The following is a 72089-nucleotide window of genomic DNA, read 5'->3' on the forward strand; positions in this document are numbered from 1 at the left end:
CACGAACTACCCACAACTGCCAGGCTGGTCGGGTGACTGCAGCGCCGAACTTTCTCTCTAACGATTTTAGGATGAAACTCAATAGGTAGACATTATTCCTGTTGCAAAAACACAGCTGTTCGAAAGTAATGGAACCCAGCAGCTTTCAGAAGACACAGTCCGTCAATCCGCGTTTCCGCGGATTGACGGACAGTCTGTTCGGGCGTTACAATGGCGGTAATGTCCACGTTGATTCCCTGACGAAACAGTAACCACTGACGGTCGCAACTACCAAGCACTTCGGACAATACTTGCATGAGTAGCGATGCGCCAGGAATATATATATATATATATATATATATATATATATATATATATATATATATATATATATATATATATGTAGACAGTCGAGCAACCTTCCAGAGAAACTGATGCCAGAGAGCTGCTCCATTACCCTTTCAAGTTCCTTCGTGGAACCAATTTGTACACACAAGCAAACTTTCCCTTTCCGTCTTTCTTTCCGAAAGAGAGGCAACTCTTGCTGTGAACTCGGCCAGCTGACTGCCCTGCCAAAAAAAAAAGGAAGAAAATAACAAAGAAAAACACACAGAAGCTGTCGAAATGGCGGAAATGACCTACAAGTGCGTTCTTCGGCGGTCGCTTGCAACAAAATGGGTCTTCAGCACGACGCTCGTCGTGCCAGATGATGGCAGATGGCATGCATGTAGGGCTCCGAACGTGATAATTGAAGCTTGTGGGAGGACGGTGCATTCCTTCACTCGAAAAAAAAAAGAAAGAAAACCACACAGTCTTGTGGAGTTGTGGTATCTTACTGCTAAAGTCCAGCTAGACCTGCCTCCAGCTTGGGCTCAGTTCTCCACAAAGTACTCCTCGAGCGTGCCGTTGTGGCAGAAAGACGTCGATTTGCATGAGCTCTTTTTTTTTCTGGTATGCGCAGTCATATCCACTGCTACTGTCATACACTGAGCAGTCGCTGCTGGCCAGATCACCACTGTAGCGTCTTGTCCCGCACGTCTTGCCAAGAAAGACTGTTCGGGCTGTAGAACTGGGCGAACCACTTCCGGAATGCCATGATCGTTTTGTCTTCCTTAACCAACGCTGGGCTCTTCATGTATGACTTGTGGTTCCACACGAATATGTCCCTCTCAAACTGCAAATGAGAGAGAAGAAATAATCGTGTTACCACAGCCTGGTACGCAAACAGATAAGGAGAGCAAAAACAAACTAAAATATTCATTACTATACACAGAATATACAGGGTGCCCCAACTATCATGCACCAAGATATAAAAATATGCAAATGCCACGCAGCTGGACAGAGCCAGGATAATGTTGTTTGCCGTCGCTTGGAGATACTCAGATTATTCTTTGCATTCCGCCGAATTGCATACTTGGTCTTCATAAATGAATCAACTTCTCAAATATTATTGCGATAGCAATTATATGGACACTCCAGGAGCCTTCTTGTCGTCGCCGTCGCCGTGATGTTCCGTATAAAGTCCGAAGGCGATAACACCGTCGCCGCGCGTCGTATGCCGTGTGTGCGAGTGAAAGCACGCGAAGGAAGCCGACGATCGCGGCTCAGTCTAGCGCGCGCGAAGGAAGAAAGCGGAGAGCAAGCGCACCACATTCCATGGGGCGAAAGGCCGTGCGGGGATTGGAAGGAGGGAAGGAGGGGCCTGGGTTGTGCTCCGGCAGCAACATGTAGGGAGGAAAGCGCGGAGGTAGCCGAGGGGGAGGGGGGGGAGGGGTGGCTTCGACTCCGCCAACAAGTGCGTACTTTGCACGGCCACGCGGTCACGCGCGCCGTCTCTTGAAAGAGATTCACAGACGGCGCATACCTGTGTGCGCGCTGTGTTCTCGCCGCTTTTGCGTTGAAGCGATCGAACGCACGAAAGTAGCTTCGCTCGCTGCTGGTGTCGCGCTTGCTGACACCAGCGTTTTGACAGCGAGTGTCCGTGCTCGTCGAGTTCATGCGTTCATGTTTGCTTGTGCGCGCTGACACCATGCTTGTTAATCCAGCTAGTAAGCGATTGTTTCCGCGTTTATAAGTCAGATAAAATTAATATCCTTACTTCCTATAGCTGTCTATTAATTTACTATAGCAATCGATGCTTCGCCTTCCGGGTGACACTGCGACTTTTTTTAACTAGATGAAAAGTGTGAATGAGAAAATTGTAGGGCAGCATGAAAAACTCCCGATACAGCTTTCTGTTGCTCAATACGTGCTAAATAAAAAAGTGTTTTTCTAGCGAGAAGGAAGATGGCGAATACGCGCAAAATTGCCGCGCGACTGGCCACTCAAGGCACTTTGCGTGTATTCGTGGGCTGCTTTGACGCTTATTCTTGTAGCACGTATTGAGCGACAGAAAGTCGTATCGGGAATTTTTCATGTTGCTCTACAATTTTCTCATTCACACTTTTCATGAAATATAATGTTTGAGAAGTTGAATAATTAATTAAGTCAAATTATGTTATTAGGCGGAATGCAAAAAAATAATCTGAGTATCTCTAAGCGACGGCAAACAACATTACCTTGGATCTGTCCAGGTACTTGGCATTTGCATATTTTTAAATCTTGGTGCATCATAGTTGGGACACTGTGTGTGCATCACTTGCAAAAGCCCCACTGAGCGATGTACTCCGTTGGCCGCGGATAAAAGTGTAGATTTCGGCCACAATATTTCAAGGCCAGGTGCTCAGGTTGCGGGACGCTTGCTGATTGATTGCTGATTGAATGATGCTTGATGGAATGATTATTTTACTGGTCGTGCATCTTGTAAATGTTCAGTGCTGAAGTACCTAGGGTGCCTTTGATGGCTGCAGTAACAAGTAAGTCTAATGTAGTTAACTGTTTACGTGTCAATTAGATAATACGCATTCTAATAGTGTCCCCGTAATGCGTATCAGCACCTCAAAAATAAGAATAAAATATTCCAGATCAAGTTCACTGACGTGGCAACAAAATGCAGTGTATGTTTTGTGGGGATGCGCGACTTTCACGCGTCCCCTGATATGTTGCCTCCTCGCATAACTCCCGTCTCCTGTAATCCGGCTTCGCCGCGAGACTTTACTGCGGCGGTAGGTATACTTGCAGGGTAGTACGAGAGATGGCGCGATGGATGGATGGATGGATGGATGGATGTTATGAGCGTCCCCTTTGGAACGGGGCGGTGGGTTGCGCCACCAAGCTCTTGCTATTATGCTGTCTGATGTCCTACCTAGGTAAAACAATAAAAAAGAAAAGAAAAACACGATGAACTCCCACAACCAAATTTTCTGATCCCCTATTGCGAACTGTGCTTTTGTACGTCTCCGTTTTTTGCCGTTTCCCTACTTTTCTTCCACGAATACTCCAGTCGCCTCTTACTAATCCCTATTGTGGACATGTTTACTTTTTCACTGCTCTCGCTGAACCCAAGGGCTTCAAGGAGGCCAGTGGTGCCTAAATCGACCGCTGGGTAGACGCGAGTGTTGCTCTGCTAACGCCACCTAACGGCGGGGTTACTTAGGCGCAAAAAGGAGAAGCATCTTCCTCTTTGGATCCGTCTCGGCAAGCGGCGCGGACGTTCCGCGCGTGCACCGATCCATGCTTCTGCGAGACCGTCTTGCGAGGCCTACCCCGGAATGGACGAACACGATCGTTCGAACGCGCCATCGCGCGTGACCGTACACGCGAACGACCAGGCGTTGGTGTCCAGCATGGGGCGAACATATTCGCTCGCTATCCGGTCGCGGTGAGTTGGACTTCGTCGATTTGTCCCACGCCCTTCGGCATGTTTTGTGGATAGCAACTCGGCTAGCAGGCATTAGTATATGAAAGGGCAATAAGTGCCCGTGTGATTGTTTGCACTACTGTGTTGTTCCTTTGTCCCAAGAGCACGGGTGAGAACCCACACTTTCAACGGGGCACAGGCGTAAGAGTGACCTTTCTGAATCATTGTATCTAACAGCGTCGTGCTATGAAGATTTAGAGCGCGGCTTTTTGGTTTTTTGTGGCTACGTACAATGACATCTTTGTGGTTTGATGTGCACTACAAGCTACAGCAATATCTAGCATTAACTTCCTTGTCATGCAATGCCCAAAATACTAATGGCACTCCGGGGAGTGCTCACTAGGGCTATGAATTGAAGTACCCAACACTTACGAAGAGGGCCATCGCCGGGTATGACACTTTAGAATGTGATTTTGACTAGGAGGTCAAAGAATAGTCCCGTCAATGGAAGAGCTCGGTTTTCAAATGGGATGAAGCGGCCGGAAAATACTACAACCAAGGAAATACTCCGTTTTTCTTCAATATTATTGGATTTGTGGACCGCGAAATTAAGCCGGGGTGGTAGATTATTTATGTATATTATTTATGTTTTGAGAGATCAGAGGAAGCTCATTCGAAGAAAAAATTGCAGCAAATAAATGAATGTATCCACTACAACAAACATGCTGTGAACGCAGCCCTAGAAAGTGGTGTGATTTTATGCAGAAATAGCGCTACCACTTTTTTACCAACCACACTCATGCGGTGCTTAACCTCAACACTTGTCCGTGAATCTGTAGAGTAGGTTTAAAGGCTGCCGGTATGGAGCCGTCGACAAGATTCAGCGCAAGTCACTAAAAGAGCTGATACGCTTCGAGAGGAGGGCTTCCACGCATACTTTCTGGAGTGGGAAATCAACTAGGGTCTATGTATTGCTTCAAAAGGAGAAAACTTGCCTAATCTTTATTGGCTGTGTTATGTATTTGTCTTCTGCCTTGTAATGGACCCGGGACATTCGTCAAGCTGCTATGACAGCTGTTTACCAAACAGTCTGTCTATTGTATTTGCAGGTAAATGAACTCAATTTATTTCAGTTGAAACTAATAAAACTACTGCTGGAAGCCCAATAGTGCAACTTTGTGATCGCATATTTTATCAAGTCAAGCCACGACGTAACAGGGGCATTGCATCTTATTTTGAACCAAATGGCGTTATTGTGGTCAATTTTTCTAGCACACGTATTTTTGAGCCAATTCATGGCTTACAGGTTTTGTTGACAGCTCATACTTTAGCTACACAAAAATTAAAGGAATCAGCATAAAATAAGCTATTATAATATATAAAAGTAGCGGGCAAGGAAAAAACTACCTTACTATTCGCCAGAATACCATGCGAACAATAAAAGCGTTTGACGCTGCACATTATTTCGTGTTTCTGGGCTCAGAGTAACACTAAACGCAAGTTTTTAAGGTCTTTCGATTTCACGCTTCACCGAATAGAGGGACGACACACAAAGTGTGTTTGTATTTGATTGTTTCACTCGCGTTCGGTCCGAACAACGTAAGCTAACGGAGACAAATGTAATGTAGATACTGAATGTTGCGTCAGTACCCTAAACGAAGGGGGGGGGGGGGGGAGGGAGGAGGCTGCGTTAAATGGAACTAAATCGTGTTCAGTATGAATAGCATACTAACGTGCGCACGCCATTTGTAATCATGATATAGATGTCGCACCGTGAAAGACTGTCGGGTACCCACGTATGAGGTCATTGAACGTAGAAATAGAAGTAACAATTTCAATTACTGGCACCTACAGTTGACAATAGCCGACTGCTTTGACACGTTTCGCGGAACTAGGAGCCTGGCGCAATGAGTTTGTCCTATCACAGAATGAATATAACTGAGGGTAGACCATCTTAAAACGAGAGCGCTGAGCGTGGATCACCTGCAAACTGAAAATTGGAGAAGATAAGAAGCGAGGGGTAAGTGATGCATGCGGTATTTCTGGAATCGATGATGGGAAACACAAACATGGCATTATGTGTAAGCTTGAACAGCACGAAAATGCACGTGGCTTATGAAGACCGCGAATGGTGGCGCTCGAATTAACAGGCAGTCGAGTAGTTTCTGAGGAAGAAAGCCCGTCATACCAAGTCGCCCGGGTACTCACCATGCCCTTGGAGGCCCAAGTGATGATCCAGAACACTATGCGTGGCATGCTGCGATCCGGGAAGTAACGATGCACGGCGCGCACGTGGAAGGGCTTCATGGGTGTCAATGAAAGCACGTAGCCGATGTTGCCAAAGGCGGTGCGCATTGTGGTCACCACGAGCGCTGGTCCGATCTGGGTGACGCAGAAGCGATACTCGTTGTATCGGGATAACCAGCGCAGCGGCGACGACGTGCGGCACACCACGTTGACTTGCGCCGTGTGGTCCCGAGGCTCCCAGTTGGTCTGCCAAAAGTGGCGCAACAGGCTACCGCGCATGGTTGTCTCGTCCTGCTCGAAGAAATTCTCGCCCGTGGCGAGAAAAGAAGGACCGTGCAGGAAGTCGAAATGTGCCACGTCGGCCGCGTTCTCGGCGAGCTCCTGGATGTGGCACGAGATGTGGTTTTCGGCGCGCCACCGCAGCGATCCGCTGCTGTCGATAGCGGCCACCTCGGGCACGTCACCGACGTGCCACGATGGTGGCTCCGACTCGGCGTGGTACCAGACAAAGAGCAGGCCCAAGACCTCCTCCGTAGTCCACTTCTTGATCTTGACAAACTCGGGCACTGGAAGCAGATAATGAGTGCCACAGTTATGGAACCCATAGGCTGTGGCTCGGCTCTGAGCGAAAAGGCACAACTCGCTTGCCTATTGGCCGCTCTGATTAGCTTAGGGAGATGAAGATGGAACAGACACAACGGAACGAAGACGTAAGCGCGAGCTCTAAATGTGCATTTGGTTCACTGTTGCAAGTAGGGAACAAGAGAAGCAACTTTTACTTTTTTACAACATGCGATGGTTACGTTGCTTCGACTTTGTGCACACCTTTCGAGGCGTAGGGTACGTGTGTGCAGGCTCCGGTATCCCCCTGAAATCTCCATCCGTGGAATGGACACTCGATGCAGTCTCCCACCACTCGCCCCATCACTCCAAGGTGAGCGCCAAGGTGCGGGCAATAGGCGTCCAGTACGTGTGCAACTCCATCATCAGTGCGGAATGCGACAAGATCTTCGCCTGTGCACGAATAAAAAATAGAAACAGGAGCGATTAGTAAGACAGCAAACCTGTAGACAGTTATAGTAATTTTCTAAATTTATGCTGTCGAAGTTTCCATGAGATACAATGATTAATCTGATAGAATAATCCAACTTCTGAAAAATCTCTACCGGCGAGAGTGCTAATTTTTCGGATCATTTCGTATGTTCAGCACGCTGAGATGACTTTCTCGAAAAGCACGGTATAAAGGTTATTTCACAGTTGCAGTGAGACCACGCTGATTTTGACGCTGCACCTTACATAGGAATTCTGAATATTTGAGCTCAACTTGCCCGCTCTGCACCACGCGGAGCACCGTGGCTTGGACTACCACTCCCAAGTCTACAATATTCAAAGACCTTGTGATCATAGAAACAGTAATGCACAGTGACGTGGCAAAATATAACTAGTGCGGGAACCCACGTCCGCTGTTTTATTGTTGGAGGAGCGTGATAGACCTTTGGGCGCATCTCTGGTACGCGAAACATTTAGGACGCACCTGGGAGGACAGCGGACCTGTGGTGACACCGGCGTTGACACCGGGCCGGACAATTCGGTGCCGCACGAAAATGTTCCAGTGTGTCTAGGACTATATGTGGACTTGATTCCCTGTCTTATCTAACTCCGCTCTAGGTTTTCAGAGCCTGTGACATTTATTTTATTTTGTTACATTTTAGAACACCTTTCCTAATATTATTGCTACCATGCCTGAAAATGAGTAGCCATCACCATTACAGGTGACTAAATAATTTGATCATAATTTCATTTAAATAAAAAAAAAAGAACAGCCCAATCATACATAATTTACACGACAGAGAATAATGGCCTAGAGTGTGCGGAAAGCTTCCGGAAAATTAAAAATTTTCAGTGGCTACAAAGCAAAATCTTACGCTGCGAGTTCATAACCAGCCATACGTACAGTCGTGGTCAAAATTCCCAGGCCGCAGCGACCATGCGCGGAGCGGCCACGCCCCGCTATCGCGGCGCTGCCATCAACGGCGCTCGCAGTCGCTCGCTGGTTGCGAGGATAAAAGAGAGCGAGAAGGAACGTCGCTCTCGCTTTATCGCTGTCGTACGCTGAGTGATCATAAAGTGGCGCGTCAGCTCGTGCGGCATTCAGCTGCGCTTTTACCTTTCGTGCTCCCGCCGCGCGAATGCGCTGCTGACAACAAAGAGCTGCCGCCAAGGTAATGCCAAGGTAAATATTCCTGGTAGCGAAGCTTCCATAGAACCCATACGTTCAAAACATGGCGGTTCATCAGCGGTTCCTGGGGCTTAGCGCCATCTGTACGAGGAGGGAACACTTCAGGCAGAAGACAAAATAATGTGACGCCATATCCGTTAAAAACAGAAGTGACATCATTTGTTCTCGAAGGCCCCAAATTAGTTTTGGTGGCATGCCATTAGAGCTGTATATTCATATGCCCCGCCATTTGACTTGATGGGCGTTTCAAGCTTTCAGTGCGGAAAGTGATGTAGGAAAAGGCCAGCCGTACGCGTGTCGAAATCGCGCACCCCTGCACAGAACATACTTTCTTTGGAGGCCGACGACAGCTTTATGTGTAGAGTGCTGGTCGTATCGTAGGACGCCAAGCCCGTGCGCAGTCGCACGAAAACAACTAAAGTAAACAGTTATCTGGCAGTCGTAACTCACTACTTTTGATTGTGCACTTTAGGAAACGATGAAGGGACCCGCGTTACCAAATTCAGACAAACGTCGACGAGCAAAACAGGATAACGTGTGAGGGGACGCGTATTGTAACAGGTGAACTTTACGAGCGCGCCTTTCTGCACACTTCAAGACCTGCATTGCATTGCAAGTGATAGCGGCGTAAACGCCGCCACCTCTTACGATTGGCGCTGAAAAAAGGTATTTATGGAAAATAATAAAATAAAATAGAGTTGTCTTTTATTTTCTCGTCACGCATATATAAAATTGATTGGCAATATTATTTTCATTTAATGAATCTAGCTGTGTCACGCTTTTTTCAGAATGTTTTTTTTTTCTTTCTCAGTGTTTGTTCCCTCCAAACATAGTCGCGCTTTTATTTGTTCCGAACCGCTTTTCGCCTGGAGCTTCGCGACCTATTTTGAACGACCTTGGTGATGCCGCGATGCTCCGTAGCCTACTGTTTGGTACCGCGAAGCTTAGCCACACGACCGGGGTGTTCTGGCGAGGTAAAGTGTCGGGTTTAAAACGCGATAGAAGTTGCAATGGGAACCAACCTCAGGGTTTCCCCAACCACAGACCAATGATTTTGAAGTCGATATCACTGCATGTTATGGAGTTGCTTTCCGATTGTTCGAACTAAAGACATTTTATCCATAAAAGCCAAACCCAAGACGTGGGTTGGGCGGGGCGACGCAACTGGCGCGAAAAAAGCTTTAGAGCGCTCCGTCGGGAGCACGAAGATATCAAGAAAAACGCTCCTGGCGAAGCGCCACATCCCTAGGACCAAAGCAGCGCAACTCACAAGGAACAGTTGCGTCTTCTTTCACTGCTCAATGTGGTTCACGTTGTCGACTTGTTCTTACTAATTATTTGCTTACACGGCGATTTAGCGGGCTCCGTAATAGTGTACAGTATAACGTCCTATCCTTTAGGCCTCTGACAGTAAAGAGGAATTGGCTGTAAGAGGATCCCAAGTTTGACTGCGAAACAAACTGCATTTGATTGTACGCTGTGCTTAATTGTACCTTTTCGTCGAAAAGAAACCGACAGTTGTTCCAATACAATTTTGTGGCTCTGCCTCACAAAGGCACGAACTTTGTCAGAGTACAATAATTTCGAACTTCAGAGTATTTCAGGACGCGGAACACCTACTTGGCTGGCACAGAAAACCACGCGATTGCTGTTACAGTTGCGAATTCAAATATCCCCAGTGACCGACAAATATATCACAGTGCTATCATAGCCTCGCGCTTGCACACTGAGCGTACTTTCTCCTCAGCCTTCTTTGTTCTTAACACTCTTTATCGCTCATCCAATCAAATAAGGTGTATGCGAACCTGACTGACTTCATTTTGTTACTGATGTATATTATACAACTCATTGAAGAGTATTCTTTTGGCCACTGCGATCGTAGCTTAGTGTGACTTCACCTCAACGGCAAATAAATAGAAGTTCGCAGGGACTGGCACGTGACGATTTAAAAAAAAAATATTACCAACGATTACAATACTCTCTAATGTGAAATTTGAGCGCAGCTCTATACGTATTTTCATTTTGCTATATATGCATGAAGATATTGACTGGGGCGGTGAATCTGTCTCGTGCGGCATGTTGCAAAGGAAGCGAAGTCTCGCTTCCCTAATCTGGAGATCGCGAGAGGCAGCGCATTGGTGATGCGTGGGCGCGATTCACAGCAGCCGCCGCCGACAGACCTCCCAGACGACGCACGCTACTCTGGCGCAATCTCGTAGTTATCATTGCCGCATTACGCTTTTCTTTTCACGCTTTCGCCATACCCTCCTCCTCTGCTTTCCGTCTCGCATCTTTCATCCCCCACTTCGCTCCGCGTTCGCTCTTTCATCCTTCGCTGTGCTCGTTCACTCGGTTACGCCGACGCCGACGCTCGCTGCAGGAACGGGCGCCCAAGAGCTGCGATCTAAAAATTTGGTGAGGTACGTATAAGAAAGAGCTCCTGTAGGGGTGAAACGCCAGCTGTAAGTTCTAGCCACCTCGCCTTTACTGTTTGTACTCCGGGCGGCATGACCGCGCAGTTTCTCTTTCATAAACTAACCTGTCCATTTGCGAACTTTACGCATAAAGGCGATGAAGCAGATGGAACAGCGCGATCACATTTGAGCACGTCTGAGCCATGATGTGATGCGGGCAACAATGGTCTGTATCCCGCGTGTCTGAATGGATCCAACCGACGTCGGGCGCATTTCGCAGCTTCGCACAGAGCGCACTAAAATTAATGTGAGGTGACCGCGACAGTGTCATATAGGTCCAAATAACAACTTATCGTAAAGTTAATTCGTTGTGCGGTGTCCCAGTATAACATGCCGTGAAACTGAGAGGAAGTGCAGCCCCTGTGGACTGCACAATGAAACCTACCTGGAACCAAACAGCCAGCTGCAATGCCTGCCAAACATGTACTGGGTGTTCATTTTCTCTTTGACGGAGGACCTTTTTCACGGCGTGCAGTGCGGCGGCGAGATGGAGAAGCAGGAAGGGAACGACGTTACAACAGATTTTCTTGGAAGGCTGACGTCACCGTGTTGCCTCCTAGACAGTTCTGTTGTTTCTTCAAACTCCCCTTTCCGCAAAGCCACCGCTCTACTCAACTTCCTCTCTGATATGTGTACCTGTAATTTTCCGCAACGGGTATAATGATCACCCCTGCACGACTATCAAACATGTCGGGTAAATGGAATTGTTTCCGAGAACAGCGGGTATGATGTCAGCCGTCAACGCCCACCAGACGTAAGAACAATTTGACTAACAAATTATCAAGTACAAGCAGGCGGAAGCCCTCGAGCCGCTGCAAGCAGCCAGCGGGATGGCATGAGGTGGCAACGCTGCGAGATAACATCTGCGCAGTTGCCGGCACGCGTGCGCACGTGGCACGCAGCCTTCGTGACGTTCTTCTTGCTCACGGGGAAGGAAGGGTTGCAACTCGCACATAAGCCCATCGCGACACTGCTGGCCGGCTAGCGGCTGAGGGCGGGGGTATCACAGGAAAGTTGCTTACCGAAGACGTCGAGGCGTTTGACCTGTCCTACAGTCAGCTCGGTCGATTCCATCACTGGAATCCAGCCGTTAGGGAAGGGCGGGGGCGTCGGCCTCGGATAACGCCGTCTCCGAAGCCGCTCGTCAACTTCCTGCAAGAGATGACGAGGCGCGGTCACAAAGTGCCTGCCGCGAAGCATAGGAAGACGCGCACGCCGCGAAAACCTGACGCAAGCCCACAAGCGCGGCGTGGCATGAGACCTTGCCATCGTTGCTGCTCAAGTAAAGCGCCTATAGAGGGCATTGCAGCGCAAGTTTTCCGAAATGTGTGTTCTGGAGGAGGATAACATTTCGCTTTTATATCTCCGCCTCCCTATTATCCCTCTTTCTTGGAAGGGATGTTAACGAGTAGAAGTGAGAAAGTAATGGAAAAGGGGGGTGCGAGGATTGTACAAAGAAAGCTCTTATGACAATTCGTTTAGTGCACACGATCCGGCTTCTCCCTTTATGAGGAAATGAAGGAGGGGGCGTCACGGTGCAATAATCTGCCATGCTGGAAGTCGAAGGCATCGTCATAAATAGGGCGCACGAGAAATGATTCATTCTGCAGCTAGATTCATACACAAAAATGAGCCCACCCAACGATCATGCTGAGGTGCCTGTTTGCCCTAATTGCTTTGGAAGGACGATTGAGAACTATGCACGAGACTGCAGCTTCCAGAAGACGGGAAGCCTCGTGACACCAACTCACCTTATAATTGCACTTCGTGCCGCGGTTACTGTGAACGGAGGAATGTCACTGCGGTTCGACTGGTATACTAATTAGTACCGAGTGTCGGTAGTTAGCAAAGGGACGCACTAGATAACTGTCTTTGTGCGTCGTGGGAGAGAAGTGATTTTACCTCAAAAGTCTTGGTCATAACGTCGTTACTTACTACGGAATTTGGTGATTCACATTTTCTTATTATTCTTCTGTTACTAGTGAAGGGAATTAATGGCTATAACTATTGTCGAGATCCACGTAGCAGAAAAGGAGAACAAGAAACGAAAATAAAGAAAGCTCATAACGTTCGAAAAGGAAAGAAAGAAAATGAATTTACTGCCTCTAGGGAAAAAAAGAAGTTTTTATCCGCGTTTTGGGCTTCCGTTTGTTGTCGTTTCTAATTACGGTCGTATAAGACGTCATTCAAAGATTTTAATGTTGTCGCTTGGTAAGTCACCGGACGTCTCAATGTACACGGAACATGTCGAACTTTTTCGGGTGTCACTTAGCTCAACAAGTTAGCGCTCCCGAGATTGGAAGGCCGCCGAGCTGGAGTTAGCGTCGACAAGGCTTCGTATCTGCAGTTGCAGTTTCCCGGAACGTAGCTATAGGAGTACTGAACGCTAAGGTAAAACAGGTCATGACAAAGCGCAATTAAATCACGGACAGGAGATGCGCGTAATAAATATCCAAAGACCTCCAGAAGCTCCAGAAGTAACTGACGCCACCTTCAGCTCAAAGTACACCTATTAGTGGTGAGAAGTTGGAGTGGCGCCCTCTCGCGTGTGACGTTACGGCCAGGACGCCGCTCGCTTCGGCTCGCTCGTGTGCCGCGCGCGCTCGTTCCCTTTCGTGCATGCTTGGGGTAATTATTGGTGGCTTGAGCCGTACTTATTGAAGGATATGTCGGCTTCTTTCTGCTGCCATGCCTGAACCGCGGTTTCTTCTTCAAAACCGCGTGAGTTGATAAAATTTGCGGCTTGGATATCGCGAGCTATGTAGCGTTGAATGGGTCTAGTGGCCTTGCAATGCATATGCGCCTTGTCTGTCCAGAAATATTGCGTAAAAAGATTATCTGCGAATTCAACACGCGAAGTTGTGTATGATGCTCGGCTAAACACTTAACGTTCCCTTAGTATTTAGCTATGAGCGACACTGCATTTTACATTGAAGAAACCCTTGGCATTTGGTGTCGACATTATAAATCCGTGTTAGAAGGACACTGCCCAGCGAAGCTTTCATCATGATTCTTATTACTCTGGTGAGTTGTTCTAGTCAAATATGGGCACTTTATTAATGAGTAAAAGGAAAAGTTAGGCGCATTTTGTATGAAAAAGTCTGCTGCTATACTTTCACCGTTCTCTGAAACAGGCACGCAGAAAACGCATTGCTCATGCGGTTAACACGACGGCGGGTCAGGTAAATGCTTCACGAATACCATATCAGCAATCACCTTAAAGAAAAGTTTCGTGATTAAGATCGAGAGCCAATCCAGTGGCGCTATGTATATCGCATTATAGTTAATCTGGTTAACCTCTCTGCCTTTCACCTCTTGTTTTCCTTCCTGTATCATAGTGGCCTTCATAGTGACCCTCAGTAGCCTTTATCGACAATATGGCATACCCCTCAAGCAACGGATGCAACCGACTGTCGTTATGGCAAGATACGCATTATTCGTGAAACCCTTCAGTTCACTACAACTTAGAATTGAAACCCTGATGCTGTTTTTACGGTGTCCATTACAATGCTTAAAGTATACACGAGGCACTACAGCGCACCACAGGCTGCCTTGAAAATTAAAATTCAAACGCCTTCCAACTCACCATGTCTCGAAGCTGCGTTGTTTAATTATACAAACTGAGAACTAGGCACTTCGTCAGTACATCAGAGAGAACGTCGCTTTCCGGCCTCATAAGGTAGACACTACAAGCCTCACATGAATTCACTTGATTTTTGACCTCCACCGCGGAATAATGATATCTTAAATATGTCCCATATTACTAATAAGTGAGGCTTCCGCTTATTTCTGGCTGCAGCCATGCACTCCAACAGGCATATTTCACTCAAAAATTTGAGCCGAGCAGCCTGTGTCAGATCGCCAATCAGATTCGTCATGTCTGTTACTAAAGCAACAAGCACTAGTAAATTGCTCAAGTGAGTTGAACGTGTAGCATGAAAAAGGGAATAAATATTGGTACATCCCTTTCCGTATCCTGCAAACGGCTGTAAGCCTCAATTAGCTTTACTTCTAATTACTGCCACTTAAGATTAACCGGTGAAGAACGGCCTAACTTTCAGAAGCAGTTAAATAAGTAAGTTGTGCTGGTAGAATCTAAACTGCAGTGTTGCTCTAGCAGTTAATAAAAGAACAACATCAACGTGGTAAGTCCTCGTGTTACTGTCGAGCGCTACTACGAAGGAATTAAAAAATGTGTTATTATACCACGAACTACTCGTAGTGAGCAAACATAATTTAGTGGGTTAAAATCAAGTAAATGTTGTAGAAGTCATATATCACCAGCGTTTCTGAGATGCTTGTTGCATCACGGTAGGTATGATATCGTAATTGGATTCTTATATGCTATGTTATTGCGTTTATGCTTTTATTATTCACGTGAGCTACCGCTTGCGTAGATCCGCGCATGAAAAACCCGCAGTGGGCTGGTCTGAGCTCCTTCAACTGGCACTGTAGCGTTACCTTTGAGAAATACAGGGTGTTCCAAATGAAGCTTTATGACCTTCTTAAAATTAGGCACTAGGAGGCACGGCAAGACCACCTGTGCAAATAATTTATGTGGCCAGGGGGACACAAAGTGAGATTATAATTATCGCTGTCAGCAGCTCATTTAACTGAAATTGAATAATTACCTTTTTGTTGACTGCAGTAAAAAAATCCATTTTTTTCCCTTTATTCATTACTTCTCTCCACCTTGCGGGTTTCCGCAGAACTACTACGTCAAACTCTTGCCTTTGCTTCGTGTTGTCGACAAATTCGACTTCGCCCTGCCATCTGCTAGCCGCCTGGTTAGCTCAGATGGTAGAGCGGCTGCCCCGGAAAGGCGGTGGTCCCGGGTTCGAGTCCCGGACCAGGACGAATTTTTCTTCAACTATGAGGCTTTCCTTTGAGGAACCCGTATTGGGTTTCCTTTGTAGCAATTGCTACGAAAGGGGGTGGATGTCTGTTTTTCCCTTTTTTTCCCTTTTCTCATTACTTCTCTCCACCTTGCGGGTTTCCGCAGAACTACTACGTCATTGTCATAAGTTCCTTTTATGTCCAAAAACATAGCAACAGATAACCGTTTACATCTCTTTTGATGTTGAACGTAAGTGACCAGATTGACGACATTATCAATGGAGCAGCGGATACATCGAAAACCGGCCATAGTGTTTGGATACACTTTGTAATGTTCCAGGTACCACTCTAACCTGGCAGGGATCATGCGTTCCATCACTTTCCCTACGCAACTAGCCAGCACGATTGGGCGGTATGACATGAGCTCTAGTGGTGACTTGCAAGGTTTGAGCAGTGGCACCAAACGGCTTGTCTTCCATTCTTGAGAAACGTTTCTGTCCCGCCGGGATTCGTTGAATTTATCCAGCAACGCATTTCGTGCTCGAACACCCAGGCGGCACAAGATGCGGTAGGATATCAAGTCTGGTCCAGGCGACGACGACCGATTACACAAAGCAAGAGCCTCAACGAGCTCCTCGGTGGTGAAAGGTAGGTCCATGCGTAAATCCCGTGAATGCTGCATGATGCTATCCGTACCAAGGGAGCCTGTGTGCTTTGACTGACATGCAATCTTCCTGCAGAAATCTTCCGTTACCTCGACGTCCTCTCGATGTTGTAGAAGCGCCAGGGCTTTGAATGGCACGCGTTGTTCGGGAAGTACACGTAGCTCTCATATGGCTCTCCATATATGAGAAAGATATTTTCGGGGGTCTGGGGATTCACAAAATTTTGCCCACCGCTGAGACTTCAGTTTGTCCATTCGGCTTTGGATCTTTATTTGAGTGTATCTGGCTATTCTTAGATCATCGATGGACTTAGTGCGTCAGTACCTACGCTCCGCACGCCGACGAATCGCACGGAGTCGCTGCAACTCTACGTCGGATTCTGAAAACATTCGAGAGCATGTCAGCGTGCATATCTCATTCTGTGTTTCTTCCTCGATGGCTTGCTGAAGGCCAGAAGGGAGACCTTTGCGACAAGCTTCTTCCATGCTGGTTTCGAATGTATACCAGTCAAATCACCGGATTGTGTTTGGCGAATGACAGCTCGCCAAACCTTTGATCATAAGGTAACTGGGGTTATGATCACTCCCATGTGTCTCAATGTCTAAGAACGACTTCACATGAGTAGGAAAGCGACATGACGGAAACTCCAAGTCTAAGCAACTGCTGTACTGCAGAAAGAAGGAAACGTATTGAGATATCGGTGACTGTGTTGAACCATTTTGCAAAAGAATGAGTCAGACTTTCTGGACAACCTGGTGATGGAACATGGATCTACAATTATTATCTCGGGACAAAGGAACACTTCAAGGATTGGAGGTGTAGTTGTTCACCCAGGCAAAAGACATTTCTTCTGCAAAGGTCGGTGCAGAAGAAAATGGCGACAGTTTTCTTTTGAAGAATAGGAAGGGAATTCGGCTGGTAGACTACCTCCAACAGGGTGCAGCAATCAATGCAGAATATTACTGTGCTTTATTGGTGAGGCTGAGGTAAAACATACAGAAAACAAAAACGTTGAGGAAAGCTCTCCGAAGGTGTCATCCTGTGTCATGACATTCCGTTGTCACACACTGTAGGTGAAACAATGGCGAAACTGACCTCCTTAGGCTTTCAAGTTATGCCCTATTCACCATATTTGCCCTACCTGGCTCCTTCTGACTATCATTTTTTCCCCAGTCTCAAACACCTCAAGTTTCGAACGTTGTCACCTAAAGCTAGGGACAAATATTTGGCTGTGTTCTAGAGGCTTATAGTGCTAGAAATGAGTGGTTGCATCAGCAGACGGAATAATTTTATTATGAGGGACCTAAGAAGCTGCAGCACATATGTTGCAAGTCCTTTGACTTGCTGGGGAAATACGTAGTATAGTATGGCAGTTACAGGTTCTTAGCTAATTTTTGCTTCTGGGTAAAGCTCAGTACTTAACAAAACTCCTCCCCCCCTCCCCCCCCCCCTGTAGATATGACAATCACACAGCCCATGCTCACCTGTAAGAGTGAACATAGGGCGCACTTAGGCGGCATGACGACAACGAAATGACGACAGCGTGACGGCGATGGCATGATGACGGCCTCACAACTGCCATTTCTTATCCACTCGTTTATTTCACGGAGGCCCAGATACTCCTCTGACAATTCACTTTAAAATCGTGCAAAGCTCACACATTGTGGAAGTTGGTCTAAGCGAAAGCTATGGTGAGTCGGCAAGATGAAACAGCGCATCTCTACAAGAGGCGCGCAGAGGACCTCGGAGACAAATGCGCCCTGAAACAGGCAACACAAGTGGCATAAAAACGTGGCACAACGCCACCACCTACCACAGCATCTAAACCTTCAGACGCTACAACGCTTTCGTGTAAGAGCACGTGCGTCTCAAAGCACTAGTTGGCATTCGGCGGCGGAAGCACCCTACAACTCAGTTGCGTGAGAGCACGTGCCCCTTCAAAGTGCCTCTCCTCAAAAAAAAAAAAAAAAAAAAAAATCTGAGGGCACCCAGATTGATTCACAAGGACCTAAATAAAGTTCTTCATACCATACCATACCATACCATACCATACCATACCATACCTAAGCACTTCTTATGTGTTGTGAATGCAAAAGCATTCATGTCTAATTGAACGCCGCTGAGCGGTTCTTCGAGTAATGAACTCCTCGCGGGCGAGCCAGCGCGTTGAGACACTTGGCCAACGCCTCGTATATAGCACAAGGTCTGTGCACTTCAATCCGTGACGTCATGCTACCTTGCCCGACTGCCATATAATTTAATGTGGTCGCTCCCGAGTAAGCCACAGTGATTTTGACGTCACCGCGTTCTTCACACCGGGCTTGGCAATGGAAATTTCGGTCCAAGTAGCATGATTTCATAAAGCAGGGTGCACAGGCCTGTTTTCTAGGAGGCAATATTTTAGCCAAGTGGGTAAGACACTCGGCTTCTGAGCGCAGGGTCGTAGGCTCGAAACTTGCTACCGCCAACGTTTTTCCTTTCGAATTTATTCTGTTCTTTCATGCAGTAACTTTTTCATAGCGATTACTGAGGCGAAGTTAGAACGCAGGCGAGAGCATGCGAGGTCAAGGAACGCGCGGATAGCACAAGCTTCCGAGAGCAAGAAAGAGGGTGACGTGGCGTCGCGGCGATGCCCTCTCCCCTCACGCAACACGTGGAGCGCCGGCGCAGCAGCAGGTGTTCCTCTTGCCCACTCTGCTCCGTCGAGGCGCTCACGTAACGTCGCGTCGCAACAAATGGGAATTTATGTTCCGTCCTACTGCTATACAGACGCCGGCGTTTTCGCTCAGTCTACCATCAAAATCTGTTCTCCTTAAAAAATTGCCTCCTGCATACTCGTAACATTATAACAGAGCGCTGTGGCGTGCGCTGGTACCCTGACAACAACACATAAGAAGGTGACGGGTGGAGCCACACACGGAACACTCAGGAAGCAACCTGCTGGTGCTTATAACCGTACATTGCGCGCCTTTGTACCGGACAGAACAAACAGCCATGTTAGCACATTTGTCCAGTCTACTGTGAAGGCTTACTTGTGCCGCTCAGCAACGCACACCGCAATTTAGCATGTTCGATAGTGCAGCTCCTGAGCGGAGTTTGGCTATTTCAATGAGGCCTATTGAAATAACCAAACTGAACCGAATGTTCTCGAATAGAAACTTTTATCTATGAATGAAATTATAATTGATAACTGATTTTCGTGGAGAGATTCAATTATTTAATTGCGCAGCGTCGCCTGGACGCCCACTGAGAGAGGGCGCTAGCTGTCTCGTGCGCCTTATGTCCCACATTTCTGTTGTTGACTGAAGCATGTGTGTGTGTGTGTGTGTGTGTATGTGCGTGTGCGTGTGCGTGTTCGTGTTCGTGTGCGTGCGTGCGTGTGAGCACACACCCATGCTAATATCTCTGCGTATAGTAGCCCCATTTCGTCCCGAAGAAAGCCGAGTGCGCAAGGATATGCACTCGGCACGTTCCGTATACGGATACCGCACATGTCGGCATCCCGCCGGATCGTCACCGTATGCGACAAACTGAAGCACAGCGCATTCAAATCAAGCGCACGGTCCAATAGGAACCATGTGCGTGCGGCGAACAGATATTCTTTGGCAAGTCAGACTCTGGCTGATATTTTCGCCCTACCACTCGTTGGCATTCAGGAAAGCGATTAGTTTAACCTTGAATGCGTTGTAACAGCGAGTTGCATATTCGTTCGTTTTGGGGCTGTTCCATGCCAACTGTCCCAACCGTTGCGCTCGAACAATATACATTCCTCTTAAAAAAATTACAAAAAATTACGAATACATAAGTATTGCTTACATATTATTTTCCCAAAATATTTTGAGCGGAAAAAATGGTTTCTGGCCGTGAGGCCTGTTTGAATTTCACTAAACGGCGGGAAACCGAGTGCGAAACAAAATATTTCCGAAAAGGGATCGTTTCGCGCATTATTGCAAACACTGCGTTTCTGCGTTGTCTGAACATTTTTCTTTTGTTACAAAAGAGTTTCCCAAAATACTTATACATTGTTTAACCCTTAACAGTGGCAAAAATGAGCAAATTAGAGCGTTTTGGGAAAATTGTTTACAAAGAATGGTCACTAAAATAAACTTGGAATTATTTTTATAAAACTGTCCCTAACATGTATTATATTTTAAAATTTTATTTTCGCCGATGTGCTGCGCACTGGCTCTAACATAAAAAACCAGACTTCAGCAAAAATGCTGTTTCGGCCTATATTTAGACGTAGGTAACAAACTAAGGTGGTCCACGGAAAAATATGCACAAAGGCTGATATAACTGAGAAGCATAAGAACTCTTGCGTTATCACCGAGAAAAATGTTTTTCTTTTCTTTTTCTTAGTTCCACCACTGCAATATTTTGGTTCAGGCTTCAACTTCAACTCATGGCATGTTGACGGGACACACAACCCAACATAATTTTCTTCGCACAAATAGGGCGGTGTCCCGCTGCATATGATTTTCGGATTTTTTTTTTCGCATTGTATTCTTTGTTATTAAACGGGGTGATCATTTCTACGTTTTACGTAAGTTTTGAAAATCGCCTGTGGCAGATAGCATAATTCTTGTTCCTGAGTTTGATTATTTAAAGAGGCCTATAATATTAGCACGAGAACTTGAAGAACACATTCAGCTAATCAACAAAAAATCACTAATTAACTTCATAATTAGTTGCTTTACAGCACCTATTGCAGTTTGAAAATCGTAGCCGGTGAGTCTGCAAGACGTATCCGCTTGAACGGAATTTCCAGGATGACACCGATTTCGAGATATTATTTCCCAAAATCGGACGAAATACATGGACTTTGCAGTGACTTTTGTGCTTCAATGCATAGAAGAGCGTTTTGCTAAATAAATAAGTGTAACAACAATGCATTATTGTGGCCAGTTTGATGACGTATATCTCGAAACTAGTGCCGTTCTGGAAATTCATTTCAAGTGTATACGCCTTGTAAACTCACCGGCTACAATTCTTAATTTGCAATATGTTCTGTAAAGCAACTAATTAAGAAGCTACTTAGTGACATTTGATAATTAGTTGAATATGTGCTTTGATTTCTCCTGTAAGTAATGTTTACCTCTCTTACTAATCCCGATCAAGGCCTGCAATTCTGTCATCGGCAACAGCCTATTTTTTTTTAAGTTCGTTTTTTTTTAGAGAAATGAGTATTGGTCGAGTGCCAACGGTTGGGACAGTTGGCGTGGAATGACTCTTTGTTGTGTTGCACACGCTTCACGACTGCGGAAGTGTATAGAAATATGCAAAACTTTCCGAAATATTTATTTATTTATTTATTCAAAAGAACCTTACAGGCCCTATGGCAGGGCATAAAGTAAGGGGGGCATATTAAACCATAAAGGTTTAAAAAGTACAAATTTCCAACAGGAACAGTGCTATCAAGAGATTACCGTGTTACAAAATATTGAAGGCACAAGGAATACAAAGCAATATTTGAAGGCACACGAACACTTGTTACTGTTAACAGAGCAAATGTTATGATATGCATCAATTCAGAGTTGTAAGTTTTCCTGAGGGATATTATTCAAACGACAGTTTAAAAGCTCGGCGTAGAGAACGACTGACTAAGAGAAGGAGAAACGCAGGGAGGTAAATATCGGAAAAATTCGATTCCTTTCCTATACACGAGGGCAAGGAGATAGAAAGATGAGAAAGGAATCGAGCATCGATGCACAAGGCTACCAAGTTCTTTGAACATATACCCAATTAAGAAAGACGATATGTTGCTGATCATTTATTTGCATCGAAGATTATCCCGCTTCCGTAAAGCAAACCAGCCCAGTATGTGTCCCCGTGCTATAGAAGCCGGCGTAGCTCGGAATCACAGGGAAATCAAGATTTAGCGCTGTGCGCGGGATAACGTTCCGTGTAACATAACGAAGCCTGCCTAGTTTCTTAAAAGGTCGCACACAGATAACACCCCTATAATTTATCATTGCTTCGTATTGCATTACAGTATGTTTAGATCTGCAAGAATAATCTGAGTCTGTGATAACCCAACGCCTTAACTATCAATGGAATTTGCTAATTGCTCTGGGTTGTGACAAGTAGCGTTCTTCATTTATGAACCACACATCCGTTTAGAGTTAGTCGTCATGGACGCTACTTCAGAAGCTCGCGAGACTTCTCAAAGAGTAGGTGCCAGCCGACATTGCTTTTTTTCCCCGTGACAGGTACGACATGTCACTCCGACCGAGCGTTCACATCAGAAAAGAACAAGGGCTTATTATATAATCTTATTTTCTTAATTTTGTTTAACAGAGTGAGATGGCGAAATCGTGTTTATTGGTAGTAGCGTGGCCAGAAGGGTCAGGGGCGGAATTCACTAAGCTGCGCTGTTCGTACGCAATTTTTTAGCCCAAAAAGTGCTTACGCTAAGATAAAGATGCAACCGAAGTGGCAGCGCATTTAACCTATGGCGTCGTACCAGAGCGAGGAGGAAGAAAAGCTCTGTTTAAACAAGAAGGAAGGAAAGAAGCTCGGTCAACTAATAGCATAGTCACACATCATGCGTCTGTAGTTGAGGCTACGTTCTGATGACAAATCACTGCACACCCCTTTACGACACCTTCTTTTTCCGGGCGTCAGCTACAGCGCCGCCTAGCGTAACCACGTTCGCCCGTTCACCGCACCGCCGTCAAATAAATGGCAGTGGAAGTGTCACGCGTCGGTCTCGCACTTCTGCGAGAGCCAGAATTGATGGACATATGGTAAAACATTTGGAGCACAAAGAGACGCTCAGCGATTGCCGGCCAGGCCTGTCAGACTAAGCACGGCTGTAGCACCACCACCATGGGATAGCGTGGCAACAAGTGCCCCCTTGACGCATGCGTGCACTAACGGCATATTCGACTGGCCACTCTTCCTAGTGAAATGTTTTGTCCATTCGGATGCAGATTTCTCCGCACAGCGCATGAGTTACCAAACGTAAGTTCAGGAACTAATACCCTTTTCACAAGGCTCCTGCTGCCTCAGTGTTGCAACCTTATTAGCGCTCCGTCGTTTAGCATTTCTCTCGCCTTGCGCTGTTTTTCTCATGCGCAGGGTCGTCCGCTTGCAGCGGAGGCACCTCATCTGCATTCAAGTATACTCATACCAGTCTACGAAGGAAGATCCCTTTCTCCCCTGGGAGGGGGGAGGGGGGTGTACTTATATATACTGGTCCACACGCCGCGCAGTTTTCTTTATTTGTATATTTTTGTATGTCCTCAGCGCTTTGAACGCATTTTAAAATCAGCTGGCATGAAACGAGACAAGGTCAGACGTCTCTGCAGGTGCAGCAGATCGCAGGCGCTGAGCGCGGGCGCGCTTTGGACGCACCTTTAGCGCATAAAAATAGCGCACGTTGCCGTGTCTGTTCTCATTAGGTTATGTTACGTTAGTTATGCGGGACTGACGCCAGTGTTCAAAACCTCGCTCGCGGTCGCTCCGTCTTGCGATGCGGACACGGGTGAGCTCATTTCACCCGTGTCCACAACGTGACTAATCTCGGTGGCCTGGTGTCGACGCCCACTGAATTCCACCCCCTTTTCTCAGCTGTAGGAGAATTTCGAGTCGTCCGAAACGCAAAATATATCGTCGACACTCTGCGTCCACTAAGCTTCCGCGTTGTCGCAGAACTCGAATGCTCTCGACACAGATACGCCGGGCGCTGGATGCCGGAACACCCATCGTGGCAGTAGATTCCAGGAGTCACGAAAGGCAGGTATTCCCGTACATTATATAACTTCACACCCGAGGTGTCTTTCCAAGACTCAGGCACAACCATGTATCTGAGTAAGCTCAGTTGAGTTCGGATGATTTAGAGGACTGAGCTCGAAGGAGGCCGGGTGGATGTGCGTTGGAGCGAGCGGTGTTGAGCGCGTGAGAGTCGGAGTTCGAGAGCATCGGAGCTCCAGTGAGTCTGATAGAGTGCATGGGAGTAAGATTGAATTACATAAGATGCCGTGTCTCTCTGAATCCGTGAGACAACAGGTGAGTCATATGCATGATCCCGAAGCCATCTGACTGCGAACTTACACATGGTGTCGATCAAACCCAGTAAGCATGGGTAAGTGCTAGTGAATAAAGTTCTGATAACCATTAAACCAATGCGGGCAGTGGTAAGGGACTAGAATATATGGCAAATTACGCGGCCTTTTTTTTTTTTTTGCTATCAGCCCTTTAGCAAAGTTCTGCCTAGAATAAATTGCGCGCCTTACTCCTGCATAGGGTCCAAGTTTATCGGTGGGACATTTCTCCAGATCACGGGCACACTTAAGCGCGTTCTTTTAGACAGAATCTTCAACACTGAATGCTTGCGGGAGCAAAGAACAACATTTCTACTAATGAACAACACAGAGAAAAAATTGGGCTGTATTGCAGGATGGTTCGGCTGTAGTGCATTGCCGCACAACAAGAAACGCACAATCATTGCCATTCAGTGCGACGACCTTTGTCAGATATGAAACCCAAGTGCATTATAGGAGAACGTACTTGTGAAGCACTTTTGGCTCGCCAACGCGCGCCTCGCTTATTCATTCCGCCGGGAAAAGAATGCGCCAAACTGGCGGTCGCACTTTTACACGCCAGTGACGAAAAAAAAAAGTAAAACAGTGGCGCTTTGCCAAACGTGAACGACATACTAGTACATAACGATAATTTAACAGCGTCTTCACGAATGTTGCAACCCGTTGCACCGATAGTGTTCTCACCTGCTATAAACGCATAGCGTGGTCGTAAAACTGTCTCTATGATGGTATCGTACATGATCGATATAATCGGGCACATTCTAGTTTTGCGTGAGTGACTGCGTTACCGTAACTTAATCTGCAGTCACAGTGCCATATATATATATATATATATATATATATAATATCGGTATATAAAGCAATTGGGTCCCCTATCACACGTGAAAAAATAAAGGCAGAAGGAGCTATGGAGCACGCAAGGCAATCACGCATGCTTTAAGAACCTTCCCTGGCACGTAAACTAAACAACCTTCCAACTTTCGCGATATCTGCTGTTGTGCGCATACATTTTCTTGGCAGTTGGCATGCCTGCAGCTAACACAATGCCGCATACCACCTCTGTGTGTGGGCAGTGTCTTGCGGAGTGCGACAGACAGGCGCACTGCACGAGACGCTCGCTTACAAATCAAACACAGTAGCTTACCGCTTGCGTGGGCAAGCAGAAAAACAAACAACGAAAAGAGAGAATCGTCCCAGTGGGCGCGCTGACGTGTGAGGCCACTAAAATTATGCAGTGGTTGTTCGTGCAGGCATAAAGGTCTGTAATGCGTATACAACACATATGGCACACGTGCAATGCGTATTGTCTGGATATTACAGTGTAGTCGCCGTGGTATAAGCCTCCTCGAAGAGGTAGAAGGCGAGAGTGATAGGAACCTTCAAGTGGCAAATTGAGAGAGTTGAAAATCAGGCGCTTCGTATTAAGGAACTCGGACGATAACATAACGTATCGCTACCATTCCAAAAACCTAGAATATATATATATATATATATATATATATAATAATATTTGGGGTTTTACGTGCCAAAACCACTTTCTGATTATGAGGCACGCCGTAGTGGAGGACTCCGGAAATTTTGACCACCTGGGGTTCTTTAACGTGCACCTAAATCTAAGCACACGGGTGTTTTCGCATTTCGCCCCCATCGAAATGCGGCCGCCGTGGCCGGGATTCGATCCCGCGACCTCGTGCTCAGCAGCCCAACACCATAGCCACTGAGCAACCACGGCGGGTATATATATATATATATATATATATATATATATATATATATACCTGCCCACCTAAGCGACTCATCTAGCTCTTTACTGCGACAGTGGTAGGCTCTTACAGCAGACACTGCCATCGTCTCAGGAACAACTTAGTACCTGCGAAGCACAGAAGGCCGTCTACATCCGCTGCAATGCTGCCTGCTGTGACCACCGAAATACTATAGGGAGTGTTCATACGCACGCCTACGCAGAAGCGCACGTGTGTATGAGGGCTGCCTACGAAATACATGCACATGAAGCCCACACAAATTTCCAAGCTCGAAAGTTGCGTGATAGCGCAGCAATTAGCGTTTTCAGCACCCAATCGCATGGTGCGCCAACTGCATGAGTTTCATCTAGAGTGGTTGGGCGCAAAATTTTTTTTTCTTCTTCATATGGCAATGATGAAGCTGAACATGAGTGGATCGTCTGAAGATGACGGCAAGCTAACGACGGCCCTTGCGGCTGGAGCGGGTGACTTCCGCAAAGTGAGTTTTGAGCGTTCAGAAAATGAAAGAACAAAAGAAAACGCTCACTGCGTACGTCATCGCCAGCATAACCTTCTCTTCCCGCGCTAGTCTGCACCTACACATCACCAAGTAGAAACTACAGCCACAGTCTACTTATACTTACGACGGTTGTAGTGCTGCAGCTCTTCCTTAATACAATGTCGAGAAAAGGAAAAAGTGGCGTTCTGCTTGACTCCGTGCGCGCCAACTTTGTCAAACTTACCGAGTGGTCCCGCTAACCTTTTGTCAAGTCCTGCTTTTCTTTCGTTTTCTGTTTATCCCGAAGCTTCCATCTAATTTCTGTCACTAGCTTTTGTCGGTACGGGCCAGGGATTACAACATATGCAAGGAAAGCCATGAAGTCATTCCTTTGAGAGGGGACAACGTTGCTGAGATTGATTGCAATTGATTCGGTAGCAGCTTCTGTACCATATAATGCAATGCACACTGCACGGCGGAACAGCGAAGGCACCCTTTGCTGGTATTGGGACATATTGGGGGAGTTCCTCCAGCAGATGAGATAAATTATATAATAAAATTACAAGGTTTGACGTCCCAAAGTGAATCTGGCTATGAGAAATGTCGGAATTGGTTGGCCTGAACTAATTTTTATCATCAGGAGTTGTCCAACGTAAACTCGGAGCTTGATGAACAAACTGTCATTAGCAAGTTGGGTAAATTGGCAACCATCCATCAGCAGCAGCACCAATTACAACAGAAACGAGCACACACACAAAAAAAAGACAACGCCGGACAGCTCATGTCCTGGATTCTCTTTGCTCGTCCCTCTTGTAAATGCTGCGCTTTGAATATGGAACAGGCGCTTGTTGTTTTATTTCCGGCCCCACAGGAGTCCGGCCACTGCCTCGGGGAATCGAACCTGAAACATTGCACAATTTTTAACCGTGATGTGAGTTTGGATTAATTTTGCTCATTTTGTTAATTAATGTGGCGCAATTTATTGCGTCAGCTACTTTGGCAAGCGGTGAAAAAATAACGCAAACCCCTTGCAGTCGTGTTTTTGTTGCGGCCCTCACCCCCAGCCACTACTGCTCACGTGGTGCCAGCCCGCGCTCACGAGAGCACGGATGTTTTCGGTGGCGGCTGGCTGCTGCCGAATTGGCCTCTCTATCGTATTTTGCACGTCCCGTGACTACGCCATCGAGACTAACAAAAAAAAAAAATGAGTGGCTGCCGATGCCTGGTGGCTCACAAACATGCGAAGCAACCGCGAGGATTACCTCTGCGGGGCTGCGGCGTGGCTTGCGCTTGAAGAGGAGCACGGACACGACGAGTGTCAAGAGTGCGCCGACGATCGCCAGTGCCATGTGATAGCCGTTCGAGGAGAGGATCCCGGCATAGGCCCAGGTAGGTAGCACAGAAGGGCGGCAGGCATCCATGCTTCGTGAGACGGGCCCTCCGGCGACCGGTCTACGCTCCGGGCTCCGCAAAACAAAATGACAGTAGCGCCTGAGAAACACTGCGCCGTCACAGACGTCCTTCGCAAACTGAAGCTTCCTTCTCTCCTCCGTGCGCTCTTCTTTATAGCAACGCGTCCCTCCTCCTCCCCGCCCGCGCGTTCGGCAGCGTATCGAAGCTAGTGGACACCGTGCCGTGTTGTATGAGGGACAGTTTTAACTTCGGTGTTCCTCTCCACTCTCATTTTCTCTCTCGCTCAGCAGCGACCCCGCTTTGGGAAAGAACAAAAGGAGAAACGTAGTGGCCGGGCCAGGCACCCCGCTTTCGCTGCCGGCCCCATACGTGAAGTATACGTCACGTACGCCCCAGCGCAGTGAATGAGTTCTCAGTTGTGAGAGTTTCAGCGACCTGTCGGATACGTTGCAAGAAACTCTGGCTAAAGTGCCTCGAGCGGCCAGTCGCGCGGTTATTTTGCGTGCATTTGTGCGCTTCTTTCACGCTCGGAAAAAACACTTTTATGTGGCACGTATTGAGCAACAGAAAGTTGTATCGGGAGTTTTTCATGTCGCTCTACAATTTTCTCATGGACACTTTTAATCTAATTATTATACTTGTCAGGTTCAACAATTAATTAAGACAAATTATCAAATTAGGAGGAATGAAGAAATGTAGTTTGGATATCTTTAAGCGAACGCAAACAACATTAGCTTCGTTCTGTTCAGCTACGTGGAATTTGCATATTTTTAAAGTTAGCTGGCACACGCTGTAGATGAAGGTAGAAATGCGAAAATGTGTACGTTTCTGGCTGGCATGGATTCATTGTGTTTCATTACGAATGGCCCAACAGTGACAGTGGTCGCTGTATTATTCCCTGCCACCTGGAGATGCGAGAGGAAATAATTGAATAACCTGCAGATATATGATGGTCATGAGCGAGGTGTCGGCCCGCCAAGAGATTTCATCCCCGCCAGAGGGACTAGTTCCGTACTTGTTATAAGCGAATGTGTTCCCCAAGTTGTTCGTTAACACTGTCCGCTCGCTCGTCGCGGATTTTCGGGCGCTGGGCTTCATGGGTGCTGAAGAGCGATAAAATTACGTACATTCTTGCTTTCATGATTCCCTTTGTATGTTTAAAATTTTAGGGGCTTCGAATTGATGTGGGGCGCTAGTCAGTAGCGAAAACAGAAATCACTCGAGTGACGCCGAAGGAATCAGACGTGCATTCTCAGCAGATCTATCTTCTCAGTGCACAAGGAGCAGCGCGTCAAAGCGATAAATTTTTTCACTTGCTTTGTCACAAGTTTGTTTATTAGAGGTATTAGGCTAAACGAGTAGACTATGTTTGTTCATGCTTTTCAGCTCCTTTCTTTTTTCTTTTACGCAAAGATAGGTAATGGAATTTATTTTTCTGCTAGTAGTGCAATTTTTATACGAAGACGTGAGTACACAATAGTGGGTTGGAAGAGCCCTAGCGTGCTTTGTACGGAGTATGAGCGTATTTACCCGTACGAAAAAAACATAGTTTCAGTCAGTAAGCGAAGGAAATGGGTGAGTTCTTGCACGTGCTTAACGTCCTTTGCTTGAAACAAAGAAATTCTGGGGTTTTACTTGCCATAGCCACGGTGTGATTATAAGGTACGCCGTAGTGCATGGTGCACAGGCGTTTTTGCATTTCGCACTCGTCGAAATACGACCGCCGCGGCCGGGCTTTGTTCCGCCAGCCCGTACTTAGCAGCGCAACGCCATACTCTAGGTGTCTCTTGCTTTCAGGGCCGTCTATTAGCATCAGAAATCACCGGCAAATCCCCACGGAATTTACGCGAGCTCTTTTCTCATCAAAAGGTGTGTACCTTCAGTGAACGTTAATGGGGTGGGCGTCTGGCGAGGGTCGGCCATGAGATTTATTCACGTAGTTCATTGACGCGGCTCTCCCTTCTTTGGCCAGATGCATCGTGAGCGGTACAATACGTTAAAAAAAATCTCTGCCAGGAATCTTGTTTTTCAAGCGAACCCCATCGTTAGTACACAGGCTCTCGGGGCATATGGTACATTGGGAATATTTTCTTCTGTGGCCAATGCCAACTATCAGTGTGGATTGATCGCCCGACGTAATTTACCCAATCGAATGTCGGCGCTTGCAGTTTCGTAGTTTCTCGGTGTGAAAAATTTTAAAGTGTCATCGATAGTGTCATTAATGGGAAAAGTAACAAAAGAAGCTATCCAGCTGCAGGAAGATCTCGCTATAGTTGCCAGTGCAATGGCTTCGCTTGCTCGTCTGATCCCGTTCGATGACCCGCCGTAGTAGCTCAGTGGCTATGGTGTTGCGTTACTGAGCGCAAGGCCATGGGTTCGATGCCAGCAGCGGGGGCAGCATTCTGATGGGGGCGGAATACAAATACGCTCGTGTACCGTACACTCGGTGCATATCAATAAACCCCAGGTGGTCAAAATCAATCAGCAGTGCCCCCGCTACGGCCTACCTTCTAATAAGGTCGTAGTTCTAGCTTGTATGATACCGGAATAAAATTAAATTAACCCCAGCAGATGAAAAAATGCAGCGAGTAACTGGCTGGTGCCGTTTGCAGTTGTGGTAGGTGATTAGTGAACACTTAGCAGTGGCACGTGTGGACTGCGCTTGGCACTCTCACAAGAATCGCGGATAGTTGCTGTAAGTTGAAATGCATACATACGGTGATGCTATATATCTTCGCTTTTCCGAACTTTAAATTTTTTTGTCAACTTATCACTCCGAGATGGTGGCAGCGGTATGACCTCGCGACCTTATAGGTATGCCGCCACGTCATGTGTCTTCCAACGTATGTCGTATGTTAGTCTTCTTTCTGCGCTCATCACCGTTGTTTACTGCTCAACGTCCTTCTTTTGCTCGTTTCGCAGAAGCCAATCACAGCAACTGGACTCATGCTGACCCCTGTTTGTTTTGCCCTAAAAGGACACCACATATACACACAAAACCGCGCTTCAGGCTGACGTGCGTGCATTAACATTTTCCGCTTTACTATCGTATAAGATCGCTCTAGTTTGCAGCTAGTAAGCTCCATAGGCCATGCAGGCTTTTCTGGCGCTCTTGTGGCCACTCGTAGTCCCTGAGGTGGCTCACCTATTTCAAGTCTCACATATTCTTGCCGATCGAAGTAGCAAAGTTCTTTGCTTATATGCTAGTATTTAGCGTTCGTAATGAAGTATTCGGGAAAGGCGGCATTTCAGTGGCCTTTTCCAGCTTTTGTGATGTCCGAAAATTCGGAACTGAACTCTTCTTTCAACCTACTAATACTTTTAATTGTCATGTAATCCAATTTCATGTCTTCGACCAAGAGACGGCTCGTGTTCCAGACCGTGCACTCTGCTGATGCTTGTTTCTACTGGTGCTCCAAGTTCGCTCTTGTAAGTATTTGACCCGCACCGTTCCAACTTAAAAATCAAATGAGTGACTATTATACAGTTTTTTACCATACAAATAAAAAGAAAAAGATCCATATTCTAGAAGACAAGGCGCAATCTGCGGTTGCGCGCAGTGAAGCAAACGGTGCCCCGATTCGACCCGAAAACGATTAACAAAGGGATGCCTCATCTCCACTATACTGATTTTTGGCGTTAATGTTTTATCCGCTTTACAGCAACTTAAAGGGCTTTCAAAGGAATACATGAATTTTTCACCGAATCCGCACATAATTGAAACAAGCATATTGCATAGCGCACCTGGCACGTGCTAAAAGGGTACGAGGTTAGAACGCGCTCAAACGCAAGCACGCATACAGTAAAACATTACTGAGGTTTCGTCCATGGGGACCTTATAGTGAAGGTAAATATAGGAGAAATTAATTGTGGTTCGATTACGACTGCGATGACCGAATTTCGATGGGGGAGAAATGCGAAAGGCATTCGCATATTTTGATTTATATTTGCAAGAAATCCCAGGCGGTAAAAATTAATCCGAAGCGCTCCATTACAGTGCCGCTCTCCTATTAACACACCTTGTAGCTTCGGGACGTTAAACACCATAATTAAACAAATTCTGTTTCTTTTAATTAAAATATGAGATAATTGCAGCTGGGGGCTAATTTGGCGATGATATTCAGAGATTTTATAAACCAAAGGACAATGAAGGTGAATGAAAAGGCAACCTTATCAACCAGTGGGCGCAGAACACACTACGCATGACGCGTGCAGTTTGCCGAATGAGAGACAGCACATCCCATTGCACGTACAAAACACAGTCTTTAACAAGATAGCTCACTTCTGCGTACACCTTCGTCCCGGATGTCCTAGTTAACGCGACATCGCCTGAATACGTAGTAGGGCGCGAACAAGACACATCCGCCTAAGATTGATTCAAGGTTTTTGAATCACCCAGAAAGAATATTAAGGCGCACACAGAGCGCCTTGACTGTGCCCTTGTTAGCCACGGCCCCAACATTATTCCCAATGACAGCGTCCTTCTGTCCCGAGCATGTCATTTGTGGTTCGGTGCTACTGCAATAGAAGGCGTTTGATGCCTTCTGATTCTGTTCAAATGCATACTGCTCTGTCCATCCTTGTCATTTTTCATGCAGACAATGCTTTATGTAAACCGTATTATAAAGTTTTCTGGGCGTGTTTTAGCAGAATGACTGACCGCAAGCGAAGGGCCACAGTGCATTTTGTATCGATCGAGAAAGAACATAGAATTTCTATCAACACGTTTAAACTGTTTCTCTGTCAACGTTCTGACACATGCACGACGTAGCGTATATGTGCGCCGCTATACGAGCAATGAATGATGGATATTTCATTTCTATCATGCGCCGCATGCGCTGGCCAACGCTGGTTTGTGTTTCCAGGAATGCGTTTCCAAGGGTGTCGCTTTGGCTGGCAGAACACAGAAATAAAATTTCAATGTAAAGTTCTTTCACCTTTGTGCACACCTTCTGCGCACCAAGCCACCCGAAGATTACCCGCACGAGCAGCTTTGGATTTCATCACACGAAGCCCAAGGAAAGAATTTTAGAATAGAATGCCGCTCCCTATTTAGAAAAGCCGTATGTCAGACTTGCTTTATATATATAACATCACGCGATCATGTGGGATCCTATATGAAGCTCGTAAGATCATGTGGGCGCATAAACGGTTTTCAGAAGCCAAGATTCTTGGACCGTGGCCATGCACGTCGCTGGCGCAGAATGCAAGGAAGGTGTTGTTGCAGTACTCGAAGTCTTGAAATCGACAGGTCTCTGCGACCGCTTGTAATCTCCTTCAAGCGTGCGCGCAATTAGTGCTCTCTATCTCTCTCTTTCCTTCTTTCTCCTTTTCTCACTCCTTTCTGTCGTTCCCTCTGTGCAGGGTAGCAAACCGTACATGCGTCTGGTTAACCTGCCTAACTTTTCTTGCTTCTCTCTCTCTCTCGCTCTCTTTTGAATATAGGTGTTATGAAGAATATATAATATCTAGTAGGGCTGTTACAGATAATGTGAGGAGGAATTACTTGAGCGTACTTTCCTTCGCAAGCTTGGATTTTAAACGCGGACCTAAGCTAACCTCATGCCCTTTTAATCGGCAGTGTGTATGCGTGGGGAACACGTGTTCCACATAATCTTGGTCGACTGCCTGTCCATGGTCTACAACTGGTCGAAAAGTCAGAAGCTACTTTCTGTCGCTATGAAAGCTAGGAGAAGACGGTCGGACCGCTGCTACACGCGTCCACGCATGTGCTTGCTATCGAAGGCACACTTACCGAATGTAAATCAAAATCGCTTGCTCATATAAAAATTAATGTAAACGAAACCGTTTCAAGAGAACATAAACATTTACGCACGAAAAAAGAAATACGCGATAGATAGAATTCATGTCGCTGTTTCACACTTTAGTTGCCGCAGCTCTGTACAGTTATTTTCTCGCGTTTATTTTTTTTTTTTTTGTCGATCGCATTTTCTCACATCTACTGAACGTTTGCAAAAAGGGCTTGTCAACGGCTCAATTTCTTTTTGCACTGATCACTTGCGCTCTGTGCGGTCAAGTATACTCGGAAATCATCAAGGTTTAGTGTTTCATCCTGCCTGAGGAACAGCAGGCTCAGCATATGATTAGCACGTGGCAGCGAATAAAATGATGAAAGTAAGATTGTGCGAATACTCGGCCTCTGGAATGCGGCGCGAGTCCTCACATTTCGCATCACGGTATTCGAACTGAGAATTTGACATGTTCAATTCTTTGTAGGTATAGGAGAGTGGTCGAATACCTACGAGGTTAACGAATATATAGGAGCGTTCTTGCCCCTATAGGTAGGTCGTGCATGCGGTGGCTGCCTAAAAGCAGCTTAAAGTGCCAGCCGTAATTTTCGTTAATGTTTGATACAGACGAAATTATAACAGTCCCAAGAACAGGAGGAGTGGACATATCTAGCTGAGAGCTGACACTAAGCGACGCAAACGCCTGCCAGCTCGGAAACAGGGGGCGGAAAAATTGATAGAAGCCAATGAATACAAACAAACAAAGAAAACAGAAACAACCAAGCGAAAAAAAAAAATAAAGGCGTCGTCCTCTCCGCAGAACCTACAAAGGAGGAGAAGGAGGGCAGGTGGCAGCGGCTAGCAGGATAAAAAAAATCTTGCCGTGGCAACTTTAATTGGCAATTTCGTCCCCGTATACAGGAGCAAGCGACAAATATTTTTATTCAAAGTGTTTAGCCGGCGTATATTCTCCTGCAGGCAAGGAGACGGAGGGGAATTCCCTAGGAGATGGAGAATAATATAAAGATAAAATGAACAGAGACAGAGAAAAAAAAAAAGGTGCAGGTCTTGTGATCTTATTGGCCACGGTAGAGTGAGTGTCCTAGGCAATGAAAGTACGTAATATTGTAAATATTGAGGGTTAGGGCAAATATTTGCATTTTTGGGAAGACGAAACGGGTGGGCCATAGTTTAGAATGCAGACGTATTGATTAAACAACACTCAATATGTAAAAACCAGAAGGTCAAGGCTTCACACTGCCTAGATGGTCAAGGCCAGGGACACAGAACCTGCTTCAAAGTTCAGGGGCCTTGGTCAAGCTTTTCCTTATTCAGCTGGCATCGTTCTCGGTCGTCTTTATAAGCAGTGCAGTCAAGAAAGATGTGCTCTAGAGACTACACTGCACCGCAACAGTCGAAACATGCACTCGTACTGTTCGTCTGCGCAACGTTTTGTGGAAGCTGTTAATAGAGGGTATCCAGATAGGGTTGCCATGTGGCTGGTTTCTCACATACACAACCGGATTTTCCCTCCCGGTGCCGCCCATCCCCCTTCCCGGAACACCATTGGCGTGCTTTCCGATTCACCCTAAACCAGCGCACGTATCGCAAGTGGTTGGTTGGACGTTCATACACAACAGCTGAATTGTCGCAAGCGAATTCATCGCCGATTTCTCAAACTGTTCAGGGTCATGAAACTGTCGTATTATCCGATGTTGCGAGACCGAGCGGTCTATCCCCTTGTTTTATTTTTTTCTGCTGACATTTCTCCCATAAGCGAAAGCGCAACTTCTCTTACTCTCCGAGACGTCTTCTCTGTGGCAATCCTCAGATGGTGTTTCTCGCGTGAACTGGCACGACCAGTGAGCGCCACGAACCAAATGGACACACACTGCCCGTTTTCCTATCCCCATACGTCCCTGAGCTACGGAAACAACGCTGAGTGGGCTGCTGGTTTGACCGTCTGGTATTCCTAAAAAGTTTAAATGCGTGCCAAGCTTTATAAAGCTTTTCAATAAATTTCGATAAATCAGCGTTTGTACTCGAAGTATCGTTACTTTATCTTGTTTTTATTTTGGCTGTATCGTTTTGCATGAAGTACTTGTCGCAAAAAACACACTTCAGTTTGGCCGATCTTGGTGACGTTATTCTAAACGTCATGAAAACGTGTGGCCTGTAGAAGGAACAAAAATAACGCGGAAAGGAGCTATACCGTGTAGAAGAGCTTGCAGGAAATATGCGGCTTGTAGTCGGGTACTTCATGCTCCTTTAGGCTTCTCCTGTATGTATAAAAATCCGAGTACACTTAAGCGTTTGTTATGAGTCGTGAATGCGAAAGCATTAATGTTCACTTGAACGCTGCTGAGCGGTCCTTCGAGTTTTGCGCTGCGAGTAATATACCATAGCGGTACGTGCTGCCCGAGCCAGCGACAGCCTGCGGTGCTGGTTCGGTCACCACTCGTCGGCTTCCGGGAGCCAGAGTGAGGGTGACGTGGCGTCGCGGCGATGCCCGCTCCCCTCACGCAACACCTGGCGCGCTGTCGAGGCTGCAGGTGTTCGTTTTGCCTGCTCTGTTACGTCGAGGCGCGTTCGTCACGTGGCGTCACAGCCAATGGCAATTTATCGAGGTGGGCTCGTGGCATTGTGTCGCAGCCAATGGGACTTTAGATGCCATTTCGCTGCTACAGGCGACGGACGCCGGCTTTTTTGCTCAATTGGCTATTTGCGAATGCGGAGAGGAGATAGTATTCACGGAGAGTACTGTAACGGAATCTAACACAATCTTCGTAAGAAAACAACTGTTTAGACACCGGCTTTTTCGCTCATTGGTCCGTTTGCCGCTTTCGCATCAGTAGCTGCTTGAGGCATGTTAGTCTTGGAGTCTGTACCATTGATGCCGTTCCGAATGCGGAGAGGAGATATAATTCACGGAAATAACTGTAACGGAATCTAACAGTGAGTGAGTACGAACTTTATTTAGGTCCTTAGGACAAAGAATTAAATAAATCCGGCGGCTCCACCGAGGTCGAGGCCGGTAGACAAAGTCTTTCGGCGACGGCCCGGGCCCTCTGGACAGCCTTGAGCTGAGCGATAAGCTCTGTGCTTCTGAGTGCTGAGTCCCAGGAGGACTGGTCAGGAAAGTCCGTGTCCGCGTTGGCGGGGCACAGCCAGAGCATGCGTTTGAAGTTGTTGTATTCGTGGCCGCAGTGTGGGCATTCTGTAGAAATGTCTGAATTGATCCTGCTTAGTGCCGTTGGTGTGATGTAGATTCTAGTCTGCAACCGTCTGTAAGTGACTGCCTGTGCTCTTTTGAGCTTTGGCTGAGGAGGAGGAAAAATTCTTCGTCCTAACCTATGATTTGAAGTGATTTCGTGGTATAACACGAGCAGGTATTTGTTGTTTAGGTGCTTCCGGGCTGGGTCGGAATGCGATGGGGGCGGACCGTAGACGCGGAATGCGAGTTCTGGCGCCAGTTGGTGTGCCCGCTCGTTCGGCTTACAGTCAGAACGTCCGGAAATGTTGCCCATGTGGGCCGGGCACCATGTGGTGTGTGGGGACATGAGGTTGTATTCTGCCGTTTCTTGGTAGAAGATTTTGTTAAGAACCGTAGCTGCTTTCCAAGAGACGAGGGCCGCCGAGAAGGTTTTGATGGCTGTTCTTGAGTCCGAGTAAATGACGGAGGCTCCTCTGCAGCTTACACATCTTTGTAACGAAACAACTATTTAGCCATCGACTTTGTCGCTCAACGGGCCATTTGACGCTTTCGCATCAGTAGCTGCTTGATGCATGTTATCCTTGTAGTCTATTCCAGAGATGCCGTTCCAAATCCGGATAGGAGATGCTATTCACGGAAAGAACTGTAACGGAATCTAACACATCCTCGTAACAAAGCAACTGTTTAGTCACCGGCTTTTTCGCTCAATGGGCCATTTGACGCTTTCGCATCGGCAGCCACTTGAGGCATGTTACTCTTGGAGTCTATTCCAGGGATGCCGTTCCGAATGCGAGAGGAGAAAGTATTCACGGAGAGTACTGTAACGGAATCTAACACATCTTCGCAATGAAACAACTGTTTATTTCCGTGCGCTACAAAATGTAGTGTTTGCCGGTCGGCACCGCGCAAGATAATGTCGGGACCTCAGAATACGCGCGACGGCGCGCATCAGCCGGGGGCAAAGCGCTCCCAGCATTTGAGTTACAGGATAGGCTGCCTATGCCGGCCGAGGGTCCATTCCCGCGCGACGAACAGGCGCTGAATGGGCAGTGCTTCTTTTTGGACAGTTTAGGGCCCAAACTCACTCAATCCGCCTGCTGTTGTGCGCTCCGCCTTGGTGCTCTGCTTCGCCTTGCCGATGGCTGTCCAGCCGTTTTGATGAACGTTGGCAACTTTGCCATCCGCATGCCTGCTCGTCTCTCATTGGCTGGTCCCAGGTAGATGGTGTGTGACGTCTTCACAGCAAACATGGCAAACACGGCAAACACAGCAAATAAGCGAAGCAAAGTGCGGACGTGAGGCCTAAGCTATAGCCGCGTCAGAAACAGTCTAGTTTTTCTCGTTCTAGTGATCTTTAGTAGAGTTATCCAGCACCCACGGAGATAATCATCGAATCCAGTAAGCCGGTGTACCCTTCCAGGCCTCATCAGTGCGTGCGATCGCCGACAGCAACAGAGGGAGCGCAGGAAGTGTTTTCTGCTTTTGCTAGCGTCGGAAGAAATATTTGAAGCCATCGACTTCGGGATTTTTAGAGCGCAGCTCTTAAGAGCCCGTTCCTGCGTTGAGCGTCGACGTACCTCTGCGTCGGCGTTGTAACGGAGCGAACGATGAAAGAGCGAACGCGGAACGCAGCGGGGGATGAAAAGCGAAGAGAGCATGAGACGGAAAGCGGAGGAGGAGGATACAGTGAAAGCATGAAGCGAAAAGTGGGGGAGGAGGATATGACGAACGCGTGAGATGAAAAGCGTAGTGCCGCTCTGCGGCGACGATGGCTACGAGATATCGTCAAAGTAGCACGCGTAGTCTGTTCATCGATGGCATGTGGCGAGCGCGTCTAACGATACTGTATATGAAAACAAAGCACGGCATTAGCGGAGGTCTGTTTGCGGCGGCTGCTGTGAATCGCGCCCACACGTCATCCACGCGCTGTCTCTCGCAATCTTCCGATTAGTGAGGCAGTTGTGCCACACTTCGCGCCGTTTTGTAACTTGCCGCACGAGGCAGATTGTCCGCGCCAGCCAACATATCGCGAAATGAAAACGCGTATATAGCTGCGCTTAAATTTCGCATTAGGGATTATCGCAATCGTCCGTGAATTTTTTTGTTCCGTGCTTCGCGTGTGCTTTGCAAACGAAAAGTCAATGACATGCACGGGCATTCGGAACACGACACACGTTCAGGGCTTGGCGAAATGAAAAGTGTCCGATCAGCGGACCCAGAGCGTACGCGACTTGTATGTGTTTTGTGTATGCGGTTTGTTGATGCGAAGTGGTGAACGCCAGTCCTTTGCAACTTTCAGAAGTGATGATACGATCAGTAGCGAGAAGCTTTAATGCCTTTTTATCGCTGTCATTCCTCGTGTGCTACACTGCGTGTGAGCCATTTTGCCTTCTGCGATGCGCCGTGGTGACCGCGACGTTCGAGCTGTGTTCTTGCTGTTACGGAGTGTATTCCCAAGATATAAATCGTGATATATATGTACGATATGTCGTAGGAGTACTCGGCGTAAACATTTTGTTTTATGCAATGTACGTGTGCTTAGAGGTTAACCGTGTATAAGTGTTGCCGATCGCGTTTTCTTATGTGGTACCCCGACAGAGAGGCCCTATCACATTGGCTTTTTCTGCTTCGAACATGATCGCTTCGTTCACAAGTTGTTACTGCACTTTCGAAGTTGCTTCTATCGGTGAGTGGAATTTAGGGAACATATTAAAAGAGACGTACTTCAAGGCATGCAGCGCTGTCGTGAAATGTGGACAGCCTGTGAGCACTAATGTAATCAATGCAAATTTTGGGCAGCCGTGATTTTTATCACGAGGACATTGGTGCGAATAGCAGGAATTTCTGGATTGTACGAAGTAAATAGATTTATATATTGGGATGCAAGCGGCTTGCCTACTCAAGAATCCTATGGGCTTGGTTTTTGTTAATGTTAATGCAGATGTTAATTGTTTGTGCAGACACCAGTGGAATGATAGATGACTATATTATCGGCATCTATCATTCAGGCATCTATGCTTCCTTCTGATTATACAAACTTGCGTTTTCTGACAAAAAGCAATATGCATGTAAAAATAACCAACTAAGGCTGAACAAAAGTATGGTGATATATGATATTCTACGAGCAGCCAGCAGAATCGCATGAAATAAATTTTTCCGACAGTTTTTCCTCACTGGCTAGCCATGGTCACGTTACTAATGCAGGCAGAGTAAGCTAAAGGAATGTTTACCGTTACTTTGTAGATCCACCCTAGTTTATACTGTGGTTTGCGTCATCCGTTTTGGCACGAGCCTTCAGTTTAATGCAGACAAAGGTTATTCTAGTAGCAGTATAATCTGCTTGGGAAGTGCTTTAGTTTTTATCCTCTTGTTGGTTCTGCCGACAGTCAGTGCCGAATAATGTGCCTTAAACTGACTTGTGCCTGCAAGTATACCCATTAAGTGTTTTTCCGGCGCAATTTCATCTAGCTGTAAGCGTACTGCTACTAATCATTCGTGGGTGTAGGATAATCGAAGTTTTAAGGGGTCATCTCGTTTATCTTTGTTTCGCACAGGCCATGGTTCCACTGATTAACCGAACCGTTTTCACCAGGGCTGCCAAATTATGGAATGAGGCGGCTCGCCTCTTACCATTCTTTAGCATGTTCATGGCCACGGTTGTAAGAGTTCAGGGGGACTTCGGGATGAAAACTTGGGAGGTTTATTTACATTATTTACAGTGAGAGTCAATTAACAGTCTTACAGTCATTACGGGCCGGCAGCAACTCGGACGCTGCGGCCCTTGGCAAGAAGTTCGAAAGAGATGAATCAAGGAATGCTCTAGGAATGCTCTCTTGCTGCTCCCGGTCTGCGTCTTTTAAGCCCTTCGGTGTCTCGAAGACACATCACGTTCGGCCAATGGGAGAGCCCGCTCAGGTGACGCTATTTTTGGCCAATCGGCGAGGGCTTACTTCTCCCTGCGGTCTTGCCTTGCTGACTTGCAATGCGCCGTCACAATAGATGGATGGGGGCGACGCCGCCAGGTTTTCACGGCGCATTACAGCCGTCTTGCTTCGGGACCCACTTTGCCCGCAACAGTGCCAGGCTCTCGCTTCACTTTCGGGAAGAGTCAAGCAGTAAATAGCTCCACCGGCGGCACACGAAGTGGGCTCCGCCAACTTGTTTGCACGTGCGCGCCTCAGGAATGTGGCATCCGTGCTTCTGCGCTCCTTAATTAGCTGTGGTGCGATTCGATGTGGTCTGGGGAACTCGAAGTAGGCTCAGGAAACGGTCCCGTATCTAACACGGTGCATTGCGCCTGAGAATTCAGCTGCTGTCACAATGTAAAGGGTGCCTATTGGATGTCAAGAGATTACTCTGAACACAAATCCTCCCAGATATGTGAGAATTAGTTATGTGAAGGAAGCCAGCCAAGGAGGACGAACTGCTGGAAAAATTTTCAAGTGACTGTGCCTGCAGAATATCTGCTCCCTATATTATGTTAGCCACACTGGTTTGGTCAGTGGGCTACATTCTTCTTTTGACATCAATTTACTACCCGACCAGATAAGATATTGTCGAACCATCAATTCTAGAACCCTACTCACGCACACTTCTTTATTTTATCATATTTGGAAATGATGCCCAAGCCCAGCTTAGATTAACATCACCTTAACTTACGTAAGCAGTTGACTTGCTGCATGAGAGAAAAATAAATCGTTGCGTCACTAATAGGAATTAGTCCTGTACAAAATGTAATACTTACTTAGGTGTTGATTGTATAAGTTGTGCTGTTGATTTGACGCACACAGTAACATGTAAACACAAAATGTGTGAAGGCCTTGCGTTTGCGTGCATATGTGTTTGAATAAAGCAGCAGAACTTCTATCAAGACATGTCGCACCAACTAGACTCCATCAAAGATGTTCTATACATCATTCAGCTGGTCTTATTTAAATTTTATCACGTCGTGTAGTTGCAACATTTCATACCTTTATGTAAACCGATTTATGGACTGTATTCGCTGCACCTGGAAATACATATTTTTGACCAATAACAGTACCTGAGGCAGCAGCTGTTTATTTAGCTTTTGCCATCACTTATTAGAGTGGTTTTGTAGATTATGTGATCTAAACTACTGAATGTTTTGAGGTTGTATACCAGCATTGAAATACTGAACGTAGCTACACTACTTTGTATACTAATGAGATTAATTCCACTGCTCATAATTCTGTCACGTGTTTTTCTTGTCATGCCAGGTGACTGCATTTGGTGTCATGAGTTCTAGGCTCACCTTACTTGGGCCTTTCGATCAAGTAAAATCTCCCTCTTCAACAGTCAATTTAATGGAAAGCGACCACTGAACCGATAGCTCCAAGACGAATTCCTGCACGCTGCTGGCCAATGAGATTGTGTATGGAAGATGTGTGGGATAAATCACTGCAGCTACACCAATATTCACACATCTCAATCTGCTATATGTACTTAAGTCGCTGACAGAGGCAGCGGAAGACGTTGCATTTATACAACCGTCACTCATCACATGAAATGATAATGACGCAAACCTTCGTGAGCATATCGCTCGTAACCATGCGGCATCCCAAGTTGGAACTAAGCTTTAGAACAGTGCCACCATCTCAGCTGGTTTGTCATGATGCTCTTGCCTGCAGGTTTTTTGTTTATATTTTATAGGCTCTATATTTTGTGAATTCACAGTTTTCATAACATTTCTGCACCAATGAAGGCACAGCACACCACTGCTGAAGGAGGTATACATACAGGTAGTGCAGAGAGAACTCGTGGGTAAGTTAAAAAATATACAGGTAAAGATACGTCGAACAAAGTGTTTTCACATTAGAAGATAGACCACTGGCAATACATGCACATTAAGAACATGCAATAAGTACCATGTGTGGGAAATGGAGATGTGTGATGCCGAAAACCTGCTTGCTTTTGAATATTCGTAAAAAAATATTCCAGTCTGGACTTTTGTTTTCTTTGGCGGAGTGGAGAATATGAAAGGAGAGGTCCAAAACGGATACTGTATGTAATAGTCCATTATGAATGTGCTACTCAAGTTGCATCAAACATATCTGTCAGTGTGCCACACATTGGGCCAGTAGCCATTACAACAGTAACCATATGTATGTCTGATATATTCGAAATCTTTTGTACTGACCATTCTGAGCTCTAAATTGGACATGCATGCTGTATTCAGATATATATATATATATATATATATATATATATATATAAGAAGCCAACAAACACTGACACCAGGAACAACATAGGGGAAATTACTTCTGCTTAATGAATGAAACAAATAAACGATAAATTATTGGAAATATAAGTGGATGAAAAAACAACTGCCGCAGGTGGGAACCGAACCCACAACCTTCGCATTTCGCGTGCGATGCTCTACCAATTGAGCTACCGCGGCGCCGTTTTCCCATCCACTTTCTTGGGTATTTATGTGTCCTAGTAGAACCCTGGGAGTGTTAGCCAGTGCCACCACTCACAGACCTTGGCAGCGGACGTGCAATGTCTTTTTTTGCCGCGGGCGTCACGAGAACATGATCTTTTAGGGTGAAGGCAACTGGTCAATAAACCCACATATGCTACCTGAAGGCATCAATGTTGCCGGATTCGAGACCCTCGTTATGTAATAACGAGAAGAAAGGGGGTTAACCGAGGGGCCCCTCGGTTAACCCCCTTTGTTCTCGTTATATATATATATATAGGTGGTATGACGTGCAGCAGCACAAAGAGCTGATGTGAGAAAAAATGTGTACACCTGAGTGTTATGTTGCTTTTCATGGTGTCTTCGTTTACTTCAAACAGTTTCAAATTTACAGATTTCTTCACATGTTTAAAATTAAAAACCGCAGACAAACCTGCTACCTGCATTGTGATTCAGAGGTCACAACGCAAGTATTTCTGTTGTGTCCTTCCTGTCCATCGATGTGGTCTTGCACTGTAAATGTAAAATGTCACACCAGGAAAGCTGATTTCAAAGGCTTTTTACAGCAAAGCTGTTGGCTTCTAGTTGGTCGAGATTTTTCGTGTCCGTGTGCGCGGTGTTCCCATAAAAACAAACGGATTTGTGTTTGAGCTTAAGCGTAACCAAATCATGTTTTCTCCTATATTCGAATTGCAATCCGATGCTATCATGCCAGTAGGTTGTGTGAAAGCAGTAGTTTACGAATTTTCTGACGAATTTTACTATCAGAAATTCGATTAGTTCAATAACACACTTCCGTTAGGTGGAGGACCTACAAGAATTAGGATGTATGCTGAGCTAATGGCACCGCCACCTAGAGGCCGCGGCCACTCAGACAGACCTCAAACGACAGCTGAATCGGCAGCTTAAAAAAATTCACTGATGATTACGATACTCCCTAATGCGAACTTTGAGTGCAGCTCTATACGTGTTTTCATTTCGCGATATATTGACGCAAAGAATTTGAGAGAGACCTGTAGCAGAGTCGGCAATCGGCGAAAATCTGATTTGAGGGTCAAGTGCGTCGGCTTGTATACATGACTCGTCGAAGGTTCCAGTGTAATCGCTGGTGCCACGTGGCTTCCAGAAAGTACCGCACAATTTGCATCGCGCATACAATCAGATTACAAAACAATCTGAAACCCTGACAATCGAAACGAGCGTGAGCGAGAGCTGACGCGAGCAGGCGATAGTACGAAACGAGCGGTCCGGCTGAGACCATTTACGAGTACGCATCGAGCGGTTGGGCGGGTCCGCATGCCGCTTGCTTCCCGCGCGCACGTCACTGAAGGGGCCGCTCTCATTGGTCTCCGCCGTTCGCGGCTCGCATCTTTCATATCCCGCTTCGTGGTCGCTCTTTCATTTTTCGGTGTGCTCCTTCGCTCAGCTGCGCCGCCGACGCTGACACTCGCCGCAGGAACGGGCGCCGAAGAGCTGACTCCAGCTGCACTATCCCCAGGATCGGCCCACCTGCTGGAGGGCCTCTGCTGCCTGCTGCCTAGAATATGCCTGCCCGGAACGCCTTCTTCCGAGCCGCGGTGCGGTTTGGGAGAGGGCTACCCTGGTGCCTCCTGCTGAGCGGCAGATGATTCCAGTGTCGCCTGGACCCCAAGCGCCAAGCTCAGCGATCCTGCCCAGTTGCCGAGGAGCCAGCCGTACCTAGTGACCCTTGGCCCTACCAGAGTGCGGCAGCGCTCAGCGCCAGCTGCACATGACCAGCATTACCGGCAGCCAGGTATCTTGGAGGCGTCGCATCTAGCGCGAACAAGACAACAGCACCCAAGATGACAAGTCAATGTGAGACCCCATTGAGGGAGAACTGTTTCCTTTTTAACGCGCCAGATGGAGATGTATCCGTAGACGATCTTATTGATGGAATTGAGCTAACAGCCGGTGATGACACTGTATTAGCCCTTCAGCATATGGGAGGAGCGAAATTCCTCGTGTGCATGCGAAATGCCACGCAGACAACCAGGTTAATGGTGGCTGAAGGATTTTCAGTCAAGCAGAATAAAGTACCGGTAGAAGCAGTTGGACCGCCCGTTACTTTTGTAAATGTTTACCGGTACCCTATTTACTACCTGATGACTCTTTATGTTTCGCCTTGCAACCTTACGGTAAAATCAAACCTGTTACGCGTTCAACTGTTCTAAATAAACAGAATAAGCCAAGTGGTGCGCGGGTTGTCCGAAATGAAATAAGTAGGCCTTTGCCTAACTTCATGACAGTTCAGGGACACCACATTATGATCGAATATCGAGGTATGAGAAAGGTATGTGCAAGATGCGGAGGTGACAGCCATATGGCTAATGCTAGTAAGGCCCCATATTGCAAAAGATGTGGAACATTTGGACATGACACAGAAGGATGTGAAGCTGAATGCAAAAGGTGCAGGGGACGTCATGGCACAAAGACCTGCTTCCGTGGCAAAGCATACGCTAAGTCGTACGCTGGTGCCCTAGAAAGTGATAGTTCTCCAGTACTAGAAGTAACAGGAGGAAATCAATTGAGCTCTGATTTCCCGTCATTGCAAGAAGCTAGCACCTCTGGGATGCAGATCTTAAGACCTAGAGGTTTAACATCGTCGTCTGCAAAGCCTAGCTATTGGAACGGGGACTCTGTCACAAATAGTCAGAGCAGCAATGACACCAAGATGGACCCCATGAGTAACGTGTCTGCTGGAAAAGAGTCGCCAAAATTGTGACTTCTAGACAGAGATACTGCCAGGTCAGAACTGTCATCAATCTGATGGCGCAAACCCTAGCCAAGGGGACCAGTCAGATATGGAACAAGATGATTGAAAATACTCTTCCTCCATACCAAACTGTCTCAAAAGAAACAGGCTATGACACAGAACCATACTACTAAATATGATAATAGGCCAATAATGAGTGGTGGCCAATATGTAACAACTGAGGTGTCTTTTTACAAGAAAATGCTCTCTCCAAAAGAGAATACCGAAAAATATAACATAAAAAATAGACACAGGAGTAAAAGGCGAAAGAATAATTCGAAGAATGAGGAGAGACCTGAGCAGATAAAAAAAATAGACACATCTGATGCGCAAGATGATGTAGGTGAAGTGCTGTGCCTAGAACTTCTCAGCCATCAGTAAAAAATAGGCACCACTCGAGATCACAGATAGGATAGATGGAAAAACGGAAACGTGTGCAAGTGCACATAAACAAGATGTGTCAACCACGCAAAGGCGAGCAAAATTGGAATTCACAAGCAGTGAAAGTGAAACCAGAAAAAGAGGGAAAAAAAAACCTAAGGCACATTCCCCAATATATGATAAAACGGCATCATCAACAAGTCATGAGGAACTCGATACGGTAGTATCACAAATACAAAAAAGTGAGGGAAAGCCCTCACTTTAATCATGGTCACATTTATTTTAGGAGTGGGCCAATCACTAATTTGCAAGCATGTAACCGGGGTAATAGATTTGTAATAGCTTGGTGATGCTACTGGAGAAATGTCATAACATATGCAACTTGAGATAAACTGTGAGATGCACTGTGAACCGGATGTGCAGTGTAGAAGGCTCCTGCCATAGATACCAAAGGCAGTTGGTTATTACCGGGAAAATACATTCCAACTTCCCTTTCCCATCCTTTCCTGGATCATATGTAAACTTTTCATTGTATTTCCCATAATGTTAGAGGAATACGAGACGTTTACAAGCATTAATTAATCCGTTTTGCAAGACATAAGAATGTCGATATACGGCTGCTGCAAAAAACAAGTTTCCGCACACCACAAGACGTGGTTGCATTGAAAGCAGCAAACGGAGTTCACGGGTTGTTTTCACTTACAGATAATAAATACTGTGCTAAAGGTGTTATTTTCATTTCCAACCGCAACCGCAGAGGAGCCTTCTGCACTTACGACACCAATGGACGAATAATATGTGTAGACATATTCATTGGTGGTTCGAAAGTACATCTAATTTATGTTTATGCTCCTGCAACACGAAATAGTAGTAACGCCTTTTTTAAAACCGTGTGGGATTACATGCCCATGAGAAAACCGTGTATACTAGTGAGAGGCTTTAATTGCGTACTGGACAGTGAAAGAGATATTCGTGGCCCGGTTCAAGGAAAATCAAATTATCATGCAAAAGAGTTAAAAAACTATTGATATATCACAACATGCCGGGCATATGGGTACTTAGTTATGGCAACACAATTCAAAGCACACGATCATGAGGACGAAGTAAGAGCAGTTTGGATAGATTGCGCATGTCATCGTCCCTGCTGGCAGAAATAGAAGCAATTCAAATAATAAATGGTCCAGATAGCATGAAAACTGTCAGTGATCATAGACCTGTCAGTTTTGTATTAAAAGGCAGAGAAGGACCAGTACATGTGCCAAAATTATGGCGCATGGATGTGGCCCTCCTTCATGACGAAAAAGAAGGTGATGACATTAGAAAAAAACGCAAGAATAGTTTAGAAGAATGTAATAAAAATCTAAACTGGGATGACTTGAAAGAAAAATGGACAGCTATTATTAGATATGCAGGAAAGCACAGGAAAAGATGATTTACAAGACATTTGAATGACATATCTAGACGAATACGAATTGTTGAGAGGGGATGAAACCTAATCTTCTGCATGCAAGAGTATGTAGAAGGCTTGCGGCATAAATACACTCGATGCTTAAAGGGAGAAAGACGAATGACGAGCTACCAATCGGTAAACGAGAAATTCGCACAGGAAAATCTCCCCTTTCGACTCACATCAACGTATGGAATCAAAAAAGAGAATTGAAGAAATTCGGAAGACTTCAAAAAGATTTTGCAAGATGATAACCCAATCACGAAATTCGATACCACTAGTCTTCTCGAAAACTTGCCTCAAGTGCAACATGAAGACAAAGAACAATTGTGCGCCCCAACCAAGCAAGAAGAGATGCTGAAAGCGTTACAATGAATGACGAAACAAAGCCCCTAGGCCAGATGGTATATTAGCAGGCTTTTATTAGACGTTCTTTAACATAATAGGATCAAGACTAGTTAAAATGTTAAATTAGCTTATAAGTCACAAGAAGAAACGCTATTCATTTACACAAGGCAGAATCGTGATATTCCCTAAGCCTAACAGTGATCCACTAGATATAAATGCATGGCGACCAATTACTTTACTAAACAGCGATTATAACACAGCGGCGACAATATTAGCTCTACGATTAGGAACGGTCCTCCCTACAATAATTTCTAAACTATAAATAGCGTCAATACCAGGAAGATCAATTTTCGCTCCACTAACATCAACAGGGATACGTTTTTCTCTGCAAAAGAAAAACCGGTTAATGCGGTTTTCATATCGGCAGTTCAAGAAAAAGCCTTTGATAATGTAAGAGACGAATACATATATAAGACAATGATGCAGTTTGGTTTCCTGAAACACTTCATTGAAATCATAAAAGTTCTATACTAGAATATTACAAGCCACGTCCAAATCAACAAGACATACACCAACAATTTTGTAGTCTCTAAAGGCATAAGACAAGGAGGTGCGCTTTCCCCAGGACTATTTGTAATGACATTAGATCCACTCCTAAAGAAAGTAGACGAAGACGAGGACGTGAGAGGCTTTCTCCTTCCCGGAAAACTAGAATTGAAGATTTCGGCTTTCGCTGATGACATATCTCTTTTCTTGAGAGACGAAAACAGTTTTAAAACATTTCTGCAAATTTTCTGTGAATATGCCACTATATCCGGAGCTAGAATAAACCAAAAGAAAAGAAAGCCCTCTGTTTCGGCCAATTCAAGGAAGCCTCCCTAGGCAATATAACATTTGTGCAAGCAGTTAAGGCTTCAGGAATATGGTTTGAAGCAGGAAGTATTTAAAAGAAAGCTAGGAAACACCATTGCAAAAAGCTGCACAGTTGGTCGAAAATCCTATGATCTCGCAACTAAGCGTCCTAGAAAAAAGCAGAGGTAATTAAAACAAAACTATGTGCCCCGGCCTTTTATGCGGCAACAGTCGCTGGCATGCCACGACTTATAGCAAACAAACTGACCACACTCATAGGACCGTACGTTTGGGGTAATAAGCCGGTGCCAGTAACAAAGAGAACTCTAAGACTCCCATCCGCAAGAGGCGGACTGGGAATTCCAAGGGCCCTATAACGTAAATCTATTCCAATGTGCTTTTATTACAATCTCCTGACGTCAAATGTGCGTAACTGCCGACGTAAGCATCAGGCGGTGACCTGCAGCGTTGCCTCAACAGCCCAATCAAACGCCCTCTTAGTTTATAGAAGGTCACTTCTCTTTGCTTTCAAGACAAATAACATTGCCTAGATTGAGCAGTTTTTCCTTTGTAATTGGCTGCCAGGAGGCGAGGAGCACGCCCAAGTGGACTGGGTTTCGCTGGGAGAGAGCCAGCGCACTGAAAATAGATAGCCGCATGAAGAGGGTGGTGCCGGCGTCCGCGATTGATACGCTTTTCCTTAATTCGCTTGCGGTGGCTGGTCGAAAATTGCGGCGGCGTGCAACGGAAGGTTAATGCCGCCAAAACGGATCCTCAGCAGAGAAAGGCAGAGCGAGGTTGTAAACGCACCGAAAGTGCTCGAAAACGTTACGCGTCCACGCAGAAAGCTTTATTATACGCGAATAAACCCATGCTCTCCGACAGGTGCGAGTAGCCAGTGCCAAAGCGATCGGCGGCAGCCATCTTTTATTCTTTTCGGGACGGGGCAGCCTCCGGCTATTCAGAAAAAAAAAAACAGTTTTGTTCGGCATATTAATGCGTCTTTAAAGCGTACACGTCACTTTGGCGCAGTGAGTTTTCGCGGTTTTGTGACGTTGCGTGACAGGCAGGTGAAGTGGGTGCAGCCCGAAAACTTTTGACCAATAGCCGAGGGCTAATGGCGTAAAGGCGTCGAATCAGAAATAACTATTTTTCTTTTGTTCGGTCCAATCATGCATGATAAGTGTGTACACGTCATATCCGATGGAGTCCTATAGCGGTTTTCGTGACGTCGCGTGATAGACAGGCGAAGTGGAGATTGTCCAAAAAAGTTTTTGACCAATCGCGGAGGGCTGATTGCAGAATTGGAATAGAAAAGTTTAGAATAGCTTTAAATTATAGCGCCCCAAATGTAGCTTTGATAGTAAGAACGCTAGCAGCGTAAACTGTTGTCGCTTTGGCCAACACATTCGACTTTGTGGGCAGACCTGTGTTGAGATACTGGCTTAGTACACCGGACCAATTTGTGACAGCAGAAAGGTGGCAAGGCCCAAGGACCGAAACACCGTTACAGTTTTACAAGGATGCAGTAAATACAAAAAGAGCGCTTGAGGAATTGGGCCCAGATACTGGCACTTCAAATCAAACCATCTGAGGTAAACGATGCGATGGCAATTGAAGAACTAGAACCTGATGAAATGACTAAAAGCTCAATGAACAAATGGACACTCTGGAGAAAGACGCAGTTACCAGGTGAAATCAAGGACTTAGAATGGAAGAGGCAATGGGGTGTGCTCCCGACACGGACGAGACACCCACAGATCGATTTCCCAACTCTCAAGTGCCCGAGACACAAACTCACGTACTTAAAGAATGTATGTCAGCCAAAGGAGTGTGGAGAGCAGCTTCCTCACAAGTTAAAACCAAGTTATTAAAAACGGAAAAAAGAAAATCGTCCTTTGAAAAATTAGTAACGCTAGTCATCATGTTTGCGCTTTGGAAAAGAAGAAGCATCGTGGAAAAAAAACGAAAACCGCAGAGAGCATTCTAACCCAGGATTAAGCAAAACTAGGACATTGATGAGAGCAATACTTATTAAAGAACTCATGTCAAATGGACTCGACAAATTTCTTAGATAATGGCACCCACAGTTTTGGATCATCAAGGAAAACAAACTTGTAATCCTTATAATCCAATATTAAATGTTTGGCTCCCACTTAGTGGAAACTTCAGATGATATTAATCGAACGCATGTGATCTCACAAGTGTCAATATATACCAGCACGCAAAAAAAAGTATAAAGCATTGTAAAGAAGATTGAATGTACTGACGGCCGAAAAAATAAACGGAGCACGGCTTAGGTGGCCGGAGCGGCTGCGGGGCCACACCGGGGCGCTGCTATCTCGCTCCGCGTAAAATCCCTTGATAATTTTAAAGTAGCGACACTCTTTGAACTCTGCCGCCGCCGCGCGACCTCCTCGCCTCCTCCTCGCCCCTTGAGCGTTCCCCCGCGGCAACCAGTTTTGCCCCCGTTTTGCTGCACGACGATTGGTCTCCCTGCCGTTGCCCTTGGAAACGCGCGGATCTTGAGTTTTGCTTGTGTTTTTCTTTTTCGTTCGCGCCATTTCCCTCTTGAGCACGGCTGGCTCGGCGCTTTAGCTCGGCGTAGCGAGCGTTGTACGCTGTGTTTCCTGCTCTATGTGCTAGCGCTATGCCGGGCTGTTGCGCATATAACTGCAGCAAGAAGCCTGAAGATGGTTATGCCATTTTTATGATACCACAAGGAAAGCGTGACGGCTTGTGCAGGAAGCAGTGGCTGCAGGACATTGGCCGAAAGAACTTTGTTGCGACAAAGAACAGCATTGTTTGCGAGCTGAGGCGTCTTTCTTATAGCTCGTAGCAAAGCATCCCGTAATGCTGCATTTTTGTTTTTTCATTCTTCCGGCCTGCTCACCAGCGTTTTTGTTGCGGTTGTCCTCAGTATGCCTAATATTCTGGGGCGGCTCCATCACCTCGCAAGTCGCTAACTGTTGTTATTCAGTTAGAAGTGCAGCATTATAGATTCTGCTTGGCGCCCTGAAAAAATTAGGGGCAATTACATCCGTGGCATTGCAGGTGATGAGCGTTAGCTAGTCAACATCGAGCTTTTTTTTTAAGTTTTAAGGCGAAAGCCTTTAGGTCTCTATGTTTCAAGGTCGCGTTGTAAACTGGAAGTATCACGTGACCCAAGGAAGGCCAGAGGTGACCCAAAGCATGTCCACCCCTGTATAAGAGAATGATTACCCAAGTTAATTACTGAATCATTAGTGATTGACATAAGGTGGATTAGGGAGGATTAAGGTTGATAAGAGTGTATTAAACAATATTAGGGTGGATTAGAGTGCATTAAGAAGGATTAAGATGCACGAACAAATATTAAGGTGGATGGAGGAGGATTAAGGCGGATTATGGTGGATTAGGGTGAAGGGTTGATGAAAGGGTATTAAGACCGATTAGGACGAATTAACATGGATTAGGGAGGAATAATGTGGATAAAGGAAGATTAAGGTCGATTAATGTGGATTAAGGTGAATTAGGGTTGATAGAGGAGGATTAGGGCCGATTATGGTGGATTAGGGTAGATTAAGGTGGATTAGGGACCACGGAGCTGGATTAGGATTGATAGAGATGGATTAGGGTGTATTAAGGTAGATTGGGTCTATTAAGCAGGATTAAGTTGGATTAACGTGCATGAATAAGGATTAAGGTGGATGAAGGGGGATTAGGGCGGATTATGATGGATTAGGGTTGATAAAGGAGGATTAAGACCGTATAGGGTAGGCTAAGGTGCATTAGGGGCGATGTAGGTTGATTAGGTTGTATTAAGGTGGATTGGGAGTATTAAGCTGGATTAGGGTGGATGAAGGAGCATTAAGGGGGATTAGGGTGGACTAAGGTGAATTAGGGTTCATTGGCTATTAAGACCGATTAGTCTACCATAATCCTCCTAATGCACATTAATCCACTGAATCCACATTCATCGACCTTAATACTCCTTCCTTCATAATCCATAATCCACGAAAGTACTCCTTAATGCACCCTAATCCACCTTCATCGACCTTAATCTACTCTAATCCTCCTTAATGCACTGTAATCCTCCTTAATCAACCCTAATGCTTCCTCATTCAATTTAATCCATCCTAATCCACGATAATCGTCCTTAATTCATCTTAATCCACCCGAATCCACATTTATCTACCTTAGTCCACCCTAACCCTCCTCAATCCACCCGAATCCTCCTTCATTCACCTTAATTCACCCTAGCCCGCCATAATCCTCCTTAATGCGCCTTAATCCTTCTTAATCCACCCTTATCCTTCTTCATGCACTTTAATCCACTATAATCGTCCTTAATGCACCTCAATGCAGCTTCACCCACCCTAATTCACCTTCATCAACCTTAATCCAACCTAGTCCTCCTTTATGCACCTTAATCCACACTAATGCACCTTCATCGACTTTAATCTACCTTAATCCTCCCTAACACACCCGAATTCCTCTTCATCAAATCACTAATCAATCATTACTTTGCTAATCATTAATCATCTCTTAACGCGGCTGAACATGCTTTAGTTCGCTTCCCGCCTTCCTTCGGTCACCTGATATTTTCTGTAGCTCACAACGGGACCTTGAAACAGAGGTCTAAGGCTTTCGCTTAATAAGCCACACACAAAGGGATGTGTCACAAGCAATACTAGATCAGACGCACGAAGTAAAGCATCTGATCATGTGGCAGAAAAATGGTCTGGAGTATAGAACGCGCCTCAAAGCTCCCTTTACATCGGTATACCCCGTTCATACGGCTTTAAGAAAAAACAAACCTCCTCATAAACGTTGCCTCCAGCATTATCGATGCTGTTATTAGCATTTATCAAAATTTTCAACCCCACTGGGGCGCGCAACTGGCCCAAAATAACACGCCTCCATGGAATCCTGCGGCCCGTCCGCGGGAGCTCAGGAGGAAAAACGCGCCGTGCGCAGCCGGCGGGCGAGGAGAATCAAGGAGGAAAGCGCCGTGAGGAGGAGAGTGTCGCTACTTTCAAATTATCAAGGGGTTTTAGCTCCGCGCGCTGACAACGAGAGTGCCCCGAGTGACGCCAGACTTCGCCCTCACTCTCACGCGTGGCCTTGTCCCGCTTGATAAATTTCTAGTGCGCCGTTCGGTTGCTCTGGTGCTGACGGTCGCACGTTGAAGGGGACCGCGCAATGCCGGTAGTCTAGCACATCGCGCTATCGCACAGTGGCTGACCGCGGCACTGAGAAGGAATGGAGACCCGTTCTGATTGTTGTTTTGTTTATATTCATCTTATCGTTTATATTAGTGCATGTCGCCGGCGACCACCGCTGCTCGATTTTAGGCAACATCGCGCAAGTAATCACAACTGCGGCTACGGTGACGCGCGCTCTTTCACGCCGACGCGATAAGTCGCAGGCGCCAAGGTTTACTGTTTACTGCGGGCACGGCTTATATGTCGAGATCACTTTTCCATCAACTGGCCTTTTCTCCGGCCGTAACTTGTTCCATGAGCATACAGACCAGCTGACTACGAACCGAATCCCTTTCCTGATCCCTGGATCAGTCTAAACAATGTTGAACTAACGAAGCAACAGCGATGCGCGTTATCGTTGAATAGATGGTGACAACTGAACTCATCGCGAGTTAATCGCACAGGCACCGAATCGATGAGAAAATTGGCCTTCACACAACAGGAGGTGCCGATAACTACCGCTATCCAAAAAGAATGAAAATATTGGCAATTCCACTCTATGAAGATGGAATGGAAGATAAAGCTGAGGACAGTCAAAGCTCTCAAACAAAAAGCAAAGTGCTTCACCTCCGCCGCGGGTTGGCCTGAAGATAGTACAATATCGGGCCCACCCGCGCCGGCGGGGAAGCAGGCGTTAAACACTCCCCACACTTGAGCCCGTCCCGAAGATTCCGAAGGGCACGTTACAGGTTCCCGAGCCCACAGTGGTATGTGCCATTCAGCTTGGACCTTTTCTGCGCTATCACCAGGATCGGCCCACATGATGATTTTTTCTGTTGACGGACGCTGAAAAAATACGGAAGGTTAGTCAAATACAGCTTTCGCTGTAGAAGCTAGCAAAATGTTGACCGCCGAATAGATTGATTTGTCAGCGCTTTACGAATGTGTGTGAGGAGTGGTGGCGTGGGCGGGGAGGAGAGGGAATGCCGCTTAATGTCAGGGGGAAACGGCCCCCCCCGGACCCCCCCGGGCCCCCCTCTTGGTACGTGCCTGATGTATAGGTGTGTATATAGACATAGATAATGATAAGTGTCTATACAAGTGTAGTCTGTATAGTAGAATTACGTAGACCGAGAGTTCAAAGGGACATTGAAGATATGTTTGAACTGTACTTTATAGTAATGCATATCTGTATTGCAACTGTATTAATAGCAATGTGTAATGCTTACAGTCATGAGTGTCTGTGGAATAAAATTTCTCTTGGTGGTGCTTGTGTAACGTCGGCAACAGCTTCGCTGTACATCCACTTTCACAGGGTGGAATGGAGGCATATTTTTTACAATGATAGGCAGTTATGCTTATAAGCATGTTCTGACAGCAAATGTGCGCCACCTTTATTTCAGATTGATGCAAAGGGAAGTTTGTGCATAGCCAAGCTGTTCTAGTGTGCCTGCAGGAATGCAGTAGTGCCTGGCGGCACCGTATAGTTCAGGCGTAACAGTGAACAAGTAGTAAAGATAGCGGCTTATACTAAGGTGACCCTTTTGTAGAAGGATTATACAGGGTGTTTCAACAAAAACTTTAAATATTTTTTTGAAATTGTCTGTGGTAGATAGCACGATTCTAGTTCATGAGCTACACGAAAAAGCGGACATTATTTGTACAAAAATTGAAATGCATAACCGACTAATTAAAAAAATTCACTAATTAAGTTATAACTAAAACTGTGGAACACATTGGAATTTACAAATTCTAGCCGCGGAGTTCGCAAGGCGGATCCACTTGGAAAGAATTCTCAGTGTGACACCACTTTCGAGATATTAATTCTCGAACTTTGCGGAGAAATGCATTGACGTTCCAGCTACTTTTGTACTTCAATGGATAAAACGACGTTTTGTTAAGAAAGTAACTGGAACGACAGTGCTCGGTAAAAGTGTCATCTGCACAATTCTTTTCAAGTGGATATGCCTTGCAGTCTCACTCGATGAAATTTGTAAATTTCAAGATGTGCCATAAGGTAATTTGTTAAAATTTAATTGGTGATGTTTTTGTAGTTAGTCGATTATGCATTACAGCCTGTGCGAGCCATCCCGTGCGAGCTCATTTTTTATATAGAGAAAAAGAATAAGTATAGAGCACGCACGTAAGATGCTGACAGCATCAAACAGTCTCAGGTAGATCACCCTTGTTTGCTGCCATGGCTGAGAGAGGGAGCATGCTTGTCATGGTACTGCTTAATGTTTGTGCACTTCGGTATTGTGTCGTACATTTTTTAAATGCTGAATTAGGTATGTTTCAGTAGTAAAGGGGCAACAGATTGGCCACCTAGGCTGCTAGAAAGAATGTAATAATTTGATTTCACTCGAAATTAGTTGTCTTATTAGCAATACAAATTATTATTTGCTTTCACATAAATATTCTCCTTGAAAACATCTTATGAGTATATATCTGCATAAAGTGACCATTATACGTACATATTGCTTTTATGCCAGCCATATTAAACTGTACACTCATAGCTTAACTTTCACTTCGCTGCTGCATCAAATTGACTGCTTATGCACGTTTTTACACGCTGTAAGAACTTCATCCATGGCTGAGCACATCTATTTTTCTGTTTCAGTGAAGGTTTTACTTTTTTTGGAAAGTTTACAAGCAGCAAGCATTCAATTTCTAAAAGGCATGTTTTATGCCGCACTTCCTCTGTGGTGATTTGATATATGTAAAAAAAACATTTCATGCATCAATGTTTTTTAAGCACACTCTAGAAATTGGCAGAGTTAAAAAGATACGGAAGCTGTATTCCGCAACAGTTGAGTGCGTGCTGCACGTCGCAAGCTGCCACTAGCACAACTACACAAACCTCGTCATCGCGCCGAACACGACCGAGTGTAGAGAGTGATATATGGGGACTCTCGGACGAATCACTTTCGGCGATACTATCACTTTTGCGTGAGGTAGAACGCGGCACGGTTGACGATTCGAGAGGTTTTGTTCAGCCAGCCAATGGCGAAAGTGATCGTCCGAGATTGCGCCCCACGTTGCGTCATGATGCGATTTCAATACATCTTCAAAAGGTGGCGCGGATTAGTGTGCAGTGTTTCAAACAAGGATGGCTGCGCCAACGCGACACATGCGGCTGCAGAACAGAATGTGACAGTCTAGAGTCGCGCTTCCATCGTGACGCGAAAACTTGAACTCGCACCTACGAAAATAGGCCAGTGTCGTGTGCCGTTAAAGATAGTTGCCAACCTCAGACACTTTCGCTCCACCGACTGGTTGCCAGCTGTCAACAGACCGCGTCGTCCAATCGGAATGCGCGTGCCATCCGCTCGTGCGAATTCAGCGAACACAAAATTTTGGGACACTATCCTCCTTACGGGCGTCCGCACCGGTACACACACAAGCGGACGCGCGTGGAACGGAGAGGCGGATTGAGCGAGTCTGGGCCATTAGCAACGTCAGTCGCAGAACGGTCTGGTTTGGTTATTTTGGAACTTTGAAGTTCGTTAATTAGGTTCGTTATATATATATATATATATATTTCTCATATGCTGTTCTTGGTGTATGTGTTTGTTGACCTCTTGTATACTTGTACACTTGAATTTATTATTTGAATAAAAGAAATGATTAATCAATAGAAATCGGAGTGGAAGGAAGAACAACTGGCCTCAGGCGGGATACGAGCCCACATCTTCGCATTATGCGTGCGCTGTTCTTACCAATTGAGCTACCATGGCGCCGTTTTCCCATACACTTTTTGGGATATTTGTGTTTATCTACTAGAACTTACACTGTTAGTGTTAGCCCGCGCCACCACTCGGAAGCCTTGACGGTGGGTGTGGAACATCATTTCAGTCGCAGGCGTCAGCGTGTACGTGAACTTTTGGCTGAAGCCAACTGGTCAATAAACACACACATGCTACCTGAAGGCATCAATGCTGCCGGATTCGATATCCTCGCTATGTAATGAACGAGAAGCAAGGAAACCGATGGGCCCGACTTTTATGAGTCACATCAAGCGAAGACACCAAGGACAGCATAGGGGAAATTATTTGTATTTGATAATTGAATGGAAGAAATGACAAATGAATGGAAATGAACAGAGAGAGAGAGAGAGCAAGGACGAGAAAGGCAGGGAGGTCAACCAGACGAGCACCCGGTTTGCTACCCTACACTGGGGGCGGGGGAATGGGACTAGAGAGAGGAAAAAAGGGGAGGAGTGAGCACTGAGTGCATGTGGGAGGGACACTATACACAGGGACACTATAAACGGTCTCTTAAGCCGTTGCACTTCAAGTATTGTACTAGTGCACGAATCGCTTCTCGTGCCAGTGACGGGTGTGGCCACGGTCCGAGTATCGTTGACTCGGTGAACGGTCTTGAGTACAGTCGGTGTAAAGTTGCCCGCGGAGAGAGGCGTTGTACATCGTAGCGAGGGTAGGTACACAATAGGTGCTCGATGGTTTCCTCGCACCCACACGAGTCGTACACCGGGCTCTTAGTAATTCCCAAACGATAGGAGTAGGCGTTGTTGCCGACAAAGCCACAGTGAGCCGGAACACACACACACACACACACACACACACACACACACACACACACACACACACACACACACACACACACACACACACACACACACACACACGCGCGCGCGCACGCGCACGCGCACGCGCACGCGCACACGCACGCACACGCACGCACGCACACGCACGCACACGCACACGCACACACACGCACGCACACACACACACGCGCACACGCACACACGCACACGCACGCGCACACGCACACGCACGCACGCACGCACGCACACGCACACGCACACACGCACACGCACGCACACACACGCACGCACGCACGCTACATACCTTTCACATAGCGCTGTATAAGGCTTTCGTGAAGCCGCCCACTAGCTCTGCCGGCTTTAGTGCTTTGCATATTTGAATGCGGTGTTGGCGTGTCTGAGCGCGGCCGCGAAGACCAAAATAGGCAGTTACGAAGCTTTGGCAGCAGTGGCGCGTGCATTAACAAGCAGTGTTTCCAGCTTAGTTTAAAGGGACACCGGGTTGAGACAACTGAATTGGTCACTCTAAGGAAAAAAATGCGTTGAAATATTACACTTGTTGAACACCAGAAACGCCACGTTTACCGTGAGCTGGTTAAAGCTAGAAAAGACGCGAAAACAAAAGGTGGGTGTCAAAGCCCTCTTAGAGTTTCCGCACTACGTCCTCTGTAGTGATGTATCTCGAAAGCGTCTGCTGGAGTTCACATTATTAGTAAGGATGTGCGAATACTCGAAATTTCGAATGCGAATCCACTAGTCTTTGCTATTTGGTTCGTGTTCTTTTCTAGTACTCGCCGCTCAAAATTGGCGAATATTTCTTTTCGTATCAAATGAATAACAACACTTATTCGAGCATCGGAGAAGAAAGACCGATGGAAGTGGGCAATGTTCTGAACGATGCGGTCGCGAGAGAGTCGCAGTTGTGCAGAGGAATCACTTAACTACCGCTGAACAAGTTCCAACCATTCGATAATCACGCCTCGCTTTTAGGCACATTGCAGATTGGTTATCTCGACGTATGTAAAGCAAGTCTTTATTCGGTCAGAGTTACCGTTCGCTGTTGCAGTACCACACTTGTCGTCTTAACGAACACAGCGCTCTGCGGGCATCGGCTAACGAGCTGTTCCCTTGTTTCATAGCTGTCATTGTCCTGTTTTACCAGATAACTTAAAGCATTTTTTTTTCATTTGCTAGCTCCTCAGTTGAACAGACTTATATTTGTGTACTTGTAGATATGAAATAGTGTAAACAAGATTTCTAAGGCAGCAGTGCAGGAACAAAATAGGACCAGCCACCCGTAAGAACTCGCACTAAACACTTACCAAATGAACGACATAAAACTTTGTTTCGTCTCTTTCTTTTCTTTTTTTTTTTGAAATGGGAGATTATCCGGTTTACGATTCGAATTTTCAAAGCTATTCGAATATTCAATTCAATTGAGAAATTTCACTATTCAAACATCCTTACTTATCAATTAACGATAAACGAGGATTGCATTACAATAGAAATAAAAATTCAAAATAGCTGAGTTTTGAATTTCATTTACTTTTATTTCCCATTATGACTTGGGGAGAGTTAAGTTTCTTCTTCTCCAGGTCTTCCAGGCAAACGATTCTTCAAGGAGTGGTCGCTGCCGTCCGGCGACACTTTGCACTCAGGGAGGCCAACTTAGAAATAACTAGGTTTATTAAGACAAAGTCGTAACATCGACTAGCGGCGGCCGATTATCGGCTCGCTCGCCTCTCTTTTTCCTCTGTACACACTCTCTTAAATACCATTGTGAATTGGGGCGGCACCCTTATTTTAGGCCTCCTCGCTCACATTCTACCAATCAGTTTTATTTTAAAGTAGGCGAGACCATCAACAACACACTCTGTGACCGCCCCCCTTTACTAGTCCGGTTTTTGGAACACACAGATGAACATCACTTAAACGAACGCCACATGGCCTTCTTGCGCGGGGTCCACACGCCTTGGTGCAGCCGGCCCGCTGCACTGGCATGTGCTGCGAACCCATAAACCGCGAGCCACTAACCGGGATCATAGCCGCAGAATCGTACCCTCGCACGACGCGGCCACGAGGTCTCCCGCGCACGCTCGACGGCGTACACACGGTCTGCCCCGCCGACACGGGAACGCCGCCTCCCCTGGCAATTGAGCGACATGCGCGCAGCGAGGCGGCCGCTTGGCCTTCGGTTTCACGCGCTCAACAGAGGCGCCGTTCTAAGAACACAAACGATCGCTGTCCGGGAAAGAAAACAACCTGCGCGAGTGTCATGCATGTGGCTCCCGGGTTCCAACGTGGTTGCGTTCAGTGCATGCAAGGACGATTGCGTCAGCCACTTAAGTGGGAGGGCCGAGGAAAAAAGCTGCATGAACAGCTTGACGAGCACGTCAACCCCTATAATGCGTGTCCACGGTCGACAAACAGAACGAGAGCTTGCAGAACGCTTTTTGAAGGAAAATGACTGTAACAGGCAAAAACATTATTCAACCTCTGACTTCACGCTTCACGCTGCACCAGACCGCCCGTTTAGCGAAACGAGTACTCTTTCTAAAATAAGTTGGATATAGAATATGTGGCTTGTAAAAAGTTATTAAGTGCTAATGCGAAGAGTGGGAAAGGAAGCTTTATAGTATAAGGGGCGTAAGTGCGGTGTTTTAGCTGTGTCAGAAGCAAGCAAAACTAGTGCGTTCAGGTACCTGTAGTGTAGATGTGCAAGCTTCAACGCGTGAACGGAGAGAAATCTCTCAGTCAGTGCGTGGTGCGGTAAGCCTATACTGCTCTTAATTTTCAGTTTCTGAGTGTAAATTTTTTTTCACAAGTTGGGTCCCCATTGGCAGATTTTTACTGCATTTTCAAAATTTTGACTGCATAATTGTTAAAAGAACAATTGGGAACCATTTTTTAATGAAGTAATAAAAAAAAGTAAAGGGCACGTATAGGCATTCCTACATGTGGATGAAAGCGAAAACATTACGATGTCTTACCGACGACGATTCGTTTTACGAACGGTATGGTATTGTTTTCACGTTGCCTTCATATCCAACTTTTCAGGACACCTACCAACTATCGCCCCAAGCGGCCCCGGCATAAAGCTAGCGCGTTTTCAATGGAACGCGCAGGTTTTTTCGCGAATAACAAAAGCTGCAGGTCGGTTATTGAAAAAGGCAGGTAACAGGCATGTTCTGAAAGACAATCCGCACGAGCAAAATGCAGCGATTACGCTGTGGCAAGCAAGAATTTTGTTACCAGAGCGGTTAGATTCAGCAATGGAAGCCTATCGAAACGACCAAAACTTGTACTCGATTTTCGAGACAATAACGGTAGCTGTGATAAAACTATGGCGTCTATCGTAAAAACTGATGTAGCGTATGCAGTCCGGAGACTCAGCTTTCGATGGATGCCTATCTTGACTCTTACGCATGGCGTAACACTGTTCCCAAAAACAATTTTTGAAACACAGTCGTGCAAGTTCACGTGGTATCTATAAAAACCCAAGCGTATAACACCTCGAAATGTCGGCATCCGTGGCCAAGTCGTGTAATCGCTCGCACTTATCGTTAGGCGTCATGCTAGCAGCGGTTCGATGCCGCGTTGCGTGATGCTTTTTTTTAACGCCACGTAGGGCTGAGTTCGACAGTCTTCCACCAGATGGCCGAAACACAAAACTCAAGATTTGGTTTCAGTTTTGGTTTTTTTCGGGAGGGCTCTTCAAATATTATATTTTCTACTTTTACTTCCTAAACGTACCAATGGGTTGCTTATTTATTAACTCATTGCTTTTATTATGTGATTTTATTCCTTGGACAACATAACAACAAGCATGCGCATGTCTTTGTGTAACGTTAAAGAAATGCTATCGTGCCTTGTAGCATGGACGCACTCAAGAATTCTGGACATTGCACCGTTACCATACTGTGGAACTTCACGGCAATGCACATGCGTAACTGAATGGGCAAAATTTCAAACAATTGTATTTCTATATAATAGCCAAGTATCAAGAAGTTTCAACTGTCTGCGCCGAGGGTACTCCTTTGTAACAACATATGCATTTATGGGACTTAAGTCGGAACATTGGTTGTGCGTTAAAGCAGTGTTTTGGTCGGGGATGGGCGGTTATGTCACGCGACAGGAGCAAATAGTTTTGCACCCTCTCAGCAGAGGGCACCTTGATTGGAAGAAGCGCGAAATTTAAACCGTAAAGCGATTTATTACAGCTGGAGTTTTGAACGCAATTGCGGAGCGAGCGTCATTCAGCATGTTTGCACGCGCATGTTTTTTAGAGGCAACAGGGAAGGAAAGGCGTGGCGCTACACAGGGTGTCCCACGTGACTTTAGACGAACTTTAAAGATATGCAGATGCCACGTAGCTGGACATCACAAAAGACAAATTTACAAATTATGGTGTTTTCCGTGCCAAAACCACTTTCTGATTATGAGGCACGCCGTAGTGGGGGTCTCCGGAAATTTTGACTACCTGGGGTTCTTTAACGTGCACCTAAATCTAAGTACACGGGTGTTTTCGCATTTCGCCCCCATCGAAATGCGGCCGCCGTGGCCGGGATTCGATCCCGCGACCTCGTGCTCAGCAGCCCAGCATCATAGCCACTGAGCAACCACGGCGGGTGGACATCACCAAGGTAAAGTTGTTGTTTGCCGTCGCTTGGAGATATACAGTTTACTTTTCGCATTCCGTCTAATTACATAATTAGTCTTAAATAATTAATTAACTTCTCGAATATTACAATTACATGAAAACTGTCGATGATAAAATTGTAGAGCAACATGAAAAACTAAGGATATAGCTTTCTGTTCCTCAATACTTGCTACATAAAAGTGTTTTTCCGAGCGTGAAAGACGCCTGCGAGTACATGGAAAGTGCCTCGAGGGGCCAGTCGCACGGCAATTTTCGCGTGTACATGCGGGCTTCTTTCACGTTCGGAAAAAACGCTTTTACGTAGCTCGTATTAAGCCACAGAAAACTGTATCAGTAGTTTTTCATGTTGCTCTACAATTTTCTCATTGATATTTGTCATCTAACTACAATATTTGAGAAGTTCATTAATTAATTAGGACTAATTATGTTATTCGACTGAATGCAAAAAATACGCTGAACATCTTCAAGCGACGACAAACAACATTACATTGGTTTTGTCCGCCGACGTGACGTTTGCATATTTTTAAAGTTTGGCTAAAGTTACGTTGGACACCCTGTATATAGACCGGCCACCTCCGGTCTGTCTCTATGACCACGTGACTTTTTGTGCCATCTCCGTCGAAGGTTCGTCCATTGGAGCCCATGACAGAACTCACCGAAATCACCGCACCGGCTGGCAGTGGGTCAGTGCCCTCAGCGCCTTCGCAGATGGAGGGGCAGTATGGGAACGCTGGCATGATGAGCGGCATCGGGGGCAGCTGGGGCAGGAGACGACGACGAACGCGCGAGCAGTAGCACGAGTGCGTCTCTGTCACCACGTGACTTTTTGCACCATCTCCGGCTACGCCACAGGATTTTCCGCTTCATGAGGCATATAATGTTTTCGCATTAATATTTTTTGCGCACTTTATATTATTTGTTCTTTACTATGATCGCAGTGCACTATGCAATATCTACACTCACTAAAATTAAGCCACTTAATTTCTGTCTTCGAAGTTGCACTGATCCGCATTTTTGCAATGGTACTTTAACGCGTGGTACTTTGTTCAGTGTCCTGCGCTAGGCTCGCTCACGCGAAGTACGTTGTTCTAGCGTCAAATTGTGAGTGCGGTGTTTCCCGACATTATTGCCTGGGTCCGGTCCTGACTGATCCCTGACGCAGGCCGGACCGCCGCTGAAATTTGGGGAAATAAAGAAGCTAATCGGGTACCAGCCACCGAAATGAAAAGAAATAAGAATGGTGAAAATCTGCAAGGACTTTTGTATGTTCAACGAACCTCCACACGAATCCTGTAAAGGGGGTAAGCGGGATTATTTAAAACGGGATGCTTTGTTTCCCATCTTTGTGCTTCGATATGGCTGACGTAGAACTCTCATAACACTTAGGATGTGCCCGCAGTTCAATATAGAAAGAAAAATGCTGTTTCACAGCCTATAGAAAATAGGTCTCTTCCTAACGCGAGCTTTCAAGCCGCAGTGCTCTCTAAAGGGCCTGGAAGCCGGAGGGATCAGAAAAGAAGTTATACGCCCATTGATTGCCTTCCTCCGAAACACCGAGTGAACGTTTGGTGAAACATCCGCGTTACCAAGTAAGAGGTGCTAAGGCGCAATAATTTCCATCCAGTCACATCAGGCTATCTGCGCCTGATCACCACACCCCCTACAAAGAGATCGTACTCGCCAAATACATCACCTAACGACCTCCACTACTAAAATGACATGGGTGTACGTTTAGTGAGATTAGAAGCAAACCCTTTATTGTGCACTGTTTGTAAGGCAATATGAATGTCAATTCAGACAAATACGTCGCTCTCAACTGAATGCACGAATCGCAGCAATCAAGTAGAAATGATTGTGGCCCCATAGTGGCTGTCTCTTCTGCTTCTTTGAACAACGCAACGTCCTTTTTATCTTTATATTTTCAATGTTCTTTTTTGCGCTTTATTGTTCTCTTTATTTAACTGCCAATTCGTACTCAAGTGTCTCTTAAGCTTTCGAAACACCTCGCTATTCCCCTCTCTCCAACTCTTTTTTTTTTTTTTATTTGCTCAATGCGCGAAGTAGCTGTGCTAAATGGCTTTGTTCTCGGTCTTATTATTTTTGTCTTTGACCAACGAGTCAAACATCATCACTGCGCCTGACATCTCTCACGGTGCGAACCACCTCAACACATGCGCGGCGCCGTTGCGAACAATTCACGGCAAGGAAGCCTATCAAATGACCAACAACAAAAAAAAATATTCCAGCGGTATTCACGCGTGTAGGCCTTCCATAACTATATGCCTCGGCCTTTGATCAGCGCGCGCGCTGTGATCGCAGTGCGTCACCTTCGAACGCGAGTGCTTTTAATATCTTCCGTTGCATCGGACCAAGCCCCGCTGTCAACAACTCTCGGACGCCGTCAGTCGCCTATTCGTTCTCTCCCAAGTCACGTCAGTACGCGTGCTGCGGGAGCCGACAACGCGGGCGCAGCTGTCGGGTGCGCTCCAGGACTGCCGCACGCTCGCACGCCGCACGTGTGGTGGCTTAAGGGTCATCTGCGTTTTTTTTTTCTTCTTTTAGTGACGCATGCCTCGCGGTGGCTGGCACACAAACAAACGAGCTCATACGAGCGCTTAGTCTTTATGGGAAGGAATGACGTTTGAGGTGCAATCGTTCATTTGCCTTTTTCTCTTTTTTTCTTTTCTTTTTTACCGTTCTTACGCGCTGGCTGTTGAAACTGGTCGCTGCTTCTATCTCCCGAAGATTATGTTGTACTTGTAAAACGCGCAGGGATGCATCGGCATAAAAATGGAGAGAGAGAGAAAGAGAAAACGAATGAAGAAACGCAAAACGGCCACCGTTTCAACCGCAAGCACATGTGCTTTGCGGTAAAATTAAAATCTAAATTCTCGGGTTTTCCGTCCCTAGACCACGGTATGATTACGGAGCCCGTCGTAGTGGGAAATTCCGGTTTAATTTTGGCTGGTAGCATGCATCCAGTGCGGGCGTTTACGCATTTCGCCCCGACCAATTTGAGGCCGCCGTGGCCGGAATTTGGCGGAAATCCCTTGGTGTTGCAGCATTTCACAACTGCGAAGATGTCGAAGTCGAAACTGCAATCCACAAGTTAACATAACAGAAAGCAGAGAAGCGCAACTCTTCCGCGTAGAAGCTCCACCGACCGCTGTTGAAGTTTCCTCCAGTTTTCATTCGCGAAAGGGCGCAAGCGACCCTTGTCGTAGTTTGATTTGTGGCTCAAAACAATTCGTTCTCGACGCTGCTTCAGGAGAGTGCTTTAAGCATAGCGCTAGGCAGACCAGTAATAAAAGCTTGAAAATTGGTAGCGCGAGTTACGGCGTCGTATAAGAAGTCGTGGTTCATACGTTAAAAAGCATTTTCATCCATGTCAGTAGCATATGCCTACTCCTACTTTGAGGATGCTTAATCTACGTAAACCTAATGAACTCTGTGTAGATATGGTTCTGCACAGAGGTGATCGAGAATGCCTGTACAGTAGCTCACTTCGATGGTAATCAGTGCCAAGGTGGCTGAGGGCTGTCTTTTGTAATGAAGCATGCAGTGGCTGTTTGTGTTGAATATCTTAAAGATAAAATGTTAAAGTAGAACGTACGTCAAGCGTACAAAAAATTCGTTTTCAGAAACATCGAAATCAGCAAAAATCATTCGGCAGAAAGCTGAAAAAGCATCCGGACGCTGAAAGCTGTAGTCAGTGGCTGATGTTACAAATACACAAATTATTGTTACTTGGCGCCGTCTTGCGGTACTATCTCCGATCGCTACACACTCAGGAAAATTACACCTTCGAGCGTGGATTGGATGTCGAATCACCCTTTTTGCACCTTGATTATTTTTCGAAAATTTTGAAAATGGGTGCAATTGTTAGCAGAACACCCTTAGTGCACCGTTTCATTAATTTCAGGGTGCTAAAGCGGTGTATTATGCGAAAAATTGAAAAGTGATCGGGTACTTCAACATTTCAAACAAATAAAAAGCCAGAAGTTTCAATTTCCCAGCGGTTAGTGCCAAGACATTGGTTGAGGACGTCATAGGGCATACGGAGCATACGGACCAGCTGAATTCACACTGAATCCGTTTCCTGGTCACTGGATCAGTCTAAACAAAGAAGGCTGAATTAAGAAGCAACAGCGATGCGCGTGACTGTTGCAATAGATGGCGATAACTGAACGCAGCTCAAGTTAATCGCGCGGGCACCGAATCGATGAGAAAACTGGCCTTCACGCCCCAGGAGATGCCGATAACTACCGCCATCCAAAAGGAGTGATAAAGGCAGCAAAATGTTGACCTCCGAATAGCAGTCAAGTCTGAAGAATGATTTGGCGGTGCTTTAGGAATGTGGGTGAGGAGTGGGGGCGCGGGTAGGGGGGTGGGGGTATGCCACATAGTTTCCAGGGGCGGGGGGCCTCCCCCCCCCCCACGCCCCCCCCCTTCGGTACGTGCCTGTCGTGTAGCGAAAGCTTTCTTTCATTCCTTTCATTTTTCATTCAAGTGTACTTCCACAGAGGCCCTATATAGGCGTGGAAAATGTTTAATCTCCCGTATACATTGTCTCTCTGTCTGCAGCAGCAGCCTTCTCCGTATTTATTACCGACCTATGTCCTTGAACGGCCACGTGCTGTAGCTGCTGTGAAGGAGGATCCTTTTGCCAAAACAAGAAGAGAAAAGACGGCTTGTAGTCGAGACGCGAGTCCTTCTAGTGAGAGCTGAATCTGCCCACAGCTGTAAAAACAAAGAAGAGTGCGCCGCCGTGATTTCCGCACCTGCCCCGGGGCAAGTGGAGGCTGGTAGGCCAGCGGTGAGGACCAGAGAGGCGACAGTACGCGACGTGGGTTCAAACGAGCTGCGCGCGTGCACGGAAAAAAAGTCTGATTTGATCGTATCTGTATCTTCGTATATAAGCAAATTAATCACGCATAATGCGAACAATTTTGCAGATCTCAGCTTTTTTATGGCTCTAGTTGAGTTCAGCAGTTTATTTTTTTTTTTTAATTCTGAATACCCATTACCACATCATGACGGCTGCTGGCTACTGCGCGGCAGCGCGCACGTCGCTCCTGAAGCTGCTTTGTCTCTACAGAACAAGGAGTCATGCCTGAACTGAGAAAACTGACACTGAGCTCATGCAGTGGTTGGAACGCCAGGACGCTGAGAGGCTTACAGGTGTTCAAACTCCAGGCGGCCCCTTTCGAGACAACAACGCTGCTGGCGCCAACTGCATTTACGCAGAGGTTCGAGAGAAACTTGCTTGCAGTTATGAGCAGTTCTCCACAGGACACCAGAGCTAAGCTTTCACAGGCCAGTGTGGCAATTCTCTAGACATCGATTACGAACGATTACTTCAAGCGAGAATTTAACGCAGGGAGAGCTGGTTTTGGTTACACGGTCGAAAATAGATGGAAAGCTTTGAAAAAAATGCGGACAAAACGGCCCAACACGAACGCTGGCCAATGAGTATTTATTTACAGCAACATTTTACAAAGCAAGAGGACACAGCTGGGCAGAAGCCGGAACATAAACTCCCGGATGCGCCCAAACTAAACGCGTCACAGCGAGAGTGAATGTGCTAACCACCTATGTATCAATTACTTTTAACCTTCCCTTTGCTTGTACGCCTTGCGTTTATTATTAAAATTTAATATGCTAATTAGATTTTGCAACTGTATTCTGTTTGTTCACTTTTCCATGTAAGTACATTTTTTAAATTGCCCATGTGCGCTATTCTAATCGCCTTGATTTTTAATGCCACTCCAGCCCTTATGTGATGCCCCTACTCATGACCTTGAAGCTCCATAAAATGAAATATAATGAATTTATAAGTACAGAATATTTCCTCCCTGTGCAGTATAAAGGCACGGCCACACTAGCGGCCAAATGCACAACGCAGTACATTCCGCGCGGCAGCATCCTCGTGGCTCGTGCCGCATGCCTTGAACAAGACAGGTCCACTTGTCGAAACGTTGGCTCCGGCTTTCACCTTGTTCTCGCTTTGCTCATCATCTTGAATTTCCACCTCCCACCTTTCGCCGTGTTTTCCCCTGGATGCCAAGAGAAAGCCACACGTGGCCCAGCCCAAAGCCAAATTGCTGCCCGGTTTGTATTTCAAGTTATGTACATGATCCCGCAGGCGATCGTTGATCCGTCGGCCGGTTTGAGCGACACGTGGCGAACTTTGCCACGTGTCGCTTGACCTGGTACTGTCCTATGTGCGAATGCACGCCGTCTGTTGACCGGATGCTTGCAATCAGAAGTTGCGGAGATCAAAGCACTCTTGAGATTTTCGAGGCGTTTTCTTTTGAACACCATAGCCCTCGTTTTGTCACCGTTCCGTCTGTGTCGCTTTCTATCAAGCGAGCTTGCTTATTATAATACACCACTGATTGGTGCGGCGCCCACATTTTTTTTCGTTCTTTTCTTCTTGCCTTTTTTTTTTCGTATAGTGACGTGCAAATCAGCAGCTGCTCGTGTGGTTTTCTTGGCGTTGCATGCTGGTTTTGTCGTAGTAATTATTTTAACATTTTATTCTCCGGAGAAACGTTTATTGTTCAGTGGCGCTAGTTTAGTGTCAACGCGTTTTTCTTTTTCCTTTCTTTTTTCATTGTTGCTGTGTACCTTCTGACAACTTCCCTTTTTCGAACTACTCTTTGTTTGTGTTGTTATTTTCACTACTACAGATTTTTTTCAAAGGCTCTCCTGTTCTGATAAATTTGCAGGAGTGTTACTCTATCTGGCCGGTATCGTCCTTGATAAGTAGTGTCCACTGGGACAAGGAAAGAGAAAAAGAATGAAAAGCAGAAAATTACACTGATCCAACGAATTGTGGGAATCGATGTCGATCATGCGAAGCATTTTAGAAGTAGCTGACTATCCAGCATTGCTTGGGTTCCGCAAAGCGTTACCAGGTGGACCAACGCTTTTGTGTAAATCAAGTAGTCGTGTGTATGACTCTAGCGTACAATGTGTGTGACGACAGTGACCGGTGGTGACGACGCTTGTATGACGGTAACGGCATGATTGCTCCTGCGTCTGTTCGAAGTGCATTCATATGGCGTGCCTATTCTTGGGTTCTGCGTAAGTACTTAACGAGCGTAAGCGAGAGATACACGGATTGTGACGTGATGCTGAATTCCAATGACATATACAGAGCGGTCCGGAAGCTCTGTCAAAGAGCGCCGTCCACCGGTGGAGGGCACTCACTCCGATTACGCGCCTGCAATACTTGCGCTCCAACCAGATCAAGCAGGGGAATAACCAGATGCGGAAGTACGGGAATTGCTTGCGCCGAAGTGACACTTTCATGTTTTCGCGAACTGCTAAGGTTTCTGCCCAACTTTCATGGCGTGTTTGCGTGCGGAACTTCAATTATATTGCAGCATAAAAACTCGAATGTGAACTCCGAGAACGTTTGCGCTGTGTCTCTTATCTTGTCATTTAGGCAGGGGCCTGCACTGTAAGGTTCACAAGTTTGGACTTGGTTCGACGAACAGATCAGAGCGTCTAGCGCGCGTACTTGCAAGCTCTACTTTGTCGTTATCTGAGGCAATTTTCTTACCCTTTGAACGCGAGGAGCTGCTTTTCGAGAGGCAATTGTCTCAAGAAGGAATCGACAGTACTGCTAGAAAAAGCGCTTTTCTTGAATAAACGAATCCACGCTCCCGATGTGGCCAATCGAACAGACTTGCTCCAAGAAGAGCAGACTTTTGATGCAGGAGCTCTCCAGATCTGCCATTGGAATTCAGCATAAGCATTATACAATCGCACGTATACCCATGTCAATGCCACGTGGGCTATGTTACAGCGACGATGGCACTCGTACATTTTTTTTTACGTAGCATTAGGTGCAACGAGAAAAAAACTGGCGAATGTGAGTTGATCCCAAAGACGGCGCAGTTTTACTCAGCGTCTCAAAACGCGAGCTGTCACTAGGAAAGAGCACCAGAGATTGGCGCGCGACGCACGCGCCAAACGTTTGAAAGAGCTATGCGGCCTTGGCACGAGAGGAGTTTGTGGCCTAGTGGTTGGAGCATTGGCCTACTTCGCTCGAAGGATGACATGTTCGAATTCACTGTCCGTCATGCACTTATTGTTATTACAGAGGTTCGAAATGAGGCGAGACAGGAATCTACGTACGTACCGCAAAGTGTCTAGAATGAGGGAAATAATGCCTCGCATTAAGTTGTGCGTGTGTGTGTGTGTTGTGTGTGTCGTCTTTCGCGCTTTCTAAAAACGAGCGTTCCTTTCATTACGGTAGCTATAGTTACGACCACAGAGAGTGTTCGATGTCCGGTGTCTTGTTGCACGAAGTACGCAGCAGAAAATCGGTGTATGCCCCATATTAAATACACGTGCTGGTGTATAGGCAATTTCGAAGTAACAGAAATTTATAAGTATAATGTGGGCATTCGGGGTGTTTCGCCAACGAGACAGAGCTGTGTGGTGACCATAGTATCATAGAGCATAGTATCAAATTGGTAGCAGTCACGCATTTTCCGGACTTGAGTCTGCGGGCTATACAAGTTTAAAAGCTGAAATTTCGCGGAGTGCGGTCTATCCATGCGTGCGGGCTTTACATGACT

At 46.2% G+C, this 72089-nt stretch overlaps 1 protein-coding gene across 1 annotated transcript; it reads right to left on the minus strand.

The window, feature by feature from the left end:
* Window positions 1-365: 365 nt before the first annotated feature.
* On the minus strand, window positions 366-27886 carry LOC140217859 (cholesterol 7-desaturase nvd-like). Its single transcript, XM_072288058.1, has 5 exons — window positions 27728-27886; window positions 11701-11830; window positions 6791-6979; window positions 5927-6531; window positions 366-1153 (listed from the first exon to the last, which is right to left on the minus strand). The coding sequence occupies exons 1-5, from the start codon at window positions 27884-27886 to the stop codon at window positions 989-991; spliced, it is 1248 nt and encodes a 415-aa protein (XP_072144159.1). The 3' UTR covers window positions 366-988.
* Between the last annotated feature and the right edge of the window lie 44203 nt (window positions 27887-72089).

This window comes from Dermacentor andersoni, chromosome 1 (genome assembly GCF_023375885.2).
Source record: "Dermacentor andersoni chromosome 1, qqDerAnde1_hic_scaffold, whole genome shotgun sequence".
Lineage (NCBI taxonomy): Eukaryota > Metazoa > Arthropoda > Arachnida > Ixodida > Ixodidae > Dermacentor > Dermacentor andersoni.

Excerpts from the sequence above, each read along its gene's own strand:
- LOC140217859 (XM_072288058.1), bottom strand. The coding sequence starts at position 27,886 with ATGGATGCCTGCCGCCCTTCTGTGCTACCTACCTGGGCCTATGCCGGG. Across the intron at positions 6,532-6,790 it reads CGTACCCTACGCCTCGAAAG|TGCCCGAGTTTGTCAAGATC; the intron begins GTGTGCACAAAG and ends ATCTGCTTCCAG. Across the intron at positions 1,154-5,926 it reads CTTGGGCCTCCAAGGGCATG|TTTGAGAGGGACATATTCGT; the intron begins GTGAGTACCCGG and ends TCTCATTTGCAG.